At 46.5% G+C, this 60,253-nt stretch overlaps 2 protein-coding genes across 2 annotated transcripts; both read right to left on the bottom strand.

The window, feature by feature from the left end:
* Positions 1–22,855: 22,855 nt before the first annotated feature.
* Positions 22,856–26,019, bottom strand: Bcl2l10 (BCL2 like 10). The gene is made up of 2 exons (XM_051197410.1): positions 25,594–26,019; positions 22,856–22,978 (listed from the first exon to the last, which is right to left on the bottom strand). Exons 1-2 carry the CDS (start codon positions 26,017–26,019, stop codon positions 22,856–22,858), a joined length of 549 nt encoding a protein of 182 aa, XP_051053367.1.
* A 3,208-nt stretch (positions 26,020–29,227) lies between these two features.
* On the bottom strand, positions 29,228–59,812 carry Gnb5 (G protein subunit beta 5). Its single transcript, XM_051197957.1, has 11 exons — positions 59,550–59,812; positions 46,532–46,668; positions 42,427–42,468; positions 41,496–41,572; positions 39,775–39,907; positions 38,515–38,658; positions 36,458–36,549; positions 34,864–34,912; positions 31,935–32,031; positions 31,046–31,212; positions 29,228–29,298 (listed from the first exon to the last, which is right to left on the bottom strand). The coding sequence occupies exons 1-11, from the start codon at positions 59,659–59,661 to the stop codon at positions 29,287–29,289; spliced, it is 1,062 nt and encodes a 353-aa protein (XP_051053914.1). The 5' UTR covers positions 59,662–59,812; the 3' UTR covers positions 29,228–29,286.
* Between the last annotated feature and the right edge of the window lie 441 nt (positions 59,813–60,253).

The raw sequence follows: 60,253 nt of genomic DNA, 5'->3' as shown, positions 1-60,253 counted from the left end.
GTGCTGCTTACTAGCTTGCTCCTTGTGGAATTCTCAGCCTGCTTTCTTATAGAACCCGAGACCACTCACCCAGGTCTTGGCTGGGCCCTCCCCCATCAATCACTAATTAAGAAAATGATCTACCGGCTTGCCTACAGCCCAGTTCCAGTTAGGCATGTTCCTCCATTGAGGGTCCCTCTTCTCAGATGACTTCTCAGTCAAGAGACATAAAACTAGGCAGCACACAAATGATGTCACACATAAGAGATGTCAAAACTTCTACCAGGAAACTTCTAGAAACAATAAGTAATTTAAGCGAAGTGGTAGGATTCAGAATCAACTTGGAAAAAGCAATAGCTTTTCCATACAACAACAAACACGCTGAGAAAGATTTTGAATACATTCTCATTCACAATAGTCTTAAAGAAAATAAAATATCTAGGAATAAACTGAATAAGGAGGGGGAATTCCTCTACTATAAAAACTTTAAAACCCTGAAGAAAGAGACTGTGAAAAATATCAGAAAACGGAAATGAAAAGATATCCCATGCTTATGGATTGATAGACTTACTATTGTGGAAATGACCTTACAACCAAAATCTATTTACAGACTCCTTATAAATCCAGTCAAAATCCCCATCTCATTCTTCACAAAAGCAGGAAAAACTATCCTACAATTCATTTGGAACCATACAAGAACCTGGATAAGCTAACGTGATTCTGAGCAAACAAAACAAAGCAAACAACAAAAACAAATTTCAAGATATATTATAAAGCTATAGTAATAAAAATAGCATGATACTGGAACAAAAATAGACATGTAGACCAGTGGAACAAAGTGGAAAACCCAGTGTGAGTACACATACATAAATATAGCCACCTGATATTTCACAATGATACCCAAAAGACAGGCTCTGTAACAAATGATTCTGGGGAAACTGGATGTCCACCTTTAGGAGAATGTAATTAGGCCTGTATCTGCACAAAAATCAACTCCTGATGGATCAAAGATCTTCATGTAAAACCTAAAGCACTGTTTGCAATGCTTCTCAGCCTGTGAAACATGACCCCCTTGGGTAACATATCAGATATCCTGCATTATCAGATGCTTATGATTCACAACACTAGCAAAAGTACAGTCATGAAGCAGTGATGAAATGATTTTATGGTCTGAGGTCACCACAAAATGAACTGCGTTAGGAAGGCTGAGAACCACTGTGTTAGAAGAAAACATAGGCAGTACCCTACAAGATGTAGATATGGGGAAGGCCTTTCTGAACAAGAAGGACTCCAGGAAGCAAGTCCAACAATCAAAAAATGGGAACCCGCAGAACTTAAAAGTTTCTGCATGTCCTAGGGAACAATCAGCTGATTGAAGTGGAAATCCAAAAAGCAAGAGCTCTTCCATGCTATCGATCTATCTGCCAGAGGATGGAGATCCAGAATTTATAAAGAACCCAGCCATGTCAAGAAAACAAACTGCCCATTCAAAAAATAAACCATTGGGCCGAACAGAGAGTTCTCAAAAGAAGAAATAAAAATGGCTACAAATCTAAAGAAAAGAAAAAGTTCATTATCCTTAGCAAATAGAACAATACATATCAAAGCCCCAAGCTGGGCATTGGTGGTGCATGCCTTTATTCCCAGCACTCGGGAGGCAGAGGCAGGCAGATCTCTGTGAGTTCGAGGTCAGCCTGATCTATAGAGCTAGTTCCAGAACAGGCTCCAAAGCCACAAAGAAACCCTGCCTTGAAAAACAAACATGTCAAAGTGGCTTTCGTGTTTCATCTCATCACAGTCAGAACAGCTAAGACCAACAAAACAACTGACAACTGATGGGAGATGCCTATATATATATATATATATATATGTTTCTCATACTGGTTAATGAATAAAGCACTGTTGGCCAATAGGAAAGCAAGATAGGAGGGACTAGGAGACAAAGAGGAAAGAGGAAGGAGTCAGGATGGAGAGCCTGGAGAGAACAGAACTGCCATTCCTCTGCTCTCGGTAAGACCACGTGGAAATACACAGAAGTGGGTTAATAATTAAGACAGAGCTAGCCGATAAGAAACTAGTACCTGGCTAACAGCATTGTATCAAATACAGAGTCTCCGTGTGTTAATTGGGGCTGGCGGGACAAGACCAGCGGCAGCGGGCGGAAAAACTGTACTCCTTACAAATGGCGCCACGTGGCTAATAAGAACTTCCACTTAAAATTTAACAAAAGCTTTAAAAAGGGTTTTAAAAACAAAAGAACAGAGACAAGCAAGGTTTCTTGGTAGCAGCATTTTTCTCGGTTGGACTCTGCTTTTCGAGAGACAAGCAGATATTTGCACAGCTCCTTTAAGGGAAGGTTCCTGACTCAACATAAGCAGCAAAAAAACCACACAGCTTTTAAAAAGCACTGCTAACAATTTATTGATGTATATGAGAGATGGCAATGGCATTGATCACATCTCTAAGCCAGCAGCATGCTTGCTAGATGGCAGCACAGACCAAGGCAGTGGGCACAGCTTTCAGTGCTGGCGGTAAAAGTACCTGCCGCCATCTTTGGTAATACGCAGCAGGAACAACTATGACTTTCATTTCAACAATGTTGTTGTTTACCAAATAAAAGACTCAGGGCCAAAAAAAAAAAAAAGATAAAGATTTACAGTAAAGACAGATTCACATTAAGAAAAAGCGCTAAACGTTTACAGTGTGTTCTAAAATATATGTAGACATAAAAAAAAAAAATAAAATGGTTTTAAAAAAACAAAAAAACAGCTGGGTGTGGCTGCACATGCCTTTAATCCCGGCACTCAAGAGACAGAGGCAAGCAGATCTCTGTGATTTGCAAAATAAACCTTGTATGCAGAGTAAATTCCAGGACAGATAAGAGTTACACAGTGAAACCCTATGTCAAAAAATAAAAAAATAAAACTAAAATAAACAGTAATAATAAAGCCACGTAAAGATAAAAAGCTCAGAGAAAATCTGATTACTGTATGCTATTGTGTTGTCTCTGCATTGTTTGACTGCTGAAAAAAATAACAACAACTGATAAAAGAAATGCTACTGGATTAATTCAATTTATATATTATAAAAATGCTTTGACTCCAACATTTAAGTTCAAGGACAAGTTACTGGGGAAAAAGATTTCTATTTTTGTTTCCACAGAAAATAAAAAGCTGTAGATTCCTTTCCAAATAATGTGGTTTGATCAAGCCAGACCCCCTAAAACAGAGTCACTGGTGATCCTATATTCAAAACAGCTAAACAAAGCAGCCTTACAGACTACATCCAAGATTTCTACATATTCTTAGGATTCCCCTATGACAGCTCCCTTTACCAGCAGGAAGCAGTTTGGAAACAACGACGCCCAAATTCCCAAATATTGTTTATAAATTTTTGTTTTCATTTAAATGGACTTGGTTATAAATGGTTAATGACCACAACCAATATCTTTTTAAAGGTAAAAGGGGGATTATGGTATAGAAATGAAAACTTTGTTTTGGAATGGATTTTCATTTATTGATACAATTTAAGGTCAATTTTGTGATGTGTATATTCTCCTTTTTTTAGGTATTGTTTTTATATAGCTCATTTAAAATTGTAATGTATAATTTAGTACAGATTTTAGATAGTTATCTATAATAGTAAAAACTTATAGCTAGGTGAGTTAGGTTTTCTAAATATATAGAGATGTATTTGAGATAGATAAAAATTCTTCAAACCTTTCAAAGACCTACAGAATATGGCATTTAAAATGGTTTAGGGTTTTTCTTGATAATGAGACATAATTGTTCCTGACAACACCACCTGCGTCAGAAAGGAAGATGGACATTAAAGAAACACGTTATGGAGTTTACTTCCAATATGGCAAGACTAGCCATTTGGACAAGATACTACTCTTGTCTGGACTGCTTGACTTTATGCTGTATAAACTGGACATGCAGGACCCACAGGAAAGTGGCTGCTGATTCAAGATGGACATTGCTACAGAGTTCCTGCTTCATGGAAGAGTCTGCCAGACAGTCTGCAGGACACAGAAGAAAGTGACTGACAAACTGCCAATACAAGAAGACAGTTTAAAGTGTCCTGCTTTGCTGAAGAGTCTGCCAGACACATTATGGCCTATGGGCTAAAGATAAAAGATTACAAAAAAACTTCGGGTGACCAGACAGTGAGTTGTCTCTGTCATTTCTAGAGTTTATATACTATCCTTTTGTGGTCTTTGATGGAGTTGAAGACAAATAGTTATGGTTATAGTTTTCCTTAGTTAGGTTTAAAGATAAGTTACATATAGGACTTTAGATTCACAAATATAGGATAGATGATAGTTTCTTTTAGTCTTATAAATATTAATGGACTAAATATTGTTAACTGTGATTCTTACTTGATAACTGTTGTGTTATATATTTTGCTATGTTAAGCTTAAAACCCTATTTTTATTTAGACAGAAAAGAGGAGATGATGGGAGATGTCATTCTGTATATGTTTCTCATACTGGTTAATGAATAAAGCACTGTTGGCCAATAGGAAAGGAAGATAGGAGGGACTAGGAGACAAGGAGGAAATAGGAAGTAGGAAGGAGGAGTCAAGATGGAGAATCTGGAGAGAATAGAAGCACCAGCCACCTCTCGCTGGTAAGACCACGTGGAAATACATAGAAATGGGTTAATAATTAAGACAGAGCTAGCCGATAAGAAACTAACACCTGGCCAATAGCATTGTATCAAATACAGAGTCTCTGTACATTATTTGGTGCTGGTGTGGCAGCGGGACAAGACCAGTGGCGGCAGGGTGGAAAAACCCTACTCGTTACAGACAACAAATGCTGGAGAGGATGGGGAGGAAAGGGAACACTCATTCCCTGTTGGTGAAACTACAAACTGGTACAGCCACTCTGGAAATCAGTGTGGTGAGTGCTCACAGAACTAAAAACAAACTTGCCATATGACCCAGCTACACCACTCCTTAGCGTTTGACCACAGATACATGCTCAGGCATGTTGATAGCCACCCTATTCACAACAGGTAGGAAATAGAAATAATCTAAATGTCCTTCAACTGATGAATGGATAATGAAAATGGGGTGCATGTACACAATGGTGCACTCACTGTTCAGCTGTAAAGAAAAATGAAATTGTGGGATTGGAAGGTACATGAGTGGAACCAGAAAAGATTATATTGAGGGCAGACAACCAGACACAGAAAGACAAATGATGCATGTTCGCTCTCCTCTGTGGTTCCTGGCTCCAAGTCTTCAGATGCAGCCTGGAGTAACTGCAGAGCCCAGAAAGTAAAAAGGGACAATGGAGACAAAGGGACAAAAGGCTAGAGAGGAGAATAGCAGGATACAGTGATATGAGGGGGAAATGGAAAATGTTGGGGAGGTGACTTTAATTGTGTAGAAAGGAGGGAGACCAATATAGAAGTGGGGTGGAGGAGGGAAGAATAACACTAAGGATGTTTGAAAAACCATAAGGAATCATACTATTTATTTACCTAAAGTGTCACATATAATACATCCATATATTCACACACACACACACACACACACTCACACACACACACACACACACACACACACACACACACAATGAAGCCAGGACTGACAATGCTCCCCCCAAGAGGCAGAGACTATCTAGTTAAAACATCAGTACCAGGCAACTTGAACTCTCTTTCAAGTTGTTGGCTAGGTGTGTCCAAGAGACTCCCAGAACAATATAGGTTATTGCCCTTGGTTGCCTCCCAGAGGTAGAAGGTGAGTCCCTATTGTTGAAGACATCATGCACTTTGGACACAGGACTTGGAGGATTCAAGCTGGCTCAGACTGGAAAGCCTCCTCCCTGAGGACTAGCTTTCACAGTACCACAAGATTGTGTAAGCTGCCAAGGGAGGGAAGCAACCAATAATCCTACCCAGTTGGTGACGCCTATGAACCACATCAATGGCCAGCCTGATATATCACTAAAGGTACAATGTGAGGCTCGTATCCTGGTGACAACCAGTAGCCATCTATTTGGGCTTAAGGCCCATTCAACAGGAGGGAAAGCATGTCTGCTACTATAAGGGCTGGCTAGCTACCTGGGGCTAGTGAGGTCATGGATTGTAGAGGAGAACCTTCAACCAGCAGCTCCCTGTCTGTGTTCTGCATAACCTATCCTTGCTCTCAGCCTAATCGAAGAAGCCTGTCTTTGCAGCAGACAGACCATTACAGGAAAACACAACTGGTCAAAACACAGAAAACAACCGATCGTGGGCTGCCCAGCCTCAATGGCTGCATCTGCAAAACAACTCCTGGACCTAGGGCTCAAGAAACACTATGAAAGTATGAAAGAGAGGGTGGAAATATTTTAAGAGCCAGAGGAATAAAAAAGTCTGCCGTGCGATTGTGCCACCTAAAAATGACAAGGAAGCGATGTCCGTGAAATATCAACAGAATGGCTGCTAAACAAGAACTGATCAAGGGCAATGCCAATGTGTATACTAACTTGGAAGGCAGAAATCCCATGGGTCCCCAGCCCTAGACAAAGAACTATAGGCAACGAAAGACTTCTGAGAGAGGAAGAATTTAGTCCTCCCCAGGGATGAATCCCCTAATTGCTTATCCAGTGGTAAGTGATTAGCCCTGCAGTCACACACACATACAAGTAACACTAAACAGTTGCAGCAGGTTGTACTTGTGAATTTATGCATTTTTATTGTGTAATATATTTCCATTATGTGTTATATAATAGACACACACATATATCAGTACTACATTTATGTCTATGCATAAATATTTAAAAGTTTAAATATGCAACAAAAGTTATATATTTATGTATACTTTATACACACACGCATATACACATATATATGAAAAAAGAGAGGTCATGATTTGAAAGGGAGGGGCATGAGAGGGCTGGAGGGAGGAAAGCAAAGGGGAAATGATGCGACTATAGTTTAATTTTTAAAAATGTCTGTTCCTATTGCAGCTGTGCCTGCCAGTGTATGTACAACAGCATACCTCATGGCCCCCCTGTGCCCTGCCTTGCTTGGTTTTCCTTTCCAGCCCACAGCCACTGATACTACACAGTTACAGGCCGGCTACTCTCCTAATTGGAGAATAAGCCCCTTGACTCGAGGTTTTGTTTACAGTCTCTTTACCACCTAACAGTGCCAAGCACAGGAACCCTTGGTGTTCACCAGCTGAAGGCATGAAGGAAGAGTCCGGCATTCCTTCTTAGTCAGTGATGCTTTACTGACGGTTCTGGGGTTTGCTTGTTGGAGGGACATCTTATAGTATTCACAGTTCTTGGTTTTTCTAAAATGTGTAGGTGGCAGAGAGGCTTTGGGGCTATTTAGATGTGACTCTGTAGAGAAGGGCAAGCTCTGGGTTGCAGCCTCAGAAGCAGTTAGAAATTCTGGGAAAACGGCAGCCTGCTCTGGCTGGTTTATTATCCTTAATTGCATTTTCAAATGTGGGTGGTGCAGCTCAGGTTAGTGCAGCTCAGGTTAGCATTTTCGATGCTCTTGAGTCAGCTGCGCCACAGTTTTCCCAGCTCCTAGCGGATGACTGTACCTGTTAGGGTTGCACAAGATGTCTGTGACCTAGTTAGGACAGCGAGGTACAGTTTATTTCCAAGTGTCTTGTGTTATCCCTGTGTTTCATCTCCCTGTTGATCACACGAGACCCACCCAGGTCACACGGTTAGCCAAGGACCCTTGGCAGCAGACCACCTAGGCTAGCCTTTCTAAAAGGGGACATATCTATGATCAAGATGGCTCTTAGGAAGAATTGGAACCAGGCCGGGGGAGGGGCATCAGCTGTTGATTCTCTCCTCTGCTCGTCCTTTTTATCTACTAAAGGCTCCTGATGCAGACAGCTGGCAGCTGCCCATAGTTCTACAAATGCAATCCTTCCAGTTCCTTAGAATCTTGCCATCCATTCATCCCTCTGTCCATCTGTCTGTCGGGGGTGGGGTGGGAGGGTGGAAGGGAACCTTGCCATGGCCAGGAGGCAGTTGATGTTTTCAAGAAACCCTGCCCCGGGAGTGGGCTTTTGATGGAGAGAGCAAGGCAGGCAGAAGGGTTGTTTGTGGCTGATTGTCACCAAATGTAACATACAACAGTGTGCGACGTAGCTTTGCTTTTCCTGTCTTATATGTACCCAGGTTGACCTTGAACGTGTGGGCTTCCTTGAGTCTCAGGCTCCCAAGTGCTCCTTTTGGTTGCGTGTTTAATTAGCTGTTTTGCAGGGCAGTATTTCTCTAGCTGGGCACACTGGGTTCCTCCGGGTAAGGATGTCACTGGCTTACCTCTGTTGGGTTCATCAGGACAAGGAATAGCTGTTTCAGTCACAGTCCCTTGACTATGGGGCACATTTTGATATTAGAAACTTGATGTGAGTTTCACTTTCCCCTAAGAGGTCAAGTACACCAGGTAGGCTGTAGTTCCATCTGTGATGAAAAACTAGAGAAGTTCAGTAATTAAGTAGCCTGCCCAAGTTCTGGTGGTAGTGAAATTAAGATTCCAGGCTACCCAGTTCTGTGGTGCTTTTGGTATTTTTCCGTTGTTTTTGCTTATGTTTTTGACAGGATTTTATATATCCTAGGCTTGCTCTGTATACAGGGACCTCGAACTTCTGAACTTTGTGCTTCTACCTCCTCCGAGCTGGAGTTACAGGTGTGCACCATCAGTCTGGCATAGGGTTTGCAGCTGTTACCAATTTTAATTTCAGGACTGTTACAGTCATTCTTCAGTGCACATCCAGCCCTCCGATATCCCAGCAACCATGAGTGTGCCTCTTGTCTTTGTAGATGGGGATTTTATGTCTCATAACAGATTCACAAAGTACATGATCTTTGTGAATGACTTCCAGTTACCTTAATATTTTCAGGGTTCATTGAGGTTATTCTTTCTCCAAATGTAATTTCAAAATAACAATATATATAATAAATATATGTAATATATTTACATGTAATGTTATATATGTATGTGTATATATATATATATATATATAATAAAATATAATCTTGAACTTTTTTGGTTTGGGCTTGCAAGATGGCTCAGTGGGTATGGGCACTTACTGCCAAGCTTGACGATTTGAGTTCAGTACCCAAGTATGTGGAAGAAAACTGACTCCTCAAGTTGTCCTCTGACCTCCACACAGTCACCCTAGCATGTGTGCCTATACACTCCCTCCTTTTCCTGTCTGTCTGTATCTCTCCACAGACACACACACACACGCACACACACACACACACACACACAATCTTTTTCATTCACTCACAGAAATAAGTAATATGTGATAAAATAAATGTAATTACACGTCTTCGGTTAGAATACAAATGGGTTTCCTGGTATTTTCATACTAAGAATCATACTTCCCTGTAATTCATGCCCTTTCCCCTGTTCCTTTTCTTAGTCAGTGTTCTATTGATGTGAAGAAACAACGTGGCCACGGCAGCTCTTACAAAGGAAAGTTTTTAACTGGGGCTGCCTTACAGGTTCAGAGTTTTATCATCAGCACGGCGGCAATCATGATGGTAGGCAGGCAGACATGGGGCCAGAGGAAGAGCTAAGACTGATACACCCTGATCCACAGGCAACAAGAAGAGAGCGAGCCTCTGGGCCTGGCTTGGGAAATCTCACAGCCCACGCCGGTGACACAGTTCCTCCAACAAGGCCACACCTACCCCAACAAGGCCACACCTCCCAATCCCTCTCAAATAGTGCCACTCCCTGGTGACCAACCATTCAAATACACAGCCTCTGGGGGCACTCTTATTGAATCCTCACACCTGCCCTCTCTCCTACTTCCCTCTTCCAGATAACCGGCTCTGGTTTCTTATCACGTGTTTGCCATTACTCTTTCGTTCCCTCACTAAAACGGCATCTTCGCGCCTCATCATCGATCCCCTTTCTAGTCTCATGGTCCACACTCATGCACAACAGAAGGTTGCGATTCTTTACATGCCACCCGTCCTATCGTTCCTTCCTTTCTTTCCCCCCCTCAAGAAACGCTTCGCTGAGTAGACATTAATGGCTTGTTTGCCTGTTCATTACTTGGATTTTCTGGCTATTATTGATTCTGCTGTATTTATTAGTGTATAATTTCTGTTGGAAGCATGTGGTCAATTCTCGTGTGTATATACTTAAGCATGGCATTGTTGGTCCCATGGTAATATTTTAGGAAATGCCACACTCTTTTGGACATAGACTGCATTGGAACAAAGGTTTCAGTTTCTCCACATTCTTCCCAGCACTTGCACAGCTGCCTAACTACATCCATGGCACTGAATGTGCAACACCAGCTCACCGTGGCCTTGATTTCTACTTTCCCGGTGACTAATGAGAGCGAGAACTCCCATGCAAATTGGTCATTTGTGCATAATCTTTGGGGAATGGTCTCCCTAGCTCCTTCACTCTGCAATGAGATTGCCTTATTATCATGCTTAAAAATTCACATTTTAGCAATAAACCTCTTATTAGGTGTATGATTTGTAAACAACCCATCTTTTGTAGGGAATTTTTTCATAGAATGAACTGAGAGATATCCATTAATGCTTTTGAAGAGTTTGTAAAGACTTTTATTAATTATGTGAATGTTTAGAGGAATTCCCTAATAAAACCATCTAGGCCTAGCTTTAGAAAATATTAAACCTATGTTATAAATTTATTTATTTATTTATTTATTTATTTATTTATTTATGGGATGGAGGGCTGTGTGTGCACTATAGCATGTGTGTGGAACTCAGAGGACAACTTTGGGGAGTTGGTTTTCTCCCTCCACCATGTGGTTCCAGGCTGCCAAGCTCAGGTCTTGAGGCTTTGTATCAGCCTTTAAGCTCTGAGCCATCTCGGTGGCCAGGACCTGCCTCTTTGTGGGAGTTTTGAAATCAATTATTAGCGGGTTAATTTTGCGTGTGTGTGATGCTAAGACAGACACTCCTGACTTGGGTTTGTTAGCCAATTATCTTAACACTGCTTACTAAATATCCAGCTCTTCCCACTCATTGTAAATGTAAACATACCTTGGTGTTTTTGCCAGTGACTTTACTTATCAGAAGGAAGTCTGCATGTTATAGCCTTAAGAAATTATTGGTCTTCTTGGGATGTGGGAAACGGGACTGGGGCAGGGACTGTGACTTTTACTACCTCCTTTGCTCACGTTGTGGTGAGCCCTGAAGGTGACCTGCACACACTCAATTCTCTGCCTACGAAGCCAGGAGTATATCCTCAGACACTTGATGCCCACATGGCTTAGGGAACCAAGGTGGGCCAGAAGCCACACCCAGCTCTCTGCCCCGGATTCTTAGCTCTGGTGACTCTCCAGACTTCGGAGTCTCCCTTGCCCCACTGGGCCTATCTGTGTTTCCTGCCTCTCCCTGAATTCATCGTGTTCTCAGACCTTGGACTTGACCTTATTTTAGAGTCTATCTCTGAGCCCTTGAGGACAGTGAGTTCTGAATCTCACAAAGATCTAGGACATTATTCTGTCAGCAGCTCTTAGCCCTCCAGTTCATGCCTCTGCTTATCCCTGAACAATATGTTCTGATCCTCCCCCAGTTGCTCATGACACGGTCTGAACATGTTTCCTCTGGCCTCAACACCCAGGAGATGTGATCCTCTGCTCACCCCTGAAGCACCCCTTTTCCCTTGCCACTACCAAGTAGGACAGAAAAGCATCCAAAGCCATGGAAATGCATGAGAGCAAGAGGAAATACTGAAAAGGGGCCAGGGTAGCCACACAGGGTACCTACATGCAAAGACCAGAGGAGGCACAGACTGGGGTGTGACTTAGCATTAGGATAATCAAGAAATTGCCCCATGGACTTGCCTACAGGCCAATTTGATGGAGGCATTTTCTCAACTTGCCCTCATTTGTATCAAGTTTACAAAACATAAAGCAGAACAACAACTTGACCACATGAAGACCACAACGGTGACTTTATTGGATGTCTACATCCATGGTTGGCAGGCACCACAATGTAGAATTCCTCAGGGGCTCCATAATGCCCTTCAGATGAAATGTGTTCACCCCAGCCTTGTCTGCATGCTCACACACTCAGCCCTGCAGGGTGATTTCAGAGGCAGATCCCGTGTTTTCTCTCGAACTGTCTGTGGGTGCCCTCCGCCTGGCTTCTCTCCTTTCACGCTCCCCTCTGCCCTTTTTCACAAGCTCAACTGCCACCTCCTTCAGGAAGTCCTCCTCCCTGACACTCTGGGCTGGGTGGCTCCTCCCTATTTCCCCATGGCATCTTTGTATTGGTATAAGCTTGGATATCCCCAGGCCTCTGGTCAGGTCTTACTCCATTTTTCTTGCACAACTGCAAAAAAAAAAAAAAAAAAAAAAAAAAAAAAAAACCTAGCTGTTGCTACATAGTTGGTGGAGCGTAGCCAGCCGCCCTCTGCCTACATACATAGATACTAACAAGCCAAGTGTCGAGCCATGAGCCCAAGGCATCTCTATTGGCCTTTATGTAGGCCAAGCTTGACAGCAGTGCAATGCCCTGGCCTCTGTATCCCCCCTGAGGTAATCCTGTATCAGGTCCCTCCCTTGTCTCCTCGTCTCCCCGGAGTTCACATGGGAAGGGTAACTGTGAGATTAGCTTCTCTGACTAGATTGCTAACCTTCCAAAGGCAGGCAGGTGCTTTCTCCCTGGCTAGTGGAGCCCAAGTCTTGCCATAGTCTACTCTTTTTTTTACTGCTTTCAGGGAAAATGGGCATTTATATTCTTAGTAAACAAGGAGACAGGCCAATGTCCAAAGCTTCCAAATCATTCTGAGTAAGGTTATTAGGTGTGTCCAGCGATTATGCAAGATTTACCACTCATGCTGGACCACTCCCTTCAGCCCTGAGGCTTCAGTCCCTCACTTGCAGGCCAGGCGCCCCCTCGTGGAAGAACACAGTCTCTTTCTGAAAAGCCAAACAATAGACAAACTTCATGATGACCAGCAGTGAAGTGCACCTTAAAATACAAGGCAGATTACTGTTTAAATTGTGTAATGTAATGATATGTATTATTTTATTCCTGATAATAAAACTGTGCCTACTCATGTTATAAAATTTAGCAATTGTACAGAATTATAATAAAGGGCCAAGAAAAAAGTCACCATAATTCTCACCTTCCAAAGAGAGTTAAAGATAGTATTCTTGGTGTATTTTCTCCCAGTTCTTTCCTTTCTCTCCCCTCTCTCTCTCTCTCTCTCTCTCTCTCTCTCTCTCTCTCTCTCTCCCTCTCTCTGTGTGTGGGGGGCTAGAGATGGAGGTCACATGACTTCCTTGCATTCTTCACCTGTTTTGGGGGCTTTGTTTGTTTCTCTGTGTAGCCTTGGCAGGCCTAGAATTCACTCTGTATACCAGGCTGACTTTCCTTGAGCTCACAGATATCCTCCTGCCTCTGCCTCCCGACTGCTGAGGTTAAAGGTATGAACCACCACCACTAGGCCCCCACCTGATATTTTTCAAGGCAGGCTCTCACAGAATCTGGAGCTGGCTCACTCAGCTAGATCGACTGGCTGCAAGTCTCAGGGATCCTGTCTCCATCTCCTCAGGCCTGAGATGACAAACATGCACACTCAGCCCAGCACTTTCCTGCGTTCCTACCCCAACCCCTTAGTTCTTTCTCTATGAGGACACAGAAGTTGGCTGTACACTAGTCTAGCTAGTGCAGTCCACCCCTCTTGGCGATGTACTCAATAAAATATTCTTAAAAGAAAATACAGGAAATATACAAGCGATCCACATAGATGTAGCATATATGTCCTTAACCTACCAATTTAAAGTTGAGATCACTTCTCCATGAGGTGGCTGAGCCTATGGCCTAGAAACCTGCTGCCCTAGTTAGTCTGAAACTTGCCTTCACCTGTCTTTTCTTAGGGCTTCTATTGCTGTGGTAAAATACAACCGTAAACAAACCAAGGGAAAGTGTTTTATTTTACAACTCTCAGGTCACACTCTATCACTGAGGGAAGTCAGGGCAGGAATCTGGAGGCAGGACCTGGAGCAGAGACCATGGAGGGATGCTGCTTACTGACTTGCTCCTCCTGGATTGCTCAGTTTGCTTTCTTACACTACTTAGGACCATCTTCCTAGGGTTGGCTCCACCCATAGTGATCTGGGCCCACCCACATCAGCCGTCAATCAAGAAAATTGGCTTGCCAAAGGCCAATCTAGTAGTATTTTCTCCGTTAAGATTTCCTCTTCCCAAATGACTCTAGCTTGTGCCAAGCAGACATGGCACCAGCCCTCATTGTGTCTGCCTCCACTCCCTGTGGCTTTTCTTTTTTACAGCACTAGTCACCTTCTACCTACGATGGACTTTCCTTACTGCTTTAGCCCATTGTGTCTTGAGGGCAGTGGGCTAAAGGGCTACATAAATGCTGAGTGCTCTGGCTGGCATGCTACATTCCTTCTTTGAATCTTCTTCTAAGCAAAGTCAAGACCAAGTGAGGGTTACTGAATTTAAGAATCTTCAAAGGCCTAGAGTGCCTGGCAACTCCCAAGGTGGGTCCGTGACCTCAAAATAGTCTCCGGAACTCAAGAGGCCAGGCCTCTTCCATCTAAAGACATGGGACTGATTCTACTCTGGATGAGCCCAACACGCCTGGTCACACCAGCAATAAGGAGGCCTTGGAAGTCTACCACTCGTACATCTACACAGGATCTTGCAGAAGAGGCGGGGCTGCTTATGTAGAAAATGGGAAGTCAAGGTATAATCAGCATGAGATTGGCCATAAATTGACAATGATTGAAGTGTGATGAGAGGTGGGTGGAAATCCACCTTGATTTTTCATCAGTTTGGATTTTGTCCGTCACAAAGTCCTAAAAAATGACAGGGTAAAAAGTAGCTATACCTATTGTTATTCTGGGCAGAGGATGAAGGAGAATGGTGCTCTAAAATAGCAGCATGGGAGTGAAGCATCCTAAGGATCTACTTTACACTATGTTGCTTTTTGCTTTTCGAGACAGGGTTTCTCTGTAGCTTTGGAGCCTGTCCTGAACTTGCTCAGTAGACTAGGCTGGCCTCGAACTCACAGAGTGCTGAGATTAAATGTGTATGCCACCACCACCCGGCAAGAAATTCTTATGTAGGCTTGGAGTTTTGAGTATAAAGAGTTTTGAATCAGACAAAAAACAAACAACTAAACTGCCAAGGATTTGATGCTTAATTTTCATTGTCAACCTGACTGGATTTGGAATCTTCTAGGAGACACAGGTCTGGGCATGTTATGAGGGTGTTTCCACTGTGCATATGGGTAGCATCATCCCATGGGCTTGGGTCCCCATTTTTTTTTTTTTTTTTTTTTTTTTGAGATTGGGGAAGGGGGTTCTTACTTTGCAGCCCTGACTGGCCTGGAACTTGCTATGTAAACCAGGCTAGCCTTGAAATCACAGAAGTCTGCCTGTCTCTGCCTCCCACATACTGGGATTAAAGATGGAGGCCACTACACCCAGCTAAAAATATTTTATTGTGTTTGAGTGTTTCACCTGTATGTATATCTGTGTATCATGTGTGCCTGTTGGAGGCAGAAAGGGGCATGAGATCCCATGGAACTGGGTTACTGAGGTTGTAAGTCATCACGTGGGTGCTGAGAATCAAACGCTGGTCCTTTGGAAGAGCAGCCAGTTCTCTTGCCTGCTGAGCCCTCTCTCCATTTTCCCAGATGACTTAAAAAAAAGGGAAGAAAGGAAGCTAATGATTGACTGTATCTCTTAAATCGTGTGCCAAGGTAAACACTTCCTTCCATCAAAGTGCATGCGAGGTGGTGACTCTGCCCTGTGGTAGAGCACCCCCTAAACACACATCTCCCAGGCCATCCTCAGCACTGAGGAAAAAGTAAAATAAACATGGATCTTAAAAGTTGCTTTCCGGGGCTGGAGGGATGGTTCACAGTCAAAATCACCCGTTGTTCTTGCAGAGGACCCACATTAGGTTACCCACACCCCGTGTTGGGTAGCTCACAGCTGCCTGTAAGCCCAACTCCAGGTCATCTGACACCCTCTTCTGGCCTCTGAGGTACCCATGCCCCGGCCCCAGACACACACAGACACACACACACACACACACACAAACATCTTTTAAAAACGTGTTACGTATTTTGTCAGTAATAGAGAGATTAATGAGTATAATAAGTGATGAAAAATTATAGCGTTAGTAGGTGAAGAGGTAAGATTGAGAGAATTTAAATTCTGGTCAAAAGAAAAGAAGTCACAGGACCACCACTAGCAACGATAGGGTGTTCCTGCCTTGGGGTTCCCCTCTTCTATTCTCTGGGAGTAGATAGGAAGCAAAGCAAGTACCCACAGAACTCGCAAAAACCATGTGTGTGGGTCAGCAGGTAAAGGTGACCTACCTGCGATCACCACGTATCCAGGTTGCTTGGGGAATCAGCACTTCCTTCATGCAAGGAAATGTACCATTGAAGTCACGAGGCTGTGTGACCCCGCCCCAAACGGGAAAGGAGCCAGGGTGACTGAGAATTCCCACTTGGATACGTTCCCCCATGTCTACAGTATCCACTGGAAGGCTGTACGGGAGAGCGGGGAGCGAGTGGGCGTGACAGCCTACATTCTCTCACACGTACTCTAGCACTTGCTAACTTTGGGCCCTTTACACCCTCCTCCCTCCTCAAGGGCCAGGCCCTAGGTCCCAGCCTCTGTGGTCACAGGCCTCTGAGGGTAACCGCCACTCTAGGGAGCTTCTCAGAGTTACAGGAAAGCGGCTTCAAAAACTATAAATAGCTGCAGTAAAGACTGCGGTCGGGGTCGTGACACACAGCAAAGCAGTTTCTCTTTTTGACAACTGACTTCTGAGAAACAGTCTTTGCCGTTGAGTAGCAGGTTGGCCTCTGGTGGGGGACACTCCAGTTCCTGGAGAGGTACAGAGAACACATGGATTCTGGGGTGGGTAATGGCCCTGCCCTCCTTTATCTGACCCGCTTTTTATTCATCAGGAGGCTTTCCTAGCCAAACTGGGCCTTTTCTTCTGGGTGTGTGATTGGCCGACCGCACCATCTTTTAAACTGGGTTTACTCTTGCACAAAGCTGCTTGTTTTGTGGGTGTGTGGATGGAAATGCAGTCTTGGTTATGCTGAAGTGCACTCCTTTAAAAAGCTTCAACTTCTGGTTTTGATGTCCCCACACAATGTTTTCCTTGTCATAATTGCCACTCCATCCCACCAGCCAGCTCCCCCCACCCAGAAATCAAAATGGAAAGAAAAAAGACAAATGTTAAAAGATGGAGCACAAAGGAAGTGCAGGATCTAAACACTAAAAATTTTAAGAAGGAAATCAGGATAGTGGATCAAGATGCTCTCAGGACAGATGAGCCCTGATTGAAAACTCCCTTCCCTTAGTGGGCGAAGAAAAACTTCAAAATCCATGTCAAATAGAAGGCCTAGGTGGGGGGGGGGGGTGGCTGGAAAAATGGCTCAGCGATTGAGAGCAGTGACTGCTCTTCCAGAGGACCCACATAGCAGCTCACACCTGTCTGTAACTCCAGTTCCAGGGGACCTGAAACCAATGGCAAAAAAAGCCCTAATGCACATAGAATAAAAATAAGTAGGTAAATAAAAGAAGGCCCTGCTGGCTTCTGGTGAAGAACACCCCCCCCCCGTCCCCACCCCCACTGCACATGTTGGGAAAACCCTGAAAACGAGAAGAAAAAGGAGAAGTGGTTGTAAATCCTGCAAGGAAGCAAGGAGCACAGACCAAAAAGGAGCCAAGTCAGAACCAGGAGGCACCGCAGGGAGGAGAGGGGCAGGGACCCCGAGTCTGCACACCAGACGGACACTGCAGTGTGGTGGCTGTGTACCGGGAAAAGAAGGTAAGACAGCCTGGGCGTGAGCAAACTGGGAGACCCTGCAAGATCATATTCAAGAAGCCTAATGGAAAGGACATCTCCAGAAGAGATTTCCACAACATTAGAGAACATTATAACTCATATAAAACTAGTCCAGAACTAATCAAGTATAATAGACTGAGGCAATTATTAACTCAAGGAAATAAAGTGTGAGAAAGAAATAATCTTAGCTGATTACATGGTTCAGTTCAGAATAGCAGGAGGACTTGCAGTATGGATAATGGACAGTGATTGAAGTAAAATTATGATAAAATTACATTGGGTGGGGCTGGGGATGGCAAGAGATGGGTTGGGAGTGTAAAGATAAAGACAATGTCTCAAACTGGAAATCAAGAACGGCCTCCTACTTAAGGATATAGGAGCGGGGTGATGGACATCTGCAAAACCAGGTTAGCACTTGGGAGGTGGAAGCTCAAAGGCAGGCAAAGTCATCTTTCGCAACATATCAAGTTCAAGGCCACTCTGGGTAACATAAAAACCCATCTCAAAACAAAGCAATAAAACAAAAATAAAGATTGAGGCAGGAAGTAAAATAACCCATGGGAAGAACAGGAAGTTTCCTGTGGGACTGGCTGTCAAGAGGAGACTAGATCCTGCCATTTCTTGTAACAGAACATATTGAACTGTTACATTCAGTTAAGTTACAAAGGATTTTTTTTTAAAAGTTCTTAAAATGTGATTGAAATCTTGCTGGGGTCATGGAAACTAGTTGGGCTCAAACAGAAGAGGGTTTATCAATACAGGTTAACTGTCAGTTATTCGGTTAGTAAAGTTGTTCAAAACCCCAGGGGTATAGCCCTTCCTTCATATTAGAGCCACATGGGGAACTTCGAGAGCCTCTCCATGCCATGTCCCCCGTGAGCCAATGAATCACCGAGATTCAGACAGAGGCACCCAGAGTTTAGAAACACTTCCCAAGATTCTAATGTGTAGTCTGCCGAGTCTATCCGGGGCCTAAGGAAATATTTTTAAATTTACCTCTTTATTGGATCATCCATCCATTTGTGGTTCTGAGACGTAGGCTACCTATATATCCCAGGCAGTTTTTAACTCCGGTGTAGCCCAGGCTGCCTCAGCCTCTGGAATGCTGAGATAAATACAGATGTGTGCCACGATTCCACTTCCAGCTCCAGCTCCTGCCTTGCTAAAATAGTATCACTAGCTTTTAAGTCAGGGTTTCATGTGTCCTAGGCTGGCCTGAAACTCCTGATGTAGCAGCTTAGGATGACCTTGAATTGCTGATCCTCCTGCCTCAGCTTTCTGTGGTTACAGGCAAGTACCACTGAGTGTCCACACCTGTGGCACTAACCATGCCCATTGGGGGTGGAGACAGGGGTGGACATGATCTGGGGGAACTAGGTCTGGGAAAGGGGCCCCAGAGCGCTCTCTTGCTTGTAGCACAGGAAGAGAAGAACATCCAGAGGCATCCCTGGGACTAGGAACCTGACCTGCTGGTGTTCATGTTTATTCAGAGAGAAATAACTTACAATAGAGACATCTATTCAGCCTGTTTTTCCTGATCCTTATTAAACCACAATATACCACCATACCTGTTCATGCATGAAGTGCTGGGAACTGAACCTCGAGCCTTGTGTATCCTGGGCAGGCAGTTTACCAGCTGAGCTACATCTCTGTGATACCTGGCTTCGTTTCTTTATTATGATTATTTACTTAAAAATACTGGTGCGTGCGTATGGTGTGTGTGTATGGTGTGTATGGTGTGTGCGCACACGCGCGTGTATGGTGTGTGTGGTGTACGTGGTGTACGTGGTGTGTGTGGTGTGTACTTGTGCATTTGATGGCACACAGGTGGAAGTCAGAGGACAACCTCAGGCACCAGAATTCTCCTTCTACCTTGTTTGAAGCAAGGTCTCTTGTTCTGTAAATTCGAACTCCAGGCTAATAGGCCTGTTAGCTTCTGGGGAATTCTGTCTCTGCATCCTATCTATACTGGAGTAGGAGTGTGGGAATTACAGGCACACAGGGCCACATTTGGCTTTTGTGAGTTCTGGGGACCTGAACTTAGGTCAGAACCAGGCTTGACACCAAGCACTTTTATCCATTAAGCCATCCCCCCCCCCCCCCCCGGCTCCTCATTTGCATTTTCGATTCTACTGAATTCAACTCTTAAGAGAGGCCTAGCTACAAAATACAGACTGGGACCGGAGGGACGGCTCAGTGGGTACAGGTACGGGCAAGTCTGACCACTGGAACCTACATAAAGGAAGGTAGAAGAAAAACAGCTCCACAAAGTTGCCCTCTGACCTACACATAAGGTGCTGTGGTATTCAGCTCTGCCCCCGTTAACATACACAATAAGAAGTAACTTTAAAAGGAAGGAAACGGGGCTGGGAGACCTCTTGGCTGGTAAGCATGCTTGTTGCTCTTGCAGAGGACGGGGGTTTGGTTCTGGCAGCTCACAACTGCCTACAACTCCTGGTCCAGGCGATCCAAACCCCTCTTTTCATCCCCATGGACACCCATACAAATGTGTGCACACAGATACAGACATATGGACATAAATTTAAAAAGAAAATTTTAAAAACCTCACAAACCAATGTTAGCCATTGGAGGAGAGCCTGTAACAGCTGCCTGGCACAAGGCCAGGCATGAAGGACTCAGGGCAGGAAGTGCCAAGCAATGGCTTCAGAGAAGGCCTGCTTGGCTGCAGAGAAGGGCTGAAGACACAACACAGACCCCTGGCCTTATCTAGAAGATGACTCTACTTTGTAACTGTTACCACCAACTCAGGGCACGTGGCTACATGGTATCTAGGAAGCCAAGGAGAAAGAAGCCATCTGTTATCTGTATTTTAAGCACACAAGTTGTGTTCCCTCAGTTCTTGTCCAGATAGTTCTCCATGTTTTCCCTTTGCTACCCTAAGGTTTCACCGTGGAAGGAGCTGGAACCCCATGTCTTTCTGGTAGGAATGCTGAGTTGCGCATCTGCTAAGAACACTTCAGTCGAGCTGTAGCACACATGCCAAGCCTGCAGTTACCACAGGGTGCAGCAATCCCTAGGCTTGCAACCAAGAGTGCTGAAAGCGTAAGTCCACATAAAAACCCATAAAAGCACGCCCGGAGCACTTCATTCACACTAGCCAGTGAGAGCCACCCACATTCCTGCTAGCTGTGTGTGGTAAACACCATGCAGCATTAGCCTTGCACAGGAGTGAAGTCCTGACATGCCACATCGTGTGGAAACCTAGAAAACCCTTGGCTGAATAAGAAATCAGACACAAAAAGACATGAGCTGTCTGGTTCCATTGATAGGCAGTGTCCAGAAGAGGCAGATCCAGAGGCAGAAGGTAGATTAGTGGTTGCTGGTGTTGGGGAGGAGAGGATCAGAAGAGTGTTAATGGTGTGGGGTTTCTGTTTAAGTGATGGAATTAAAAGGGTGATGGTGTACGATACTGCAAACACACTAAAAGTCACTCAAGTGCATGCTTTAAAATGCTGAAAAGAACTTTGTGTTGTGTGAATCTTATCTCAGTACAGATGCAAAGAACAGAACTGTCAGTGTGTGATGTTAGGAAGCAGTCCCTCCCCTCTCAGTTACAGACAGACAGACAGGCACCTACCGAGACACTGTCAATCTCTGGTTAACACTCACCTGGGGAATGGAAGGACACAATGAAGGGGCTATTGGTGCCACACCCTGCTCATCACCCCCTTCTCTGCCTATTGCCTGAGAATTGGTTTAGCTGTAGGCCTGTAACTGTAACAGAAAGGTATCAAAAGAGAACCCCATTTCTGCTACATGGGCCATGATTTCCCTTCTCCAGAGACTCCAAAATTGGAGTTTCTCTAGACATCTCACAGTAGGAAGAGGGAAAGAAGGCCAGAGATCTAGCTGAGCAGATAAAGATGACTGCCACCAAGCCCGATGACCCAAGTTCGAACCCGGGAAACTACATGGTAAAAGGGGAGAATCAACTCCTTCTAGTAAGTTGTCTTCTGACCTCAATTTATACTGTGGTACAACACACACACACACACACACACACACACACACACACACACACACAAGCAGACTCAGTATTATGAAATACAGGTTAATAATGGCCAGTGAGACTAGGACGGCACATTGCCTACCACCCTACAGGTTTCAAGCAGACTGACAGGCAGGAGAATAGAAGGGGAAAGAGAATGATTTAAGGACTTTCATGTAGATTACATGTTTAAAACAAATCGTCAATAAGGCTGGAGAGAGAGCACTGGCTGCTCTTCCAGAGGACCCATGTTTGATTCCCGGTAACCACACGATGCTTATAACTGTCTGTAACGCCTGTTCCAGGGATCTGACACCCTCTTCTGGCCTCAAACATACCAGACACATATGGGGTACGAAGACACTCATACGCATAACATGAATATACATTATAAAAATAAAAATTAACCCCTCCCCCACAGCAATATAAACCATACCCTGGTATATAGTGAAGGAGACAATAAAAGGAAAATTATCAATATAAGCCATTCCCAAGAACAAAAGTCTTGCTGAATTAGAGAAAAATCCAGTCTTTTTTTCTGAAAACTGTATATACATTTATTAAAATTTTGAGGTTACTTAAAACTTTATTAGAGGGGCACACTATAAATTCAGACATCCTGGGACCTGGGAATTAGGACCAGAAAGACTTAGGTTTCCAAGGAGTCCTTAGGTTTGGTTTCCTATTGCATTCCTCGGTGCTCTGGGATTTTGGTGCTTTAAGATTGATCCTCTGGCCTGGAACACTGGCTACTGAACAGCAACTCAAGAACCCCAGATAGCCAAATGCAGCAGCAGTACATCTCACGAGAAGACAAAGTTTCTTCTGAAGTTCTTCGGAGTGATGTACACATAAGACCATTTCCCCACTCTGTGAAGAGCCACTAGGGCCCCTTCCAAATGCTGGCCCCATCACAACCCCAGGACTCATTGTAACATGCAGGTAAAAATGTCTCTAGGCAGATTTCCTCAGCTCGTAATCAGTCATCTAAAATCGTCCCTTAGTGGGTCACAGTTAGGCAAGTAAAATCGTAAAAATTTTAAAACTTAGAATCTTTTCCAGATCATCAGGACAGCCATTGCAATGAAGCAGGACAGAAAAGTCTTGATCAGCAGTCTCCTCCAAAAATTGAGTGGTAAGGGACTCACAAAGAAGCTGCAAAAACCATCCTGCAAGGGGCACAAAAGGAGCATTAGACTGCCCCCTCACGAACAAACACAGAAGGCGGGGCTTAGAGGTGGCTCACGGGTTGAGAGCATCCTGTCTGACTTGTGTTCAGTTCCCAGCACTCACAGGATGGCTCACAAGGCTTGTGATTCCAGGTCCAAGGGGATCTGGTGCCCTCTTCTGGCCTCCATGAGCACTGCATGTACATGCCACACAACATATTCAGGAACTCATCCACACACAATAAAAATATCTAAATAAAAATTCACAGGAAGGGCTAGCGTAGACCTTGGAGGTCAAACATGTGAGGAGCACGCCAATGTCCAGTATGAAAAACACTCCAAAATACATGGGAGGTTCTTAGATCATGCCATGAAGTGAAAGGCATGTGGCTTCCAGACATCTCATATGATTTGTTCACAGCAGTTCAACTTGAGTAAAAGCAACCATCTAACTGTCCCATATGGCAGAGATGCCTCATAGCACCTCATACTTTACCTCAACGGTGATGAAAGGCATCTAGGAGAACGGTTAAACCCCCTTCCTCTCCGATACCTTCCCCACAACACTTGGGCATTCCCTTTTGACAGCACCTGTCTGTCTTGTATTCACCCTTGACCATCCCCCTACAAATCAAATTCTAAACCGTTTCAAAACATCAGGGTTTCATGGGTCACATCTGTGGTTACCCCTTTGATAGCTATCTTGATCCTCACATCCACAGTCCCCCTCTTCAGCACTGCCCATCTCAACTCATCCACACTGCTGTGTGTGTGTGTGTGGCATGTCACACAGGCTCATGGGGACAACATCCCTCCATTGTGCCAATACCAGCATCAGCCTCTGACTCAGATACCCCGAGATGGAGACATGCTGACTCCACACCGCCCCAACCAGAGCTTGAACTCAGTGCCTGTTACTCCAAGACAAAGAAGCTGGGAAGGTTATATTTGGACTAGAGTGTATTCAAGCCATGTTCATTTGTAGCAACTTCTTTCTCTACCTTCACAGCTTAAAGAAATAGCAGGTGCCTCATAGAAAGCCAGCCTGCAAATTTGTAAGCCTCTCTTCCCCAAGGGAGTTTACCAACCCCAAGCTACCTGAGGCCCTAGGCTGAACACATTAAATAAAAGGAGCCAAACCTTCCCCTGCTTCTCTGGAAGAGTGACAACCGGCATATATTCACCACTATGTAGCCTGGGACCTCCTCCTTCCTCTGAAGCTCATTAAGAGGGGTCTCCAAGTTTGTTTCATAGACCTAAACTCTACGCAGGGCCTCTGCCATGCTGTCCTTCCATGGGATTGGTAATTTTGCTAATGAGTCTCTTCCCCAAAAGAAAATCTGCCTTGACATTCCTCTTGAACCCTTCCCAAGTCTGAGAGCTCACGAGGGAGAGAGAGGAGCGGGGTGAGGAGGGAAAGGGGGAAGAGGAGAGAGAGGGGGCAGGGAGAGACATCAATGTCTCCATCTCTTCAGAGAGCTCAGAAAGGGTTCTCAAAAACTCAGCTGAAGTCAGCCCTCGGGCCCAGTGGAGAGCCATACATCAGGAGTAGGGCAGGCGTTACTGCTGACGCGTCAGGCGGCCTTTCTTTCTCAGGTGCTTTAAATACAGACCGCTAACAGGATCGTTTTTGTTTTTGTATAGCAGGTTTTAATGATTAACGCATTTATCCCATACCTTTGGTCCCTTCAGTTTTGATTCAACCCTAATGAGGACGAAGTAAAGACACCTGAGGCCAAGCTGAGCTTGTGGGCTAAAGTAGGGTAGAGGTTTGTTTGCTTGTTTTCCCAGTGGTGCTGGGGATTGAACCTAGGGCCTCACAGATGCTAACAGTCTACTCTGAAGCTTTAGTCCCATCCTGGGTGTTTTCCTTGAGCAGTAGCTCTGTGTAGCCGTCTCTTTAGCTTACACAACAGAGATTAAGGACCAAGAGAAAGCCCTGCCCAGCAGGGGAAAGTGCAGTGGCCAAGAAGGAAAGCTCCCACTCAGGGGCCCCACTTGGTGGTCACACACATTTCACAACCCCTAGGGCTTTAGTCTCCTAAAGAGTTAGAGAACGAGAGGAAGCTCCCGAGAGCCTGGGTGTCACCACAATTCCCTTTCCCCTACAGGGAATATCAGACCTCATAAGCCCTCCCTGAAAGTCCCCAGGGTAGGGTGAGGGTAAGCCACCCCTGAATGAAGTTCCATGAGAACTGTTGAGCAAGGGCAGTCTGAGTGCCTACAAAGAAATCCTTGGGCTGGGAACCAGGCTCAGTGAGTAGAGTGCTTGCCTGGCATGCTCAAAACCCTGGGGGTCCACATCCAGCAGCACACGAAGCCATCACAGTGACAGAGTCAGTAACCATAGCGCCCTGGGATGGAAGCAGGAAGACCACAGTGTCAGGAGGCTAAGTTACGAGCCCAGCTTGGGCTACATGAGTGCCTGACTTTAAGGGAAAGAACAGTAGAGAAAGAAATCAAAATCAGACTGCACGGTACAGCTGAAGCACTCACGGTCTCTGAAAAGAGCTCAGCACAGCAACCCCCTTCCCCCCACACCACCCCCAACACACACACACACACACACACACACACACACACACACCCCACCACTCCCAAGCTCATGCTCTCACCCAGCCATCGTGAGCCTTCAGCCAGGAGCCATGTTGTCCGAGGAGACGATTGCACAGCAAGCCTACTATGAGTTGGCAGTCTCGGTCCACTTGGATTTTATCCTTCTCACTATTTCTCTGGCGTTGACTCAGAATTGTCCCCGCAAAGGCCAAGAGCAACACCAGGCGGCCCCAGCTGAAGCTTTGTCCATCGGAGAGAATGGTGTCTGCCATCTGTGTCATCAACTCCACGCGGTTGCCCTGGTAGCCGAGGAAGGAGGAGAAGAAAAAGTGGTACCTCTGTTGGACCTGCTCTGCCACAGAGCGCAGCAAGGCCGCCTCGACCGATGTGGGCGGTGGCTCGGGGTCACCTGGCTCCCGCCTGCAGAACATCAAGTAATCAGTCAGCAGGCATCTAGTGCGTTCCAGCAGCCGGTCGTCGTCCATCCTTCAGCCTCTGCACCCGGCCTAACCCCACCCGGCTTTCTAGACCCAGTTACTTACTGTCTCCACCCCTAAGAAGTTTGGGAATCTCACTTGCACCTGTTGCAAGGAGAGAGGCCGTGATGGTGGGTTAAGAAACAGCTGGGGCCTGGAACTTTCTAGGGGTTGGTAGGTCCTCGACCTGTCATTCTCCTGCCTCGGCCTTCTGAATCACTGGGATTACAGCTTGTGCCAGCAATTAAGCCCAGCTAGAGTCTGTGTCTTAACTTGGTATTGACTGGAAAATGAGGATATATACATTGTTTTGCAAAGTGGCTGTTCTAGGCTGGAGGAGGCAATGAGGCCCAGCCCCTGACTCTTGCCCACCTCTGATCTACCAGATACATTCCCTAGAACCCTCGCTGCCCTCCTTTGAACACATCTCTAGTGCAGCGGTTCTCAACACTCCTGATGCTGTGGCTCTCATGTTGTGGTGACTCCCAACAATAAAATTTATTTTGTTGCTACTTCATAACTAATTTTGCTACTGCTATGACTCATAAATACCTGAAATTCAGGATATCTGATAGTGATTCCCAAGGTGGGGGGTGTCACAGGTTGAGAACCACTGCTCTAGTAGGTTACAGGTCTTCTTGGGGCTCCCTTTTGACTTCCTGTGATGCTGATGTTACCCCAAGTTTCCTCTGAGGTCCTTTCCCAGAGGTCACCTGTGCCCAGTTGACCTGGTCCCTGCCCACATTCTCCTAGAGGCCTGCTTTAATCCAGGGCAGACTCCCTGAGGAGCAAACAGAGCTCCCTAGAGTGTCAAAGTATAACCCAGATCCATCCTGTGTCCCTGGAGACTTTTTCAGGGCTCCTAAGGGACATTTAAATAATACTAACACCACACCAAAAATATATGTGGCGTTTCTCACAGTTCCAAAGAGACAACCGCTGAAGTGACAGTAGCACCCTGGTGGCTAGAAGATTGTCCTCGTTTGCACTCTGAGGTTCTCTCTGAGGAGCAGGGGGTCTGGGGCTTACAAAGGCAAAGCCAACACTAAGCAAAGAGCCTGGCGGAGGAGGGTAAGACAGGGAGGGCACCAGGCAGTCTGTGGATATACACCCCCTGCTCCTCAGGGACAGCAAATCTTTGGCTGGTCAGATGCCGAACCAGTTTTACCCAGGAATGATTACCAGTGTGCCAGGTGACCTCTGATTCCCAGTACTCTTTAAAAAAAAAAAAAAAAAAAAATCTTTTTAAAGATGGGATCTTGAGGCTGGGGCTGTAGCGTAGTTGCTTCGGAATCATGCTGGATAGGTTTGGTCCCAGCAGTGTGCCTATAATTTTAGTGCAGCCAGTGTGTGGTGCATGCTGGTAAACCCAGTGTTCCAGCACCTGAGAGGCAACAGCAGAGGGCCCAGAAGTTTACAATCCTACTGGGCAATGTAGCGAGTTTGAGGGCAGCCTGGGATACAGGAGAGCCTGTGTGGCAGTTTGAATGTATCTGGCCTCCATAAGCTCATAGGGAATGGCACTGTTAGGAGGTGTGGCCTTGTTGGTTGATGCACATTTTTAGTTCAGACCTTGAGGCTGAAGGGCACGCCTTTAATCTGGGCCACACCTTCTGTTGGAAGAGAGTCACACTTGGGGAGGGTTTTGAGGTCTTTTTCTCAAGCTTCCCTCAGCGTTGACAGTCAGTTGACTTCCTGTTGCCTGCAAGATGTAGGACACTCAGCTATTTCTCCAGCACCATACCTGCCTTCCTGTCTGCATACTAACATGCTCTTCGCCATAATGGACTGAACTTCTGAACTCTAAGTGAGCCCCTCAATTAAATATTTTCTTTACAAGGGTTGCTGTGGTCATGGTGTCTCCTCACAGCAATAGTAACTAAGATACCTTGTTTCATGAAAAACAAAACAAGGAGCAGTGAGATTGTTCAGCAGGTGAGGGTGTTGTTACCAAGCCTGAGGATCTGAGTTCGAGCCCCAGGCACCATATGGTGGAAGGAGCAAACAGTTTCTTACTGGTTGTACTCTGACCTCCACACGTGCTCTGTGGCATGTGTATTCATTCACCTGCATACACACAGAATAAATAAATGCATAGAATAATGGATAAATAAATATAAAAAGCAAAATAGAGCAAAACAACACACATACAATGAAAAGATGAGGTCTCACCATGTGGCTGAGGCTAGTCTTGAGCTCTTGGACTAAAGCCATCCTCCTACCCTCCTGTACCCCCCCATCCCTCCCACCAAATACCTGAATACCTGAACTTGCAAGCGTGTGCCACCACTAATAACATGACATTTTACTAAATAAGGTTTTTCTAAAAGAACAAACCTCTACATCTTTAAAAGAAAAAAGGAAGAGAAAACAGGGACCTTGTAATAAGAAGCAGCCAGTAGCATCTAGAAGGAATTGCTGATTCAAATAAAGACAGGATACCCCTTTGATAACAAAGACATTATTATTCATGACCTGCCCATCAGTCGTGTGAGCCCTGCTGTGCAGGACACCAGAATATTATTTACTTGGGCAATACCCACTTTAACTTAGGCATTTCTGATAAAACTACTAGCAGGCTTTTAAACCTGCTGAGTGTCTTGTCTTCCCACACCAGAAGGTTCTGTTTGCTCTTAGCACCATTTGTGCTATAAATGGCGACCAGTTTCCCCTCAAGTGTGAGGGAATGTCCCGCCCTAGGCCACAGCATCACAAGCTTGTTTTCTGCAAGTGTCTGCTTATTGTCTAAAGGCTTTCCCAGACAAAAACATTTCATCTAAAAAAAAAAATACAAATGAACAGGTTGAAAAAAAAGATACTTTTACATAAAAACAGTTTTAAAAATCTGTGTAGTCACATTGGGAACTGGAATTTTCTTCTATGACAGACCAGTGAACAGTCATTCTCACAGTCCAGAGGAAGGTTCTAGAAGCCACAGTCCACACCAAGGCAGACTGACAAATTCAAGGAAGCAATGAGGGACATTTAAAATGCTTATAAATGTGGAATTCTATTGGCTGGAATAACTTCAAAAACACATTTTTTTTTACAGAGTGTTGGAGGTGAATGGCATGAGGACTTGAAGGTACAGTTGAAGCGCCAAGGCCTAAATGAGTACATTGCCAGGGAGGGATGGTTTTCACGGTGACGCCGGAGGGCTGAGTGAGTGCTGAGCTGTGAAGTTGCTCCCATAAGCTAACCCATGGAAAGTCCTGGGCTCCTCTAGAAGTCACATCTACAGGGGAGGACACATTCTTCCGGTACACCGTGAGAGGATTATGCCCAAACCTGAGAAGACACAGATAGGTCAGTTTTAGTAGTTAATAATTCATAAAACTTGAGTTTAAAAGAGGAAATCAAGCTGCACACACACACTCATACACACTCACACACTTGCACAAAACACTCACACTCTTGCACACACTCACACACACTCATGCACATTCACACACTCCCACAGGCATGTACACACATGCACACACACATTCTCACACACTCATGTGCACACACTCATGCAATACACTTATGCACACACACTCATACAGGCATGCACACATGCACACACACTTATGCACATACACACTCATACAGACATGCACACACACTCACACACTCATACAGGCATGCACACACACTCACACACTTATGCACCCCCCCCCACACACATACTCATACAGGCATGCACACATGCACACACACTCACACTTATGCACACACACACTCATACAGGCATGCACACACTCACACTTATGCACACACACACTTATGCATGCATACACTCACACACTTATGCACCCCCCCACACACATACTCATACAGGCATGCACACACACACACTCACACACAAACTCACACAGCCCACTAAACAGGACTTCAGCATGCTTCACACTACCCCTCAGCTCACTGTCAGCAGGGCCCCTGCAACCTGCTCAGCAGCCACTGGTGACTCCCTTACACTGAGAACTGAACCATCTGCATCTTCCCAGCTCACTGTTGTTTCATTGTCAACTCACTACTCAGCTTTGTGTTTATAATGTTTCAAAAAAACAACAACAAACTTTATATATTGGTCCTAAAACTAGACACTCAACCTACTCATATTACAATAAATAGAAGATGAGGGAATGCTTGCTTCCTTCCTTCCTTCCTTTTGACTGCTTACTTTCTAAGACCTTATTAAAACATTTTCCACTCATTTATTATCTAGTGTGTATATGTCTGTACACTTGGGTATGTGTGTGTTATAGTGTTCACGCATATGTCTAAGGATAATCTGTGGGCATCAGGTCTCTCCTACCACTATGTGGGTTCCAGGAATCAAACTCAAGCTGCTGGGCTTGGCAGCAAGTGCCTTTACCCACTGAGATATCTTGCTGGCCCCTCTAAGATTTTCTTTAAAATCTTCCCCTTGCCCTCTGTCCAGCAGCATTAAAATTATTATGCTCCAAATACACCCAAGCCTAGCCAAATCTTTATCCAAAGACCCATCTCAAAGTAGACCCCTAAACCCTCAGAGAAGCCTCTGTCAGATTTGGGATCTTACATAGCCATGAGCAATGTGCTTAGCACTCCCATGCTCCAGGAACACCAGATGCCCACCTCTTTGCCTTTTGCTATGATGGTGGGACTCCAGGGGATTTGAAAGTCTGATCAAAGCCATAAGGCCCCTTTACTGCAATAGTGGTCACATAATCAATATATCATCCCTGGGGCCTTCACTGTCTCACTGGGGCCTGTGACCTGACACATGGCATCTGTGCTGGTGTGGAGAATCCTTCAGTATAGGGAGTAGCAACTGGAAACCTGTGGCTTACTTGAGGACAGAATCACAAATAATCAGACAACTAGGGGAAAACAAAACATCTGGGTTATGTAGCTCCATTATTCTTTCAACACCATGCCGATACTCTCTGCACACCTGTGTGAATGAAGCTCCTAACCTCCCAGAGACACCCCCTTGGCAACTGTAGTTCTGGACGTGAGAATGTTGGTTGGCATCCCATTTCAGGAAGGCCACCAGGGACACCTCTCTTACTCTTAGGGTGTGATCCCACGATCCTGAGCAGAATGCTGTCCCATCAGGAGAAACTCGGAGAGTGCTGACACGGTTTTCATGTCCAAACAGGATGGAGACCCTGGAGCCCTTGAGAACATCCCAGACATTGATGGTGTAGTCATTGTACCCAGCAAAGAGCAGGCGACCTGGGAGCAGAAGACATAATGGCCACACCAGTTCCTGTTTTTCCTTCCTTGACTGTTGTTCACTTGCTCACTCACTTATGAATTTATCCATCCATCCACCCACCCACCCATCCACCCTCCCACCCACCCATCTATCCAACCAATGAATATAGACTCATCTAGGCCCACTGTAAGGCAGGCAATGTATGTTATGTTGCCTTTGCAATTCAGGAGAAAGCTGTCACTGTCATCTGTGGAAGGCCTGGGACAGAGAGGAATATCACTGTAGCATCATGTGGTAGGAGCCACCATGCCAGGCTCATATGTGTGTAGTACTCCATTGGGTCCTAGGGGAAGCAGGAACACTCCTGCCATTTCTAACCCTTCAACTTGGATTTACAGAATTAAAGCAAGGTGATCCACGCTTTCAAGGGCTGGGCTCCTTAAAGTGGCTGCAATTTCGTTTGTGCGCAAAGGTGCAGACTCAGAACAGGGGAGTGTCCCATCAGCCCTGGCTTGGCTTCTGCTAGCAACCTCTGGGCTGTAGGCAGGGTAGCAGGGAGCTTGAAAGCACAAAGGGAAGGTCCAGGGGAAGAGGTGAAGGGAGGGGTATCTGAATGTCAGATGTGGCCTGAGCATATGACCCCACAGAAAGCTCAGTGATGAGGAGGTAGGCAGGGAGGTGGTTTGTTTTTTCCGTGTAGCCCTACAGTCCTGGAGAAGTTTCTGAAATAAAATGTTACCACTGAGGGAGAAGTCCACGCTCGATGCTCCAAATATGATACTCTCCTTGGAGTAGATGGCGACCTCTCTATCTGCCCGCAGGTCATAGAGGCGACACTGGGGTACAAAGAATCAGACAAAGGTGCAATTACTTCTGGCTTCAGCTTGTCAAAGTGCAGACCACAGAGCTACTATTGGGGACCAGCGAGAAAACCGGTTATTTTACCCTTCAGCCCTGTTTCCTGTTAATCTCCATGGGTCAATAGAGACTCAGAGAAACAGCAAGGATGGAAATTTTCTCCAGGTACAGAGATAAACATAGAACACTACTTTCTTTTCCCTGATGAAGCACATACAGTCATCACAGAACATTTGGAAATACTTACAAATTCATGCAGGACAAACTGAAAGTGGCCCCAAGTCTTAGAGGTATTTGCTAATGTCCATGATGTTCTTTTTTTGTGTGTGTTGTTTCTGGATACTTTTATGTCAACTTGACACATGCTCAAGTCATCTGAGAGGAGAGAACCTCAATTAAGAAAATGCCTCCCTAAGACTGGGTTGTAGGCCTTGGGGATTTGCTTAGTGGTAGAGCACTTGCTTAGCAAGTGCAACACCCTGGGTTTGGCCCTCAGCTCTGGGGAGAAGAAAAACTTTGGGTTGTAGGCAGGCCTGTAGGGCATTTTCTTAACTAGTGATTGATGGAGGAGGGCCCAGCCCACTGTAGGTGGGACCATCCCTGAGCTGGTGCTCCTGGGTTCTATGAAAACGCAGGCTGAGCAAGCCATGAGAAGCAAGCCAGTAAGCAGTGCCCCTCCATGGCCTGTGTCAGCCCCTGCCTCCAGGTTCCTGGCCTGTTTGAATTCCTGTCCTACCTTCCTTTAATGCTGAACAGTATGCAGTATAAACCGAACAAACCCTTTCCTCTCCAACTTGCTTTTTGGTAATGGTGTTTCATCACAGCAATAGAAACCCTACGATTATGTGGAAATAGATGTGTTGCATTGCTGTCTCTGTCAGCATTATGGGGTAAGCATTTTCCAAAATTAGCCTTCAAAGATGATGATTTACATGTCTGTCCAATATTCTCCATGTGGCTGTGTCTCAATCTGTGAGGCCAAAGCTAGCTCAATGTTCTTATGACTAAGTTTCTCTTTTACATAATTCTATGAGGAACATTTTTTTTAAAGTGGGAAGAAAGCTGATTTCTGAATATATTACAAGGGGCAATGGGTTGGGCAGCAACAATAGAATGGTCCATAGCCATGTGACAGACATTTTTATGTAAAAGTCTTTATATACATGTTGATGTCTGAAGTAAAAATTACATTTGCATAGGAGCAGAACCCTTAGAATAGAATTATTTCCATGGCATTGCCAAAATGTGTGCATTTGTGTGTGTGTGTGTGTGTGTGTGTGTGTGTGTGTGTGTGTGTATGGTTGAACATGTGTATGGGTGTGTGAGGAGGATAGAAGAGGGTGTCAGATTCCCCAGGACTGGAGTTACAGGAGGTTGTGAGCCAACTGAAATGGGTGTTGGGAATTGAACCTGGGTCCCCTGGAATGGCAGCAAGCTCTTTTAACTTCTGAGCCATCTCTTCAGCCCTAAGATTGCCATTATTATCACAACTCAATGACTTCTCTTGTAATGTCTTCCCTGGAAGCAGCTCAGAGGGAACAAGGCCTATTATTTAATAGGGTATTTGATATTTGTTAAGGATAGCAAGAAATGACATTATGTTTTCTCTTAAAAACACATGTCAACTTGGCACTAAAAACAAAACTGTTATAAGTGAATCTGTATTTAGGTAAGCAACTAATGCCTGAGAGTTTTAGATAGTTAGAGACATGGAAATATTTACAGAGAAGTCTGTTTTGTAGCCCACACTGGCCGTGAACTTGCTGTGAATATGTAGCTAAGGATGACCTTGAACTCCTGTTCCTCCTTCTCCCACTGCCCTCATGCTGTGATTACAAGCACAGTACCACCATGTTGGGCTTTAGGTCAGTGTTCTTAACAGAGAAAACCCTTAGGAAGAAGAGCTCACTCCAGACTGAAGACTGTCAGTGCATGATGGCATGCCGATAGTATGGAACGCCAGCAATTATTAAGAGAGAACACACAAGTGAAAAGTGCTTGTTAAGCACAGCAGAATGTGCACAAGCTGTCATTATGTAAAAAAGACAAATACACAAGTAGACAGTCAGGGCAGTCAGGATTCATTAAACTGTGTGTGGCTTTCCTTAGGAAAGGGGAATAATTTAACTTCATTTGTTTGTTTGTTTGTTTGTTTGTTTCAGGGACTACACATGACCATAAAATAAGTTTTTTAAAAAATAAAATAAAATGTTTGGTGGTGGGTGGTGCACACCTTTAATTCCAGCACTTGGGAAACAGAAGTAGGCAGATCTCCATGAGTTATAGGCCAGCTTGGCCTACAAAGTGAGTTCCAGGACATCTGGTCTGTTGCACAGAGAAACCCTATCTCAGAAAACAAAAACAAACAAACGACACACAGAGCTGAAGGGCTGGCGAGATGGCTCTGCCATCAAGATCACTGGCTGCTAACTCAGAGGATCGGAGTTTAAGCATCTAGATGATGGCTCGCATAAGTAGCTCCAGTCTTTGGTCATCCCAGCGCCCTCTTCTGGCCTCCGAGGGCACCAAGCATGCATGTGGTGTGTAGACAAACATAAAGTCAAAACATAAAAATACATAAATAAAAGTCTGTGGTGTTTTTCTGGTTCCTTCTGTTGCTTTACTTCAAATAAAAACTCCTTGCTATTTTTGCAAATAAGAAAGAAAGAGAGAGAGAGAAAGAAAGAAAGAAAGAAAAAAAGAAAGAAAGAAAGAAGAGAAGAGAAGAGAAGAGAAGAAAGAAAGGAAGGGAAACAAGCTATTATCTCTCCCGTCTGCCTCGAAGGGCTCTCAATAACTGAGAAACATACCGTTGCATCATCTGACCCGGAAGCAAAGGCATCTCCACTGGGGTAGTATCTGCAGAGAGAGTTGGTAAAAAGCGTGTTAGGGAGCAGCCATCCCCAGCCTCAGAACCCCTGGGAAGGCATCCTGGCTCAGGGTCTCAGACCCACAAGCTCCACTTCCAGGACACAGTAGGGCTCTTGCAAAGGCGTGAGGCCAGCCTCATGTTCCTCCCATAAACCCAGGACAGCTGTGCTACCTTGCAGAGAGGTGGAGAGGTGTGCGTGCGTAAAGCCAAAAGTCTTAACCTACACTCACCCTAGGCACTGAACAAAGCAGGATCCCTGCAATGCACCTAATCCCCCAAGTGTGGCTCAGGGACAACAGAGTCAGATGGGCAGAGCCATACCAGCTGTTGGCATGCAGTCCTTTGGGCAGTGACATCAACTTTCCCAGCCAGGTTTCCTCATCTGACAATGAGGGTAATGAAGCCTGTCTTCCTGGTGAAGATCTAAAAGGGCAGTGAGTCCCAAGAGCCGGCATGTGGCCAAATGAAAAGCAATCAATGAACCGGTGGCTATTCCCACTGTCAGCTTCACTGCTCAGTAGGAAGTATGGATGCTAGACTATAAACCAGGAGCAGGAGCGAGCCAGGGTATGGGGTCTCACGTAGCCCAGGCTGGTCTTGAACTCTCTATGTGAATGACCTTGAAATCCCTATGTGAATGACCTTGAACTTCTGATCATCCTGCCTTTACCTCCTTTGTTCTGAGTGCAGGACTGAGCCACTACACCCGGTTTTATGCCGTGCTAGGGAGAGAACTCTGGGTTTGGTTACAGTAGTTAATCACTCTGCCAGCTGAGCTACATCCCCTGAATAAGTGTCCTTAATCACTTCATTTTGCCCATGCTCAGATGCAGCCCATCTTCTTTCTGGTTACAAATGGACTCTACCTTACAGTTTATCCCGGGGAGATGATAGTAAAAAAATTGCTAATGAATAGGAAAGTTTTTTTTTTTTTTTTTAACGCATGCATTTGTGTAGGTGTGTGTGTGTGGTGTGTGTGTGTGTGTGGTGTGTGTATGTGTGTGTGTCTGTGTGTGCGTGCCATGTAGAAGGTAGAGGACAGCTTTGGGTGTAAATTTCAGGAAAATGTCCACCTCCTTTAAGTTGGGATCTCTCATTGACCTGGAGTTCACTGTTCAGGCTGGGTTGGCTGGCCACTCAATCCCAGGAATTCTCCTACACCTGCCTCCTCAGGGCTACTATACATTTTAATGTGGATGATAAAGATTTAAGTTGGATCCTCAAATGGTTTATCAAATGAGCCTTACTCTGGCCTTAGCAAGCTTGATTTGTGTGACCACCTTACAAAGTTCTGACTGAAGGGGATGAGAACAGAAAGGTTGGGAGAAAAATGCCCAGTGTTTAGCTCTGTCTGCCCCACACCATAGTATGAAAATATTATGTGGTTTTTTTTAACTGTGTGTGCGCGAATGCATACCTGTGTGTGTGTGCATATGTATATGCATGCATGTACGAGTGCGTGGATGTGTGCATGTGACCTAGACCCCAGTAAAGTCCCTCGACAGAGGATCTCAAGCATTTTATTCACTAACCGGACACTATTGACATCGGATTCATGAGTTTCAAAGGCTTGCACGCACTGGCCCGAACGCATGTCCCACACCATAGCCTTCTTGTCACAACCCTACAAACAGAAAAATCACCCAATTAATTATACACTGCAAGTACTATGTAGACACAGGGGTGAACCTTAACAGCTACCTTCCTCCACACATTAAGTCTGCAGAGACAGAACCCATTGGCCTCAGGCTAGAAGAGCAGGCAGGTGTCCTTAGTTCCCTATCGTGTGTTTCCTTCTTTTGTACATCTGAGTTGGAGGTAAGACCTCGTATTTCCCCTTCCTTCCTTCTGGACATTTCACTTTCCTTCACGTGGTCCCAGGGTTTGCCATTTCGTATGCTTGCCATTGCCTCCACCCTGAAAAGTGCATGCTCTCTCTGAGTCATCACAAGTCAGAGAACTGTAAACGCAGGATTTTCCATATTATGCTATGAAGATTTTGGGAGCTTTTTGGTCACAGAGCCGGAATAGTAAAAGGAAGTCTCTCAACAGTTAGATGAATTGATGGTTTAAAGCATCCAAGTTAGTTGGCTTCAAAGGTATGAAGAGGTACAGAGACATCTTAGGAGCAGCTGTCATGGGGTACAGCACCCCGAGAAATTCACTGAGGACAGAGACAATAAAACCCAAGGATCTCCAACTCCTGGTGGATGCTAAAGCGAGTGGAGCTCCTGTGTGCTAAGAGATAATACAGTCTCCAGAGATAATAGTCACTTAAGACAGCAGTGTGGTTGAGCCTGAAGGATGCAGTTATACGAACGCACAGAGAGAAGACATACATGGATGGTCAAAATGAGAAGGGAATCAGGGTCTCTCCCAGTGAGCAATGGGAGCCTTCCAGTGGCTTGACTCCCAGGGCTGAGGCCTCAGCAGCTTGCTGTAGAGAGCCTTTTGTTGTTCAGCTACAGAAATCACCACCATCTCCTGGGCCAGTCTAGTTCTGTGTTATCTCAAATCTGCACAGAAACACCCCTCCCAACTACACAACTCACACTGCAGACTCTTTCATCTAGTGCGGGTATTCTCTTGAGGGAAGAGGCAGCTGTGAGGGAAAATTAATAACTAAAAGATTTGGGACTCATGGCAAGAAGGGAAAACCAGAAAGAACAAATGCTTCTGCCAATAGATATAGACAACTCCCTGACTGGAGAGTACTTTCTCCCTGCCCCCCCCCCATTATCTTAAGGACAAGGCCACTGAGCCTGCAAGTCCTAGAGAAAGAAAACCCCCTAACCTTGCAGGTGTGCTAAACAATCCCGCCTTGTATAAACTTTGTACTCTATGCAATCTCTGTAACCTTGGAAACCTTCTGGGCTGAGACTAGCAGTCTCAAACCTCCCTTTCCCTTTAAAAACACTTTGCAATTGTAAGCGGGCACCTTACTCTTCTGATAGAGTGAGGTCCCAGCTGGTTCGGTTCTTAGCAATAAAAACCTTTTGCTTTTGCCGTCGGGAGTCACTTCCTTGGAGGTTGAGGAAACCGGGCAGAGCACAACAGCAGGGAGTGCTGTTGTGAATTATGCTGAGCTTCTAGATGAAATCAACTAAGGTTCATGTTTGCTGACTCCTATAGTTCCTCCTCTGAGTCCTGCACGCAAGGGTGAGAGGTGGATGGTGGCCAAGAGATGTGGAATGGGAGTGCCCCGCCCCACCCCCAGCCCTGTGATATCCCAGCACTGGCTCATCTTAGCACGCATTGCACTTGCCCAGAAGCCTCTGATTGAGCTAAGATCTCAGACACACTGTGACAGGCACACACCCCAGGCTGCAGCACTCAAAAGAACATTCCAGGTCTCTATAGAGACTTCTGAGTGTCAGTGACAGAAGGAAGCCTGGAGACAGCGGACACTGCTGCAGGAACTGTGGTTTCCAGCCGCAGGGAGTTGAAGACACTTCTGGGAAAGAGACAGGACCAGACCCGAGGACACACACACACACATACACACACACACACACACACACACACACACACACACACACACACACAGAGTTGCCAGCGTTACCTCCCTAGAGATGTTCCTTGTCCTTACCCCAGACACGAAGGTGTTTCCAGTTTCTGAGGGGGCCAGGTCCAAGCAGAGGACGTCAGCCCCATGCCCATGGAAGCTCTGTAGTAGCTGCCCACTCTCTACATCCCACAGGGCACATGTTCCATCACCGCTGGCTGTCAGGATCTATGTGAAGACAGACAGTATCGGGGAAGGTTAGCGAAAGGTTTAACCTTCGATCGAGTACACCCACCCATACACCCTCCATATTCACACCCCCGCCCACACACACACACACACACACACACACACACACACTAGCTGCTTGCCCCCGGAAACACTGTTCCTGGAAGAAGAGACTGGGCCAGCCATACAATGTATTTACCAAGGTTAACAGCCTCTTCACTAAGCCTCACTTGCAGACCCTCATCTGGGCTTCCAGTCCAGCACCATCAGGTCCTAAACCAGGTTTCTACCTGCCTCGCAGGTCTGTATGACTGAATTAACTACGGGAGCGCTAAAGAAATGAGCGTAAGGGCTGCACTGCCCTTGCTGTGGTTTAAGTGAAGCAGGGCACAGACTTAATGCCCATAACATTTTGTCCTTTTTATTATTATTAAAAGAATTTTTATTTGTGTGTGTGTGTGTGTGTGTGTGTGTGTGTGTGTGTGTGTGTGTTTGAGTGCTGAAGTCACAATAAGTCAGATTTCTTACAGCTGGAGTTATAGGCACCCTTTGGGATGCCTAGCTTGTTACGAGTCATCTCTCCAGCCCCAATTTTTATTTTTAAGATTAGAATATAAGGGATGAGAGATGGCTCAGAGATTAAGAGCATTGGCTGCTCTTGCAGAGATCCAGGATTTGGTTTCCTGCACCCACATGGCTTAGAACCATCTACAATTTCAGGGAATCTGATGCCCTCTTCTGGCCTCTGTGGGAATTGCATGTATGCATGTGCTGGCAAGCACTTAATACCATAAAATTAATAAACCTAAAGAGAAATTTAAAAATTAAAGGGTATAAAACATAGACAGAGAGATGCAAGCAGTTCACAGCCATGACACTCTCTAGCTGTGAAGTGTTATGTCACCTGCTTTAGAGGCTGCCCTCTGCCCTCCACCCAACCAAACACCCAGAGTTTAACTCTACCTCAGTACTCCTGGTTCTCCTTTCTGACTTCATTAGGTACAATGACCAAGGAGAAACGACCTCTGGAGCCTGCACCACACAGGGCATGCCTTACCCTGCAGTTCCCGGATGTGCTCTGCAAGGGACATGCCCCAGGGCCATGTGAGCACTTACCTGCATGTCCGAGTTGGTGAAGCTGCAGGCTGACAGGTAGTTGGTGTGCATGGCCACAGACTTCTTCTTAGCAGCCATGTTCTCATTTTTGTCAAACGTCAGTGGATACACGGAACACTTATTATCCAGACCCCTAGCCCAGAAGACAGAGGAGCCAAAGGTTGACATGGAAGAATGAAAGGCATCATTTATACTGACTTTGCAAATGCTTTTCATCAGCAGGGTCTTACATCAAAACCTCTCCCTTTTGACTATGAAGACCTTTGTGTTTGTTTTGCAAGACAGGGTTTCACTGTTTAGCTCTGGTGGTCCTGGAACTCACTTTGTAGACCAGGTCAGCTTTGAACTCACAGAGATCCACTTGCCTCTGCCTCCTGAGTGCTGGGATTAAAGGCATGTGCCACCACCACCCAGCAAGACCTTCTAATCTACAGTCAAAACTGAAAAAAAAAACAAACCCCACAAATATGAAACTGGATATTCCTTCCCTTGGATTCACACACAAGTGTGTGGGAGCAAATGCAGAACCATCTAATGCAAACATGGTATTTCACTTCTTCATAGATGAAGGTGCATATTTATACCTCCCCCAAATGAGGTCATTCTTTATGTACCTGCTGCATGTTTACCACAGCTGAGAGATTAGCAAGGGTTCCCTATCAGCTCATAAGGAGCAAAGGAGCTAAGGACCTAATGGTTGGAGAGATGGCTCAGTGGTTAAGAGCTTGGCTGATCTTACAGAGGAGCTGGGTTCAATCCCAGCACCCACGTGACAGCTCATAACCATCTGTAACCCTAGTTGTTGGCTCTCTTCTGGCCTCTGAGGGCACCAGGTATGCATGTGATACATAAACTGTACAAATACTTAAAATTAAACAAACAAAAAGTAGCAAATGCAAAATATCAACAAAACTGTTAGAAAAATGATTTTTTTGTTTTGTTTTAAAGAAGCACTTGTTGCTTTTGCAGAGGACCTGGGTTTATTTCTCAGCACCTACACATTGGCTCACAATCACCTGAAACTTCAGACCCAGAGCATCTTCTGATCTGTGTGGACACTGAGCATGCACATGGTGCACACACATACATGCAGGCAAACACCATACGCACAAAATAATAAGTAAATTTAAAGGTTTTAATTGAAAAAGTGTTATTTGTGTGTGTGTGTGTGTGTGTGTGTGTGTGTGTGTGTGTGTCTGTGATGCACCACAGAACACATGTGGAATCAGATGTCAACTTTCAAGAGTTAACTCTCTCCTTGCACAGGGGATCACGGGGTTGGACTCAGGTCATCAGCTTGCATGGCAAGCACATTCATGTACTCCTGGAGCCATATTGTGGGCCTCTCTCCAGCTTTTCATGTGGGTGATGGGGTCTGAACTCAGGTCCTCACATCCATTTACCCACTGAACTATCTCCCTGGACCTCTGACTGTTCTTCAGTGTTCAGGACAGCTCTCAGCCAGCTGTTTCTAAGGGCCACTTAATTGTTTTTCATGGTTAGAAAGTACAGGGATCTCTGAGTTCAAGGTCAGCTTGCTCTACAGAGTGAGTTCCAGGACAGCCAGGGCTACAGAGAGAAACCCTGTCTCAAAAGCAAAAAAACACAAAAATAAGTACAGGCCTGTATCAGAACTGTTTCGGGCTGCTTAGATTTTGTAATATTTGCCTATACAAAACAAAACAGTATTTTGTGGCTAATGGGACATTTGGAAAACTTACCCACAAGCGATGGCGCATCCCGATGGAGCATAAGCGCATGCCATCACCCACGTGCAGGGCATGGTGACAGCGTGCTCCTGAAATATTAGCACCAATCAGGAGTGAATGACGTGCACTTCCACACAGGTCTCAACATCTGAGCTTTTACAAAACACAAACACCGGGGTCCCCACTGGTCTGTCACCATTTACTTGGCAGTGACAAGGGATGAAAGTGGGCTTCACACTGACGAGGGGGCTCAGCCTTCCAGTACAAACCAAATCTCAGCTAGTAAGAAACAGCAACAGTTTGCTTCCTTATTGTTTTAACCATTTGCCGGGGCCTGACCATTAGTGATTCTGCCCTGGAAAATGGCCCTCATTTAATAAAGTAGACCGTGCACTGGGGTTCCCTTTCCACAGTGAGAAACAAGCCTTTCCTCCCAGACAGATGCTGACACTCACACTTAGCATACGGCTCTGTCCTGTATGGATGCTGGTGGGCCCTGCTACACCTGTACCTGCATTTAATTTTGGTCTTTATCTTATGGAAACAGTCTAACCTTAGGTCTAACTGAGGTGTGCGTGCCAAGAACACTTCCACCTTGGACTCAGACTGCCTGCCCCACATCACAGTGTGTCTGTCTGATCCCGCTGCAGTCTCCTTCCTCGACGTCATGTGCTCAATTCTACAGTGCTATGGGCCAGAGGTAGAGAGGGGAAAGACACAGGATTTTGATTCTTTTCATGATCACTCAGAAGAAAATTACAAAACACGACTGAGTGTGGCAGTTTAACAAGGTGTCTCTCCCTGTACCCTATCTGGTCTGGGGTCGTGGCCCTCTAGGGGGTGTGTGTGGGTGCTGGCAGAGTTGTTGTATCCATGGCAACAGGGGTCCTAGAGGGCAGCCTGGGAACCTGAGGCTCACGATGTGGTGGGAGGGACACCTCACCTTGTTAGTCGTGAAGGAATCCCACACAATCACCTTCCCATCCTGGAGAGAGAAGAGACAACAGTTCAGGAGTGGGCAACTGCCAATATGTTCTTACCTGTAATGGCCCAGAAGTCCTCAGGGCACTGTGTCCTGATGGAATTCAGGATGATCAAAGACCCTCCCACTTCCATGTGAATAAGGGGGGTTTCCCAGCTTAGTTCTCCACTTGACACTTTTTTTTTTTTTCCCTGTTGGACAGGGTCTCACCTGGCCTGGGTTGCTTAGACCTTGACCTGTAGCTGGGGATGACTTTGAACTTCGGATCTGCTGGCTTTCTGAGTGCTGGGCTTAAACACATGCATCCCCTGGTTCTAACCTTTAACCCCTCAAGCCATTTGGAAGTAAAGGTGGTAGAGGAGGCTGGGGGATGGACTGGGAAACAACCTTAGGGCAGAAGCAAGGTCTGATGGTAAAGTGACAGTGCCTTTCTCTTCCACACCTGGTGGGCAAAGTCAGGGTAATGGTAAGAGTGGCTGAGGTCAAAGTGCATAGATTGAGACCTTTAAGATCCCTGGGCTCTAACTTCTGCCTAAATGGACAAACAGAATGCACAGGATGGTTTAGGAAAGCCAGCCATTTATAATACATCAGACACTCTGAGTCTGCACACTCGGGTCCTCTGCACCCAGAGCCCACACTGTAGACAGGGACACTGACTCAATTCAGTGGCTTCCTCTGCCTCGCTGCCTGCCATTTCCTACGGCTTCTCCACTGTGCAATCTGAAGTGTCTCCCACAAGCTGATGTACTTGCCAGGCACCCACATACCTGTGAAGAATTTACCTCCACCCCCAAACCCTATCCCCACGCATCAGGGTGATGAATCCCCTTTGTTAATGGGAGAAGGTTACTGGTAACCCATAGATTGTCCCAGAATCTTGAGTGTTTCCAGCCTCCATGCAACATGCCACACTGCCCCTACCTCTCATGAGCAGAGGGGGCTGCTGGAGTATACTCAGAAGTGACCATGTGGCCTTGCCTCCCTTTCCTTCTCCAGTATGAGTGGCACACAAGGGGCCGGGGGTGTAGCTGAGTCACTAGAGTTCTTGCCTGGTGTGCAGGAAACCCCAGGTTCAATTCTCAGCACTTCACAGCCTGGGTGTGGGGTGCACACCTGTAATTCTAGCATTTGGGGGGTGGAGGCAGGAGGGTTCAAGGTTATCCAAGGTAACACAGTGATTTTGAGGCCAGCCTGGGAAGCAGGAGACTCTGAAAAGGAGGTATGTGAGTGACAGGAAATCCCCCACACTTGGTATGCTTGCAAAGATTTAAAAATCAAATAACTAAGCAGCAACCACTTTATGTCAGTAAAGACTAGACAGAAACACAGGGAAATGGTAAGTTGGGCAACATGTAGCTGCAATCTCAGCACTTGAGAGGCTGAGGCAGGGGGATGGCACATATGAGGGCAGTTTAGCCTACAAAGCAAGACCTTGCCTATGAAAAAAAAAAACTAAACAATAAATAAAATTTAATTATGATAATGGTTGAAACAGGGATGTCAAAACTCAGCTCTTCTCTCTGGTGTTTTTAATATGCATGGGTGATAAATTTATTATGGATATAAAATAAAAAGCAAGTACAATGTATTCTGCTAGATCTACAGGTTACAGAGCAAATGAATAATACTTGTCCAATCCAGAGACCCTACAGCAGGCAGGTTATCAGAGCATATACATTTTCTTTTCAAAGATTCTTTTTATTTTTTACGTGTGTGTGTGTGTGTGTGTGTGTGTGTGTGTGTGTGTATGCATGTGAGCGTAGTGAGCCTCCATAGAGGCTGAAGTAGGTCACTACATCCCCTGGAGCTGGTTTTATAGAGCTACCTGAAGTGGATGATGGGAACTGAACCCGGGTCCTCTGCAAAAGCAATAGAAATCGCTCCACCCCAGAACACGGACAGTTTCATACTTATAAAGGTTACTAAGAAAAGACGGACCCTTGTTTGAAAGAGATGAACCAGAGACAGATGTGTGGGAAAACCCTTATTGATCCTGAGTCTGATGTACAGAATATATCAGTTCATAGGTTTCTGTTTGTTTGAGACAAGTTCATAGGTAACCAAGAATAACCTTGAACTCCTGATCCTCCTGCCTCTACCTCTCAACTATTGGTATCGCAGGAACATGCTACCATGCCTGGTGGCCATTAATAAGAGACATTCCCCGAAGCATTTCCTCAGGGTCAGCACGTGGAGGCTGTGGTCCTGAGGCAGCAAAGGTTGTACCTCATGCTGGCAGCTGAACTCAGTCATGGGTAAGAGTCACTCAGGCAGCACTGGTTCTGAAGGCATGAAGGGGTCATGGAGAACAGCTGAGGCCTGGCACTATGTGGCAAGGCTGGGATCCCTGAAGGAGAGGCCGCTGGAAGAGTCCAGCCTTGGTTGCAATGGAAGGCCCAGGACTGAAGAGTCAAAAAGAGAAGTTAAGGCATGCCACCATGTGGCCGTATTATTTTATAGGCCCCGAAGAGGGCCCAGAAGAGGCCACTAGTGAAGGTGCAGCCTAGTTGTAATGGAAAAAAAAAAATCAATGTTTTGGAGATGCCAGAACCATGAGACAACCACCAAGGACAACAGCTCTGATGTGGAGCCGGCCTGGGTCTAGGAGCAAGCCAGTAAACAGTGATCCTTCATGGCCTGCCTCAGTTCCTGCCTCCAGGTTTGAGTCCTGAGCTCCTGCCTTGCATTTCCTTCATGGTAGGCAGTGATGGGAACACATAAGCTGAAATACCCTTTCCTCCCCAAGTTGCTTCTGGTCCTGGGATTTTATCACAGCAATAGAAACCTAACTAAGACAATATCTAACCTAGAAATAGCCATAAAATTATTAAACAAAGAGAGTTAGTTTCCCTCCTTATTTAATCAGGGACGGTCTAGTGCTCAACACAATGTAACAGATAAACAGAATGCTGGTTCCAAGGCTAGGTCACAGAAGAATTCTGCTCTGCTGCTCTTCCTGTCTCTTGGGAAACCTGCTATAAGGGAGGTCAGCTACCAAGCTGTGAGCAGAAACTACGGAAAGGTTCACATGACAAGAAACAAAGACACCCAGGAGTAGTATGAGCAAGGCATCCTGAGAGATGTCACACAGTCAGCCAACTGTAGCCACGCCTATGTCTTCAGCAACCTCATAATGGAGTAAGAATCTCCATTATGTCCTCACGCTAGGCTGCTTCATTTGGGAGTAATTTACTTCAGTGCTAGGGATGGAACCCGGGGCTTTTTGCTTGTCGGGCAAGTGCTGGACCTCAGAGCTAGATCTTCTACCTCAGTTTGGGGTGATGTGTTATGTAACAGGGAACACTTAAGATATAGAAGTAAACTGCATAAACGCTACAAAGAAGTATAGATTCCAAATAGTTATGTTAAATTTCTTCTTATTAACACAATAAGAATTAATAAACTACTGGCTGTGGTGGCGCACACCTCTAATCCCAGTACTCAGGAGGCAGAGGCAGAGGCAGAGGCAGGTGGATCTGAGTTCAAGACAAGCCTGGTCTATATAGCAACTTCCAGGCCAGCCAGAACTACACAGTGACAGCCTGAAAAAAAAAAAAAAAAAAAACCTAAACCATAAACAACACACTTATATTAAAAAAAAAAAAAAAAGCCATTAGTAGGATCTCAGTCATTTATGGCCCCCTTGAAGTGGGGAAAGACTTTTAAAAAACGGCTTCACCCACAAATGAGACCTTGCGATATGCTTAGGGAGAAACAATCTTGAATGCTTCATCAAAGGGGTCAGGTACAGTCTAGAGTGTTTCTTCCATCACTAATTCAAGTCCGTGACATTCTCCAGAGTGCCAGAGCATCTGCTGACCAACCCCAAGGCACAGTGAATGCCAGACGAGGGCTCTAACCCTGACAGACAACTTCAGCGCTGCGGGCGGATTAACTCACAGCCCAGAGAGTAAGCAAAGTCATAAAGAGGAGAAGCCCTGAGAGTAAGCAAAGTCATAAAGAGATGGGCGGGGCCGCGGACAGGAAGGCTCCTTCTCTCTGAGCCGCGTGGATGGAATACTCAGCCTCACACCAAGTGCGATGCACTAGCCTCAGGCAGTACCTGTGAGGAGCTCACGATCCTCCGCTTGTCTTTGCACCAGTCCATGCACAGGACTTTGTTTCCGTGGCCTTTGAGGGTCCTCCTGGTCTTCATGACAAACTGGCCCAGGGCTTCCACCCGCTCAGCCACCTGGTGCACTGCAAGGACAAAGCGCCACAATCAGTTCCGTTTGTTCCCCGGGGCCTGGCTGTGAGCCCCAGCTGTTCCAGGACGCCTTTGGCTCCCTGGAGTCCTCTTTTTAGTTGCAAAGCTTTCTTCTAAGGCTAGAGGGTAGAGGCAGCACGGGACTCTCTTTTGTGATTATGTCTCAGGGTGTTTCTTTGGCAAGGCTAACAAGGCTACTTCATATTTCTAGAGCACCATGTAGCCTTTTCTCTTGACCCCAAGAGATGGACAGAGCTGACAGCAGAGAGAGGCTCCTGTCTCTGTGTCACAGGTGCACATCAAGGCTCACACAGATTCTTTGGATAATACAAGCCCAAATAACTTGCTGGGAGCCAGGCTGGAACTTGAGGATTTTACCTTTCAGTCAGTCAGTCAGTGTGTGTGTGTGTGTGTGTGTGTGTGTTCCAGAAGACAACTCAGGTGTCATCCTCAGGAATAATACCCACTTCTTTGAAACAGGGTCATCACTTGGCCTGGAAGTCACCAATTAGGCTAGGTGGGCTGGCCTCTGCCTCCCTAGCACTGGAGTTACAAATGCTGCCCTACACCGAACCTCTTAGAAGAGAAAATGTGAGGGACCCTTGAACAAATTGGTACAGGAGACTGCTTCCTGAACATAACACCAGTAGCACAGACACTGAGATCGACAACTAATGAATGGGACCTCTTGAAGATGAGAAGCTTTTGTAAGGCAAACGACTCAGTCAACAAGACAAAACAGCAGCCCACAGAATGGGAAAAGATATGCACCAACCCCACATCTGACAGAGAGCTGATCTCCAAAATATACAAAGAACTCAAGAAGTCAGTCATCAAAACATCAACTAATCCAATTAAAAAGTGGGGTACAGAACTAAATAGAGAAGTCTCAATGGAGGAATCTAAAATGGCTGAAAGACACTTAAGAAAGTGCTCAACATCCTTAGCCATCAGGGAAATGCAAATCAAAACAACTCTGAGATACCATCTTATTCCTGTCAGAATGGCTAAAATCAAAAACACCAAAGACTGTTTATGCTGGAGAGGATGTGGAGAAAGGGGAACACTCCTCCACTGCTGGTGGGAGTGCAAACTTTTACAGCCATTTTGGCGGTTCCTCAGGAAAATGGGAATTAGTCTACCTCAAAATCCAGCAATTTCACTCTTAGGTATATACCCAAAAGATGCACATTCATACAACACATTCATTCAACTATGTTCATAGCAGCATTATTTGTAATAGCCAGAACCTGGAAGCAAGCTAGATGCCCTTCAACTGAAGAATGGATGGAGTAAATGTGTTACATTTACACAACTGAGTACTATTCAGTGGAAAAATGCAATGGAATCCTGAAATTCGCAGGGTGGAACTAGAAGAAACCATCCTGAGTGAGGTAACCCATTCACAAAAAGACACTCAGATAGGATTTTAGACATAGAGCAAAGGATCACCAACCTAAAATTCATACAGCTAGAGAAGCTAGGAAACAAGGAGGACCCTATGAGAGACATACATGGTCCCCTGGAGAAGGGGAAAGGGACAAGATCTCCTGTGCAAATTGGGAGCACGGAAGGAGGGGAGAGAGAGTTAGGAGAAAGAGAAGGGGAGAAGAGGAGGGGAGAGGAAGACACGAGGAAGCAGGAAGATTGAATAAAGGGAATAGAGGAGAGCAAGAAAAGAGATACCATAATAGAAGGAGCCATTATAGGTTTAAAGAGAAATCTGGATCTAGGGAAATGTCTAGAGTTCTACAAGGATGAACCCAACTAACAATCTCAGCAATAGTGAGAGGCTACCTTTAATGCCCTTCCACAATAATGAGATTGATTACTACCTTATATGCCATCCTAGGGCCTTTATCCAGTAGTTGATGGAAGCAGAAGCAGACACCCAGAGCTAAACACTGAGCAGAACTCCTGGAATCCAGTCACAGAGAGGGAGGAGTGATGAGCAAAGGGGCCAAGACCAGGCTAGAGAAACCCACAGAATCAGCTGACCTGAACAAGGGGGAGCTCATGGACTCCGGTCTGATAGCTGGGAAACCAGCATAGGACCGACCCAGACCCCCTGAACGTGGGTGTCAGGAGGACTGGGCATTCTATTGGGCCTCTGGTAGTGGATCAGTATTTATCTCTAGTACAGGAATGGACTTTGGGAGCCCATTCCACATAGAGGGATATACTCCCTCAGCCTAGACACATGGGGAAAGGCCTTGGCCCTGCCCCAAATGATATGACAGACTTTGAAGACTCCCCATGGAAGGCATGGGGAAGGGGATGCACTGGGGTTTGGTGGGGGTGATAGGGGAGGATGGGAGGGCGAGGGAACTGGGATTGCCATGTAAAACAACCTTGTTTCAAATATAAATAAAAAAGGAAAACAAAACAAAACAAATACATGCTGCCTCACCAGGCAGCTTTATGGGAGGGCTGGGAACTGAACTCAGATCTTAGTGCTTCCATGGCAAATGCTTTACCAAAGGAACCATCCATTCCCAGACTCTACCCCTTTCTACTCACAAGGGGAGCTGACTTTATAAAAACCACCTACACTGTGTGCCTTGCTGCCTGGCAGTAAGCTGCATCTAACTGTCCCTGTGCCTGGCTGGGCATGGTGGGCTGCCCCTGTGCCTAGCAAGGCCCTGGGCATGGTGGGCTGTCCCTGTGCCTAGCAAAGCCCCGGGCATGGTGGGAGCTGCAGAAATCACTGAACAAACACTGAACAAATAATGCACAGGTGAGGTTGCTGAAGAACCTTGTTCACAGAAATCAACACTGTCCTGAAAGTCTGGAAGGAATCTACTCATGACATCACTATACCGGGACAGTGCTCCATACAGCAGTCTCTCGGGGTCCAGGACCTGTGTCCTTTTCCCGAGACCAAGAAATAGTTCATGGGCTTAGAGAGGTGTGGTGGATGCTAGTCAAGTCACGGCGAGGAAATGAAGAAGCTGATGGGAGATGGAGGTCTGCAGGGTTCAGGGACTCCCCTTCACGGCAGGCAGGTGAGGGTACCACTCTCGTTGGTGAGGGTTGGGCCAGGATAGCCCTGGACTCCTGAGCCTTTCTGCAAGCAGGGAGAAGAGGGGATAGCTCAAGGAAGGCCTGGTTCCCACAGTCAGGGCAGTGGGGTGTTGAGCTGCTTCTCCATGGAAAGAAGCAGGTGTGGGCTGATGGGGCAGCCATCTTCCTATAACTGGAAGACAGGGCTATGAGAACTGAGCCCTTCATGGACATCTTCCCTGCCTCCTTTCTTGTGTTCGCACCTCCCCTCAGTCCAAAGAGCTACCTTATAGAACTATTACATATACTACATATAATATTTAGTATACATGATTAGGAATGAACGCCAGCTAATCCATAAGCCTTGCTGTGCTGTGCTACCCCAGCAACACCCTTTACAGTGAAGATGAGCTTTAGGTCACTCCCAGCATCCTTCAGGGCCCTTCAGTCCCTGCCTGGGGATCACTCGTGGTGAGTTTCTGCCCAGGGACTCTTGTCAGGAGCCCCAGAGGGTGAGAGCTGACTTCCTAGAGGCACATGCTATCATCTGTCCCTCTGCTGTCGATGGTGACTTTGGCCACTTGGCGAAGGTGGCCCACCAGTTAGAATTCCATCTTCTATCATGAAAAAGTGCCATGTGGGGATGGGTTCTGAGGCTACATAAATATGGTGCTTCTCATCCAACTTTTGGGGAGTGCTTCTTGAGAGTTCCACTTAACTCAGACTGGACTCAAACTAGCTATGTGGCCGAGGGTGACCTTGAATTTCTGACGTTCCCGCCTCCACTTCCCCAGTGCTGGGGTGGCAGACATGTGCCCCCATGCCTGGAAGCTAGCACAGTGCCACCTGAGCTTTAACTCCAGACCTCTGCTTCTCCAACTCCAACACCCTCAAGGTACCACTCACTAATGGCTGTTACCGCATCGCTGGCTGACAACTGGTGATTTTCCCAAGCCTATCATTCCTTCCCACACCCATTGGCTGGTTCTCCAGCATGGTCTAATGATTCATTATTGACATCAGTGTGGTCTCTGTGGATTCCACTGTATTCATCAGGTCACAATCAGTTTCTATTACTTCTTTTCCCCCATGCTGGGAATGAGCCTAAGACCTGGCCTGTATCAGGCAAGCACTCTATTCCTGAGCCACATACTCAACCTTGGGTGTGCCAGGAAAATTGTCTACTACTGAGTGACAGTCTTGCCTTTTCTGTGCTGTACTCCAATGTCCAAATTGTCCTCGTGGTCCAGGAGAAGCCCCATCACGCAGGTTCTATGACTTCCTGCCACAATTCATTATCTTTGGGAGCTCCTGACTCAGGGTTCTTGTACTATGCCAACCATGAAATCAGTCATTTCTCCAAGAAAGCCCGATCCCTGTTAGCACCTCTTGGGAGAGAGAGCAAAGGTGTGCAAAGAAGTCCCTATGACAACCCCAACTGTTTCAGCATGGTGGTGCATGTCTGTAATCCCAGCAACCCTGAGGCCCAGGCCGGTGGATTTTTGTGAGTTTGAAGCCAGCCAGCATTATAGTGAGAACCTGGCACCCAAACTGAGGGGATATGTTATTCTGTATATATGTTTCTCTTACTGGTTAATGAATAAAGCCTATGGCTTTTTATCTAATACTTCATCTCTGTGTGTTACTTGGGGCTGATGCGGCTGTGGGACCAGGGTGGAGGGAAAACTGCCCATAACACCAAAGAAAACAAACAAAAGATACTGAAATAAAAGAAAACCTCAATGGTAAAAGCTCCTGTGCATTGTAAAACACTGTGTCAGTGCTCCTCAGTGCTCTGGCTGAAGCACCAACTGAAATGCTGAGGGATTACTCCACAACAGCACACCACCAGCCTCCTGCTGACACAGTCCTCACAAGACATACTGAAAAAGTTAAAAAACAGACTGTTTTCTGAATTCTTACAGGCCTTTGACACAAGCCTCCACCAACAGGGAGCATGTCCTATTTAAGAGATTTATTTAGTTTTATATGTATGTGTGTCAGCTTACATCTATGTATGTGCACCAAGTGTATGCAATGCCTGCAGAGGCCAGAAGAGGGCGTCAGATCCCAAGGAGTTGGAGTTACAGATGGTGCTGAGCTGCTATGAGAGTGCTGAGAACTGATCTGTGCTCCTAACCCCTGAGCATCTCTGTAGTTTTGTTTAATATTTGATATTGAAACCTCATACCCATACTATTGCAGCTCCCCTTGCCTCAGCATTAGAGGAAGCCTAGCTTTTCAACATCCCTCTGAAAAAACAAGATGCCTCACCAACCAAAGGCCTCGTTATATAACTCCAATTTTAACACATCCCAACTATCAATTATCCTTTCTCTTCACGTCTTCCCTTCCCACACAGATTCACTCCCAGCCCACTCCATCCTGCTTCTATCTGCCAAATCTTGCAAGCATTGAATTAAAGAATTACAAAAAAATTAAATACCAGGAAATAAAAGAAAATTTGGAAATGAGCTAAATATGTATTTGTGGGGCAGGGCTGGGGAGGAATAATTTCTCCTTTGCCTTCTGACAGACTGTTCCTCTAGGATCACACACACACACACACACACACACACACACACACACATTTTTTAATTTTAAGTGATGAACATACTGATTTCTAAATCAGTATGGAATGCTAACTGGTTAGGAAATTCGGCTGACAGATAAGCTTCAGGAAGACAGCGGTGTACTCTGCTTGAGCCACCTGTGGGCACTAAGAGCCCTGTCTTGGTCACACACAGCCATCTCTCCTCTTGAAGGCTTTGTCCCTTATCAGTCCCTCTTGAGAGCTACGCACGCCTGGCACAGAGGGGACACTTGCCAAACCACAAACGAGGGCACAGGGACAACAGGAGGCTGCACTGGGCTTTAGGGTGAGGTCTGCTTTCAGAGAATGAGACCATCCATGTAAGAGGCTCTCAGCGGGCATTCTCAGCTACAGAAATCAAAAACAAAACCCCAAAATGTGACGGAATCAGGGACAGCAAAGGACTCATCACGGAGAGCGGAGTGCTGTAATGTCTGTACCTCCATAACAGCTGTTGTCCACTGACAGTGGCCTGTTGGCTCACCGTCTTCACAGTGACACAGATCTATCTTGTTGTGCCTGTCCCTGGCTGCAGTGTGGCGCAGTGACGGCACTGGCGAGGGGACTCCTCTCTCTGGCAGAGCCCTCTGCAGAGACCACAGCACCTGCTGTGCCACACTCCTGTGGTTCCTCTAAGATGTGCCTGCTCCAGCCTAGAAGCTGGCCTAAAGGACCCTGTTCCTGACCCGTGCCTGGAGTGTTCTCCACCGTCTCCAGCTGGAGCCCATGCAGCTTAAAATACACAAGTATAGTCAGAACCAGAAGCTTCTCAGAGGCCCTGAAAGAGGGAGATGGAAGTGCTCAACTAGGTGTTAAATACCATACCCAATACCTCGGCACAAGAATAAGGCTGTCCCTGATCTTAGTGGGCTCACAGCCTGGAACTAACAGACAGGGCAACACCCAGGCACCAGGCACTCCATAGTGTGACAGTGACTAACAGGTTGTCATATGAGGTCAGAGGACCACAGGGTGGTGTAGCTGGCAGGCTGTCAAAGGTAATGCATGCCATTAGGGACTGAATTTAAAGGGGGCATAAGAATTGGGGTAAGGAAAAGACAGGTAGGAGCCTCCCTCCCTCCCTCCCTCCTCCCTGCTTCTCTCCCTTACTCAGACATGTGCCACCACACCAAGACTTTTGGTGTATTTGGACAAAAGCCCCCATTTATTGCATTGGGTTTGGGCAGAGGGCTTATACAACAGCTTGAGAAGACAGCTTTAAAGTTCTGTTTCTAAAGGCAAGGAAGCCAACACTCAGAATTGCTGAGGACTTTCTGTACACATACTACGGCCCTTGAGAACAGGTATGCACCTTCTACAGTGGGATCAACTTTATGTAAGGTGGCTGTGAATCTTTGGAAAGTCAAGGACAATGACACTGAGGCATGGGAGACAACCTAACCATGGATTCCCATATGGGAGTCAGATCAGTAGGTCATGGGGTTAGTCAAGAGACTGCTTGGTCTTAGCTTGACCTCTGTCTGGTTATGAGAAGTTAGATCAGAATGCCACACTATGCTCATATGCAGCTCCTTCAGTAAGCGGGCCCTGTGCTGAGCTCCAGGTGGGTGGGGCTGCACCGGAAGGTGAGTCCCAGCTGCATGGCACTTGAGATCTGGTGAATACGAGGGTCCATTTCAGCTACAGAAGTCTCCCTCCACTTTTTCTTAGATGCACAACCTTCCTAGATACTAACACAGACAACACAGAAGTGAAAATGGGCTGTGAAATCTCAAAGGAGGGTTGTTGGGATCCAAGGCTGGCCACACCAGCAAGGGGGGCAGCCACCGAGCCACACTGACTCTCTTACTTCTCAGAGGAGGACAAGGATAATGGAGGGACACCATTTTCAATCCCACGGAAGCAGCAGATTGCCATGAGCCTCTGCTGCCCACCCTGACATGCAAGTATCAGGGTTGCCTAGCTGGGACTTTGGGGATAATCTCTCACTCTGGGAGACTACCCTTCCATCAGGACAGAGCGGCCTCTCAGCGGTCAGGCAACACTGAATAACTGGCCACGGGGGGCGCACACCTGCAATCCTGGCATTTGGGAGGTGGAGGCAACAGGATCACAAGTTCAAGGTCACCCTCAGCTACCTGGCATAGTTAGCGACCACAACGGGACACATGAGATCCTGTCTCTCAGCTTTCTCCCCAAAATAGTTTCTGGTACATGTAACGGGAGGAACTACTGGGAAAAATGTAAAATGCGCCTCAGATACATTTAATACGATCTCAAGAGTGCTTACACAATTATAAACATAAAAGCAAGCCACGAGGCATATGAAGGCAAGAAAAGCCGTGTCTGTAGCTGGGGGCCGCAGGCTCGCTTTCTCTAACTGTCCCCACAGTCAGTGCTGATTCTGGGAGGATCGTCAGAAGCACTTCCCCCATGAGCTCGCTTGGCGCTATGACTGCACAGCAGAGGGAAGAGGACAGGAAATGAAAGGCAAACTGGCTTTCTGCTCTCTCTCCAGGCGTCAGAGGGCAGAGCAGTAGACATGGACTCTCTCTCAGCCTGAGTACTGGGACTGTATTTCCTCAGAACATGGAAAAGCTATTGCCGCACTTGGCTCGGATCTCCCCCTAATCCATGCCATCAGATTAGTACAGGGCTCCAACTACATCGTGAGACTAAGACCATTTACAAAAAGCACATTTACAACAGATAGAAAAGTCAATGGCCCTGAATGGTAAATCCTGTCATTAACCCAAATGGAGTCTGGATTTGTACACTAAAGAATTACATAAATTTGCCTTTGCAGTTTTGTTCTTTAACAAAATTAGTAGCTGCCTCGGTGGAGCTGGGATTCTGGATAAAGCTTCCACAGCCCAGGATGCTGTAAACCTGTGAGCACTTGAGGATGTCAGCCTGCCTTCCAGAACATTCCTCACTCTAACTCTGAGCTGTGTCTTCCTTCCTCCCATTGTCTTGACACCATCCTTCCAGAAGCACGTAAGAGATGGGTCTTAAATCGAAGCATCTCCACATATCAGAGCCCTCCTGCATTCTGCACTGACTAGACCGCTGTGGACATACTGTCCAGTACTTGGTCTTTACTCATTTTGGTACTGTAACAAAAAACATCTCTGCTCTCTAAAACACAGAAACCTGCACCAGAAACCTCCCTGGCTCTCCTCCAGCTGCTCTGGCAATGCCAGCCTGCGTGTTACCCCTCTGCCCCCTGGGACTTGGATGCATTCTCAACTAGAATGGGGGTAGAAGAATGCTCTTTGTACCTGGGCCTGAGGCTGGAGAAGGTGACCCATGGCTCCTGATGAGGTTCACAGCCTCAGAAACCGAGGATGTCGCCTTATGAAGCAAAGGGGCATTTGCAGATTCGAGGATAGTAACATTTTTGAGATGTGAGCGTGATCTGGGTGGATCTTCTCATATGAGACAGCGGAGTGAGTCAGAGAGGGTGATGTCTGAAGCAGTGGTCAGAACAGTGTGGCCTGTGAGCCTCTAGATACCGAGGGGAGAAACTGTAGGCAGAGACCATGATGTCCTCAGGCTGTGGATGGAGGGAATGGCTCTCCTCAGAGCCTCTTGAACCACTGACCCATTTAGACTTCTGACTGCCTGAGTTAGCAGCTATCAGAGTGGAAGTCTGTGCACGGTGGTGTAAATAGGAAACCAGCCGTAGCTGCATGATTGTAAAAAACAAAGCAAGGGTGCCCTCATTATCAGCAGAGAGGAGCGAGGTGTGGTGTGGGGCTCTAGGAAGAAGAACTCTGCAGGAGGCTAGGGTGGCAGAAGCTCCTGGCCGTACAACTGAAGCAGACTTCTCCCTGTTGCACAAGCCATGTGAGCTACTTCAGGCACATCATGCAGGTCAAGGATCTGGCGGGGGATGGTGCCTAATAGAGAGCGTTACAAGTTATGGGACTGAGGACAGTTTCATTCAGGAACTGCTCATTCCTCTCCCATGTCTCATCTCAATCTGTTACACTGACTTTAAAATATTTATTTATATATCTGTTTGCTTTTGAACAGGGTCTCATGTAGCCCAGGCTGGCCCCAAATTCACTATTTAGCTGAGGGTAAACCTGACCTGATCTTTTTGCCTCCGCCTCTCAAGAGCTCAGATTACAGGCCTGCATTGCCTGGGGTGCAGAGAATGGAACCCAGGGCCTTGTGCATTCTAGGCAAGCCCTCCACCAACTCAGCTATATCTCCAGATTGATTTTTCACTCATCGTTTAATTTCTTCTAAAATTACATTCATTTGTTTACTTATTTTATGTGTGTGTGTGTGTGTGTGTGTGTGTGTGTGTGTGTCACATGTGGACCTCAGAGGATAACTCACTGGAGTCGGTCTCTCCTTCGATCATACGGGTCCTAGGGATATAATTAGGGTCCTCAGACTTGGTCCAAACCTGTTGGGCCATCTCACTGGCCCCATTGGAGGATTTTAAAAATAAATTTGACTTAACCAGGCCCACTCAGCCTTCTGTGTTTTGTGGGAGTGTACACACACAAATAAAATTTGAAAAGCCACTTTAAAAGCTAAAAACCACACATGCCAGTGGTTCAGTTTACTCAGGCTTTTAAAAAGCCCAAGTGCTAGGTCTGGGTGATGGCATACACATCAGGACCCGAGTGTAAATACAGCTGGCACAGCGGCTCCTGTTTGTAATGCTAACGCTGGGGAGACAGACAAGGGAGGACCTCTGGAAGTCACCTCTGGAAGTCACCTCTGGAAGTCACCGGGCAGCCTGGACTACTTGGCAAGCTCCAGGTGAAAGTGAGAGACTGTTTGAAAAGCAAGGTGGACAGCATTCCTGAACAAGGAAACCTGAGGCTGACCCCAGGCCTCTATGCACACACGCATACTCACATGCATACACACACCTCTCTGCGTCTACCTCACCACTGGAACCCCACTTCCTACCCTGTCTCTTGTATGCCTCTCCAAAGGGCCCTGGCTTCCCTCTGGCACAGCAAACACACTGCCCTACTTCAGCTTGGACCAACTACACCAAACGCCCCCCCCCCCAAACCGCCACAGCTTTGTTTTCAAACTCCCTTCCCCGTGACGGTCTATCCTTTACACAAGTAAGGAATCTACATTCAAAGGAACCACCCTGGGTCACAGTCTCTGTGAGATTTCTGAGCTCCTCCATAGCTCATTTCCCTCTTTCTTACCCCTCCCGTCTATCCAGAGTACATATCTAGTGTAGCACTTATTTTACCTATTGGATGCCTGACTCCCAGCTTTGGATCAAAGCCCTCTGAGGGAACATTTTTTGATGTTTACTGTGGGGGGGGGGCGGTGGGGGGAAGGGGGTGTTGCTGCCAGAGCCTGACGTACCAGGGGCTGGAAAACTGTGAATGAAAGAGGTGTGTGTGTGTGTGTGTGTGTGTGTGTGTGTGTGTGTGTAGGAAAAACTAAAGATGAGGTGTGTGTGTGGGGGGGTTCCTAAGACTAGGGATGGGAAGAGGCTGACCCTAGACAGGATGGATCAGGTGTGCAAGGGGGGTTGGATCTATACACTCAGGGGCCAGCTTTCTACCTTCCATTTTCTGTGGGGGGAGGAAGTAAGAGGGACAGAATGTCACAGAATGGTAAGTGAATGGCAATTGCTAGGGCAGAGAGCTGTCTGAAGACACTGCAGGGTGACTTAGGCACTAGCCACAGAGGCGTCCTGGTGCCTCCTCCTCAGCAGCCTCAGGAGCTCAGCAGCAGGAGAAAGGGGTGCTGTTTGGCCATTCAGGGCTGAGGAGGAGGCAGGAGGACCGGACAGAGTCATGGCCCCTTGCCAAGACTTTTGGAAGTTGATCAAAGTATCTGTGCTGATGCCAGGGAAGGGATGGAAGACAGGACAGGGCTGAGGGGTCCAGGGGGAGCCAGGGCTCCTATGGATGCAGGAGACACTATGGTCAGAGTGGGACTCTAAGAAACAAGGATGGGAGGCAAGATTCCCCCCTGGGCAGGGGACGGGGCTGTGCTAGAGTGAGGGGCTCATGTCACGAGGGCCACCTGTGTGGGACTTCAAAATGAACGCACAAGTTACAGGGCTAAGAAATGTCTCCATCTGTCAAATGGAGAAGTCGAGGCAGTAAAAAGCTTGAGGCAACATCACCATCTGCAGCCTACAAGGTTCTGAAAAGGGAAGGGACAGACCCCATGTCATGCCCCTGACACCTACTCCCCACTTCTCCTCAACTTTGGGGTGGCAATGTGCTTAGCCTGGGTCCCCTTTATCCAGACTCCCTGGCAGGGGCCACATGGCCTAATGCTGGCCAATGAAGTACAAATAGAAATCTTGGGAAGAGAGGGATTCTGGGAGAAATTTTGCTTTCTCCCTAAGAAGGAAAAGAGCCCAGGGCTCACATTCTGCCTTCTTCCCGCTTTGGATACAGAGGCAAAGTTTGGAGCAATGGCAGTCATTTTGGAGTCACTGGGTAAATGCCAATGGTTGAAGGTGTGGAAAGGCCTGGGTCCCTCAAAGCACCAAGCAGTTGCAGCACACCTGATCTTGTTACCAGAAAAACAACTCAAAATTTAACTAATTACACCTGGACACATTTCAAAATCTCCCAAGAGCACGCTGCCCTTCAAACAAGAGAAGGCCGCTGGCAAGGCCACAAGCAGGGTTATGTACTTCCAGCAAGATTCAAGGAAAATGAATTTTAAAGGCCCCACACTGAACCCCAGTTCCCTTCTCCAAAGGCTGTGATCAAATTGGGAAGGCGGGGACAACGCACATAAGTGTGTACGGGTTGTGTGTGTTTGTGTGTGTGTGTGTGTGGGTGCTGGCTGACAAGTCTTGCTCAGCAATTGAGGGTGGGCAGGTGCCCAAGCCTGGTCCCCTCTCTGAGTTCTGCAGACGACCACCCCTCTCTGCTCTGAGAGGCCCTGCTCTGAACCGGGATGAGGGCATGCTGGTACATTTATTTACACCGCGCTGGCCCTTTTATGTCAAACGCGGCATCCACCAAAGGCTTTTTAAAGAGCCTGCCGCAAGCTGAATGCTGGATGAGAAGGCGTCTCCGCTTCCCTCCGCCATCAGGCTCCCTGCCCCCCACGGTCAGTGGAGACTCGGGGAAGAGAGCCTCATATCCGCGCGGAGAGAGGACCCAACGGGGGGCAGAGTCCCAAGGAGCGGTCCCGCCCCAGCACACCTGCTGGCTGCGCCTTTCCACCCGCCCCCTGGGAGGGGCTCAGCATCCTCCCACCCCGGGCGGTGGAACAGGTCCCACGCGGGTCCTCCAGCCCCTCTGAAGGTCGGGCCCACGAGAGCTCCCCATCCACCCTCCAGCTCGCACTCACGCTCCACGTCATGCAGCTTTGCCCGCTCCTCCTCCAGTTTGCCCTTGAGGCTCTCGGCCTCGCTCTTCAGCGACGCCAGCGTCTCGTTCTCATGCAGCCCATCGGTTGCCATCTTCGTCGGGATGCAGCCGGGAGAGAAACGCAAAGCGGGAGACTGAGAGCCGATGCCGGGGCTGGCCGAGAGGGCCGGCTCAGCAGCAGCCTCCGTGACCCCGAAAGCCTTCCCGGGTCCGCCCCCTCGGCGGTGACGCGACCGCTGCGGTGACAGACTTCCCTGGCTCCGCCCTCCGCGCCCTCCCGGAGAACCAGGCGGGGCTATGGGGTATGGATGGAGGCTTGGGGGGTACTGAGGCTCAGTGATCCCAACTACGCTTTCCTCGCTCCAGGACGAGCCCAGTGAAGTCGAAGCGATACAGCCTAGCACTCTGCATCCCCAAACATTGGGGCAGGATGCGTCAGAAACCTGTCCCACAATTCACCTGTCAGAAACATTCTTTTTAAAAATGAGTTCTGGTTGCCGGTTTCCTGGGATGGGGCAGCAAAAGCAGGGGTGGGTGGCACACCCTGATGGGATCAAAGGCATCCTTTCTTTTGGAATGAAGCCTTGCTTATTGTGACAGAGTACAGACTACAGTGACCCCTCTCCACCTACATACACTTCCCTGGGCTTAGGTACCCTGGTGACTCTTTTGATGCCCACTGGA

Source organism: Phodopus roborovskii, unplaced genomic scaffold (assembly GCF_943737965.1).
Source record: "Phodopus roborovskii unplaced genomic scaffold, PHOROB, whole genome shotgun sequence".
Taxonomy (NCBI): Eukaryota; Metazoa; Chordata; class Mammalia; order Rodentia; family Cricetidae; genus Phodopus; species Phodopus roborovskii.
Note: the sequence above shows the minus strand (reverse complement) of the source record. Positions and strands in the feature narration are given on the sequence as shown.

What these genes read in the sequence shown, in the direction of transcription:
- Bcl2l10 (XM_051197410.1), bottom strand. Translation starts at nt 26,019, where the DNA reads ATGGACGACGACCGGCTGCTGGAACGCACTAGATGCCTGCTGACTGAT. An exon ending in TGAAGGCTCACGATGGCTGG is followed by an intron (nt 22,979 to 25,593) that starts GTGAGAGCATGA and finishes TGCCCCTTGCAG; the next exon opens with GATGGTTTTTGCAGCTTCTT.
- Gnb5 (XM_051197957.1), bottom strand. Translation starts at nt 59,661, where the DNA reads ATGGCAACCGATGGGCTGCATGAGAACGAGACGCTGGCGTCGCTGAAG. An exon ending in GGATCGTGAGCTCCTCACAG is followed by an intron (nt 42,469 to 46,531) that starts GTACTGCCTGAG and finishes TTCTCTCTCCAG; the next exon opens with GATGGGAAGGTGATTGTGTG. An exon ending in ATTCCTTCACGACTAACAAG is followed by an intron (nt 41,573 to 42,426) that starts GTGAGGTGTCCC and finishes CTAATATTTCAG; the next exon opens with GAGCACGCTGTCACCATGCC.